The sequence below is a fragment of the Gavia stellata genome, unplaced genomic scaffold (genome assembly GCF_030936135.1).
Source record: "Gavia stellata isolate bGavSte3 unplaced genomic scaffold, bGavSte3.hap2 HAP2_SCAFFOLD_44, whole genome shotgun sequence".
Classification (NCBI taxonomy): Eukaryota; Metazoa; Chordata; class Aves; order Gaviiformes; family Gaviidae; genus Gavia; species Gavia stellata.
The window spans coordinates 626,407-697,151 of NW_026777121.1; the positions used below are offsets into that span (position 1 = coordinate 626,407).

At 47.3% G+C, this 70,745-nt stretch overlaps 4 protein-coding genes and 2 long non-coding RNA genes across 7 annotated transcripts; 2 read left to right on the forward strand and 4 right to left on the reverse strand.

Annotated features, from left to right (window-relative positions):
• Positions 1-4,310: 4,310 nt before the first annotated feature.
• LOC132321725 (THUMP domain-containing protein 2-like) lies at positions 4,311-23,223 on the reverse strand. The gene is made up of 3 exons (XM_059835170.1): positions 23,112-23,223; positions 6,715-6,955; positions 4,311-5,581 (listed from the first exon to the last, which is right to left on the reverse strand). The coding sequence occupies exons 1-3, from the start codon at positions 23,128-23,130 to the stop codon at positions 5,515-5,517; spliced, it is 327 nt and encodes a 108-aa protein (XP_059691153.1). The 5' UTR covers positions 23,131-23,223; the 3' UTR covers positions 4,311-5,514.
• Positions 23,224-29,439: 6,216 nt separating this feature from the next.
• LOC132321728 (acrosin-like) lies at positions 29,440-32,143 on the reverse strand (the record flags this gene model as incomplete). The annotated part of the gene is made up of 4 exons (XM_059835173.1): positions 29,440-30,438; positions 30,922-31,061; positions 31,332-31,612; positions 31,953-32,143. Coding segments are annotated over 4 exons (960 nt in total), but the record flags the coding sequence as incomplete, so codon positions are not given.
• A 10,166-nt stretch (positions 32,144-42,309) lies between these two features.
• LOC132321730 (uncharacterized) lies at positions 42,310-44,376 on the reverse strand. The gene is made up of 3 exons (XR_009484858.1): positions 44,339-44,376; positions 44,008-44,045; positions 42,310-42,320 (listed from the first exon to the last, which is right to left on the reverse strand). It is a non-coding gene; the product is annotated as an uncharacterized LOC132321730 (long non-coding RNA).
• Positions 44,377-44,545: 169 nt separating this feature from the next.
• Positions 44,546-49,750, forward strand: LOC132321741 (uncharacterized). 2 transcript variants are annotated; one of them, XR_009484867.1, is made up of 3 exons: positions 44,546-44,623; positions 46,807-46,895; positions 49,445-49,750. It is a non-coding gene; the product is annotated as an uncharacterized LOC132321741 (long non-coding RNA). The 2 variants fall into 2 exon arrangements; XR_009484866.1 differs by lacking the exon at positions 44,546-44,623 and adding an exon at positions 46,251-46,427.
• A 1,841-nt stretch (positions 49,751-51,591) lies between these two features.
• Positions 51,592-56,325, reverse strand: LOC132321705 (transcription factor E2F3-like; the record flags this gene model as incomplete). Its single annotated transcript, XM_059835150.1, has 3 exons — positions 51,592-52,252; positions 52,972-53,107; positions 56,212-56,325. Coding segments are annotated over 3 exons (609 nt in total), but the record flags the coding sequence as incomplete, so codon positions are not given.
• Positions 56,326-56,583: 258 nt separating this feature from the next.
• Positions 56,584-58,639, forward strand: LOC132321726 (acrosin-like; the record flags this gene model as incomplete). Its single annotated transcript, XM_059835171.1, has 4 exons — positions 56,584-56,774; positions 57,115-57,395; positions 57,666-57,805; positions 58,292-58,639. Coding segments are annotated over 4 exons (960 nt in total), but the record flags the coding sequence as incomplete, so codon positions are not given.
• Between the last annotated feature and the right edge of the window lie 12,106 nt (positions 58,640-70,745).

Genomic DNA, 70,745 nt, shown 5'->3' on the forward strand with positions numbered 1-70,745 from the left:
TTTTAGGAGGGTGATAAAAAATGGAAGATAGAGTCTCTTTGTATTTTTGTCTGCTGGTTCCTTTAAATACTTTAAATACATTTTCTAAATTTTCTCTTACGGCACTGCTAAAAAATTTGGTTCTCAGCATTGCAGTGTAGAAATTACTCTAGAAAGTGAGTTTTCTAATTACTCTGCTCTTTAGGCACTGTGTAGTTATAAAACTATTGCTTTTAAATCCTGGACATCTTCATATACTGTTAAAAAAATTAAAGAAACGTTCTGTACTAGATGAAGAGCATTATTTTGCTAACTTTCTTTGATTCGTGAGATGTTTACTATAAGTGCACTGAGGAGAAAATGGAAAACTGGGGTGTTTGGGATGTCTTTTGCTTTTCATCTGGTGGTTTAGTTTTTTGATTTTTTTGTTTGTTTCTTTTTGATATCACTTGGCTTGGTGTGATTTGACTCTGCCAATACCATAGCAACGGAGAGCTTAGACTGTCTTCCCCATTCTTGGAAGGAACTTCCTGTATTGCCCGATTAGAAGAATGTTTCATACATTGTTCTGAGATGAGTCTTAGATTTCTCTGTATGCAGGGGGAACACCTCCATCCTGTGCCATTGCTGTGGTTTGGGGAGTGTGGCTTTGGTTTTTCGGTTTGGTTTTCTGTTGGGTTCATCTTTTCAGTTCAACACTTTTTAAAATCTGTATTTTTCAGATTTTACTTTAACTGTTTGTCATATACCCTGCTAGCCTAGCATCTGTGGGTCTAAGAGAGGAATAAGAACATGTTGCCTAACCGGACTATACTTTGCCATCCTTCTTTTCATAGAATCATAGAATGGTTTAGGTCGGAAAAGACCTTCAAGATCATCAAGTCCAACCGTAAACCTAACCCTGCTAAGTCCATCACTAAACCATGTCCCTAAGTGCCTCATCCACGCGTCTTTCTTTCAAGTACCTCCAGGGATGGTGATCCAACCACCTCCCTGGGCAGCCTGTTCCAATGTCTGAGAACCCTTTCAGAGAAGGAGTTTTTCCAATATCCGATCTAAAACTCCCCTGGTGCAACTTGCAGCCATTTCCTCTTGTCCTATCACTTGTCAGTTGGGAGAAGAGACTGGCAGCCACCTCTCTACACCCTCCTTTCAGTTAGTTGTAGAGAGCGATAAGGTCTCCCCTGAGCCTCCTCTTCTCCAGGTTGAACAACCCCAGCTCTCTCAGCCGCTCCTCACAAGACTTGTGCTCCAGACCCCTCACCAGCTTCCTTGCCCTTCTCTGGGCACACTCCTGCACCTCCATGTCTTTCTTGTAGTGAGGGGCCCAAAACTGAACACAGCATTCGTGGTGCGGCCTCACCAGTGCCGAGTACAACGGTACAATCACTTCCCTAGTCCTGCTGGCCCCACTGTTTCTGCTACAAGCCAAGGTGCCATTGGCCTTCTTGGCCACCTGGGCACACTGCTGGCTCCTATTCAGCTGGCCGTCCATCAACACCTCCAGGTCATTCTCCGACGGGCAGCTTTCCAGCCACTCATTCCCAAGCCTTGCATTGCATGGGGTTGTTGTGACCCAAGTGTAGGACTCGGCACTTGGCCTTGTTGAACCTCATACAACTGACCTCAGCCCATCCACCCTGTCCAGCCTGTCCAGATCCCTCTGAAGAGCCTTCCTACCCTCAAGCAGATCAACACAGCCGCCCAACTTGGTGTCGTCTGCAAACTTGCTGAGGGGGTACTCGATCCTCTCGTGTAGGTCCTTGATAAAGATATTAAACAAGACCGGCCCAAGTACCGAGACCTGGGGAACGCCACTTGTGACCGGCCGCCAATTCACCACAACCCTTTGGGCCTGGCCATCCAGCCAGTTTTTCACCCAGCAAAGAGGAAGCCCGTCCGAGCCGTGAGCAGTCAGTTTCTCCAGAAGAATGCTGTGGGAAACGGTGTCAAAGGCTTTACTAAAGTCTAGGTAGACTATATCCACAGGCTTTCCCTCGTCCACTAAGCGGGTCACTTTGTCACAGAAGGAGATCAGGTTAGTCAGGCAGGACCTGCCTTTCATAAAGCCACGCTGACTGGGCCTGATGGGCTGGTTGTCCTGTACATGCTGTGCGATGGCACTCAAGATGATCTGCTCCATAATCTTCCCCGACACCGAGGTCAGGCTGAGAGGCATGCAGTTCCCCGGATCGTCTGGCCGGCCCTTCTTGAAGACGGGCATCACATTTGCTAACCTGCAGTCCACTGGGACCTCCCCTCCCCGGTTAGCCAGGACTGCTGGTAGATGACGGAAAGTGGCTTGGTGAGCGCTTCCGCCAGCTCCCTCAGTGCCTGTGGGTGGATCCCATTGCATCGCATAAACTTGTGGGTGTCTATAGCGGTGTAGCAGGTTGCCAACCATTTCTCCCTGGATTGTGGGGGCTTCATTCTGCTCCCCGCCCCTATCTTCCGGCTCAGGGGGCTGGGTAGCCGGAGAACAACTGCTCTTACTGTTAAAGACTGAGGCAAAGGTGGCATGAAGTACCTCAGCCTTTTCCTCATCCTTTGTCACTATGTTTCCCCCCGCGTCCGGTTAAGCGTGAAGAGTCTCCTTAGCCCTCCTTTTGTTGCTAATGTATTTAGAGAAACATTGTTGGTTGTCTTTTACGGCAGTCGCCAGGTTAAGGTCTAGTTGGGCTTTGGCCCTTCTAATTTTCTCCCTGCAAAACCTCACGACATCCTTGTAGTCCTCCTGAGTTGCCTGCCCCTTTTTCCAAAGATCATAAACTCTCTTTTTTTCCCCCGAGTTCCATCCAAAGCTCTCTGTTGAGTTCAGGCTGGTCTTCTTGCCTGCCGGCTCGTCTTCCAGCACATGGGGCCGGCCTGCTCCTGCACCTTTAAGACTTCCTGCTTGAAGAGTGTCCAGCCTTCCTGGACTCCTTTGCCTCTCAGGACTGCCTCCCAAGGGACTCTGTCCACCAGGTTCCTAAAGAGGCGAAAGCCAGCCCGCTGGCAGTCCAAGGTAGCAGTTCTGCTCACCCCCCTCCTTCCTTCTCGTGAATCTAAAACTCTCTCATTTCATCATTGCTATGCCCAAGGCAGCACACGCATGCACGCACGCGCACACACACACCCCCCATCCACCCCCCTCCCTAGATTCACAAGCACAGCATGTTCATGGGTGCCTCAAAGATTAGCAAGGGAAGCAAGTTCAACTAAAATCCGTGGCTGGATGTCAAACTACTTACCCAGTGGTTGGCACAGACCTTGGGTCTTTCCAGCTCTGTATCTCCTCTTGCTCATGAACTAGCCCAGCTTCAAGCTCAAGAGCAACTTGCCCGCGCAGCCAGTGCTCCCACCAGTAGCTGGCCCTAGACACTTGGTGTCTCCAACCGCTGGGTCCCTGTGACCAGAGTTCCCTTCTGCCATTGCTAGCAGCCAGGCCCCTGGACCCACCCCCACCCCCCCCCACTGGGTACAGAGTGAGGCCACACAGAACAGGATTTGGGAGCGCTCTCAGAAAGAAGGTAGGGCGGACTGTGGGGATTAGGCGCTGGGCTGAGTCAAAGAAGCAAACAAGTTGGCTTATGTGCACCTAGCTCCTTGATTCCCCACCCCCACCCCCTTCCCGCCATTTTCCGTGCTTATACATCCCCCTCATCTTCCTCAACGCCTCTTTCTCTGCCCTTGTCTCCTCCCAAACAAGGGACCTAGCCCCTTGCTTCTTTTTCCCCCCTTGCTCCCAGGTTTGCTACATCTGTGAATGGATTTGGTGTTGCAGGTGCTCTTAGCTAGGTCACCTTGGACTTCCACGGCATTACTGATGGGGTTTCCTGGGTACTGCTGGCCCTGCCAGATTCCTCTCCCCAAAATGAGCCCAACTCTCCCTTCAGTTATCTGTGAAGTGGGGCCACCTCTCACACCAATCCCCCTCAACTACCCGTGAAATCTGGCTCTTCCTCATGGCACTGTAACTCCTGTCAGCTGCTCAGTCTGTTCACTACGGTCAGCAATTTCTCTTGTCATGCTCAGGAGTTTCGCACAGGCCGTTCAGTGAGCTAAGGCTTACGCCAGGCCCTAGTCGGCAGCTTGTGTGCCTTAATGCACACCCCCAAAGTCGTCTGCATGTCCCATCATTTTTTTCCTCTCCTCGTTCTAGCCACAGTGTGCCAGTCTTCTCCATCTCACGCTGGCTCTGAGAACCCTCCTCTCTGACCAGGCCCGGTTTCAGCCCTTTTGAGTGGCTCTTTCCCTTTGTGCCCTACTTGACTGCCTGCAGCCTCGTTTTGCTGGCGCTGGGCGTGGACGTCCTTGCCTTGCCCAGGAGACTGAATCGGACTGAAGCATGGTTAGCTATGAAAATTGGCAATTTTATTGGAAGAACTGTCATTTTTAGCACTTGCGTGCACTTGGAGGCTGCTAGGAAGCAGTGGCACAGGCCCAGCCTCCTCCTGAGCAGTGTGTCAGCTCGGCCCTGGAGTGCCAGGCACGGGCCGTGCTGGAAGGGAACGGGATGGAAGTAGGACATGGTGCCTTGCACGGGGCACCTGCTAGTGCTGCGGGGATATCCCCTTTCCCTGGTCCTCATCTGGCCTCAATGAAGCAGTGGGCCGCCGCGAGGACCCACTGTGGGCTGAGGAGGGACCCTCCGCATATATGCCCTGTGCCTGTTTTCCAGGGATCCTGGATGCTGATGATCCAGGTGCGGGGGCTTCCCCTGGAACAGCCTGTCCCCCAGCTGGTGACTCCAACCAGCCAGAGGTAGTCTGCCTTGTTATCTTCGCAGACGAGAGGACCACTGTCCCCCTGCAGCAGAGGAGAGAGGACAAAGGTGTTGTTGGGTGGCCTCCGTCAGCACTACGGCTGGCTCCTTCTCTCTCACAGCACCTGCCAGAGCTGTGCTCTGCGGCACAGAAAGGCCCCGCTCAGGTGCCGGGGCCTACAGGAGCTTGTGTGGGAGGGGGTCGTGGGCCTGTAAGGTAGGGCTCGCTCTCATCTCTGCACAGTGACCCTGCACGTGTGGAACGCACATGCTCCAGGCTTGGGCTGTGGACCTGTGGGCTGCCATGAGCACTGGATGGGCTTTGTGGGCAGAGTCGCAGGCCTCTGGGGCAAGGGGGGCACTGGGCAAGGAGCTGCAGGTGGGGAAGGGGAGATGAGCCCCAGCAGCGGTGGGGACCCAGCGGTGGGAGGGTGACTCGCCAGGCAAAGCACGCGCTGCCTTTGGATGAGCAGCCGTTGCCGGAGAAGGATCCAGTGCTGCTATGCTGCAGCCTGCACTGGATCCTTCTCAGCATGCTGCTCAAGCCTTTCTTCCTCTCAGGACCTGCAGGAGCTCCTGCACCCAAGTGAAGAACTCCACCAGCCTCTGGAGTGGAAATGGGCAGGAGCTAAACCTGCCCGACTGCGTTGGTATTGGGCTTGGCCGTGATGTTGGAGTGCCCCTTCCTGCTGGGCACAGTCCCATCTGTAGCAGGATCCAGTCGTAAAAGTGCTGAGCGCAGGTGTAGACTCTGGGCTGTCTTGCTCTCGCACAGCCTTTCCTCCAGCTGGTCACTCCAACAAGCCAGAAGTAGTCAGCGTTGTTATCTTTGCAGGTGAGAGGACCACCGCTGTCACCCTGCAGCGGAGGAGAGAGGATTAAGTTCTTCTTGGGTGGCCTCTGTCAGCACTAGATTTCTCTGAGTTACCAAAATATAGACAATAGAAATAGCTACTAGTGTTAGTAGATACATTTTCAGAATGGCCCAATGCTTTCCCTTGCCACACCAATCGGGCTAGAGAGCTTGTTAAAGCATTCTATTAAAGGAAATAATCCCTCGATGTGGGATTCCTGAAGCGCTATCTTCTGACAATGGGCCTCATTTCGTTTCAGAGGTGGTCCAGGGAGCGTCAAAATTCCTCCAATTTTAATGGGATTTACATACCCCATGGAGGCCACAGCCTAGTGGGAAAGGAAAGAATAAAATGAACCAGACTCTTAAAAGGCACATCTCAAAATTATGCCGAGAAACTCGACTTCCATGGGTGGATGCTTTACCAATTGCTTTAATGAGGAACAGTAGGGAAAGTGAGATGGTTAAATAAAATACTTCACGGGATGGGGTTCTCCTTAATGGGTTGGTTACAGAGCTTAGTTCAAACTCTGATTGTGTTTCTAATACTGATTGTAGTAGTTTGGATCGTTTTGGGATGTATCGAGAGTATAATCGTTGGGGCTGTAATGTCACGATCCTCACCCCTAATGATAACCACAACTCAGGAAAGAAAAAAGCCCCTTCCTCACAGGATATGCGCAGGAAAAAGAGAGGATCCTGTGACTTCAAGTGAAGACGAGGCACCTAAGAGGCAATGGGAAAGAGGGCAACTAAGCTCAACTGTAAAAAGTACTGGTAACTGTTGCTGGGAACGTAGAAATGCTGAACCGTGTGTTTACCGAGGGGTGCTAGCCTTGTGGAGTTACCACCTAGCACCCATCTCTGCGCAAACATGAAATAAACTCGACTCTGTGTGTGTATCGGCCTCTTGCACACCGGGTAAAGAACCCAACTGCTGGGACAACACTGGGAGCCAGCAGCTCCCCCCCACAGGCGAGCATCTCTGCTGCAGGGCCGGTGGCCCCACAGCCACCCCCGGGCCTGAAGCGCTGGGGGCTGCCTAGTCTGAAGAAAATAAAGGCAAAGTCCGGTGAGAGTCTGCACGCGAGGAAGAGGGTGGCAGGAACGTGATCTCTGCCTCTCTAGTACCACACACCTCTCTCCAGCTTCCGCCTGACGTTGCTCAGACACGGTCTCTCTCACTTGTTTGGGTTTCTGCCTGTCGCTTGCAATATTTGTCTCTTCTTCTGATTTGCTCTTGAGAAGCAATGGGTTTTCTTGAGAGACATTGTCTTTTTTCCCCTCACGCCCATGAAGCTTTCTCCAAACAGAGATAACATCCAGCCAACACTTTGGCTCCGCGAGGACAAGGCTTTTCATCTCATGCAGCATCTTCCCTGCAAGAAAAAGCGGGTTCAGGTTAAGTAGTTCAGTCTCAGCATTTGATTTCCCTACAGATTGAGAACAGCTGTTAACAGAGACTGTGTTCAGATTTCATCCATGTGTGAATCCAGGAACCACAGCAGCAGCAGCAATCACAGGCACAGCTGAGCTCTCAACACCCACATACCCCACCAGCAGAGCCCCAGGCATTACTCTGATTACAAGGAATACAGGGGCCAATTCACTTCAAAGCCTTGCAGCTGGTCAAGGGGGCGGAAATAAAAAAGGTATTTCTATTTCTCATTTGGAGTCATGGTTAAATTGGACCCTAAAGCTGAAGGCCATTTGCGATCTCCCAAAGAAGAATCCACCAGCACGCAGATATCAATCCATCTCACTTAAAATTCTTATTCCAGCACTGACAGAGAAGGTGACCTGAGTAGCTGAGATTTACAAGAAATCTGTGCCCTGAACAGTTAGGTGACACAAGATACACATCTGGATCCACTTCACCTACAAGAAAATGACTCATCCTATAACCCTGCACAGAACGGGTCCAGAACTGGACTTCAGTTTCAGGTGGGCTGTTGTAAAATCACTGCATTTAGTTGTAAGTAGAAATAGAATGTTAGAATATTGGTGTGTCTTGAGACTCGTAACCATAGGAACCTCACCAGGGAGTCACTGCTTTGTATTAAGAAACTAATCATAACGAGATGGAACAATGAAGAATCGAATAGAGAAGTTTCGTTTGAGTCCCGTAACTATGGGGACCTGGTACGCACCCAGTGATGCTGCTTGGAAATCCCTTTACCCTTCCCATCTTGATTGGAATATCAAGAACGCCAATCAATAGATATTAAGAGAAACAACCATTGATTATCTTGGGTATGGATATTGATCGAATTGTATAATCAAGAGACTAATCCACGAAAGTTAAAAAACCGTGCTATATTTTGTGAGAAATAATTTGTGTAATGGTAACTAGGTACACTTTATCTATGATTTGATTATGAACTAATGATTAAACAATGTAGCTTTGTCGATAAGGAGGATATTCCTGTCAAGAGAAGGGTAAGTTGTAGGCCTGGTTAGTAAACCGAGAAATTCTTCTGGAGGTTCCAAGATTAAAGGGGAATGGAATTTTGCAACTAAGCTGAGCATGCGCAAAGATTGGGTTCAACTAGCGGACACAATGAGGGAGTCTATGGATGACCACCAGAGGGCTTTGGGCGACCACCAGTGTACCTGAAGGCACATGCGTTATGGACATTTACATATGTTAATGAGTTCTCGGAAATCGAATGGATGTGCTAATTGTTTCTTGGAAATACAATGAATCAAATATACTTTGATTGTATATAACTTTTGTAGCGGAGTAACTCGGCACGCCCACTAAGCGGAGTGATTCCCTGTGCGTCCAGCGCTGCAATAAAGAAGTGCCTGCTTTCTAAACTTCAAATTCAGTCTTAGAAAGTTCTTGGGTTTGCCGACTTAGGGGAAGAGTTTTGGCGACCCAGATGGGACCTTGTGAGTGAGACTGGAAGGGATCGAGTGCCGATCAGACTCCAGCCGGCACCGAGGGATTCTCGGCAAGGACCATTGCTCTTGACCCATACGAGCTCCTCACAACACCCTGGAAAAGGGTAAGGCACTACTTCTTTGGAATTTCTTTGGATAGCCTGCCCGTAAGGCGCAGCGAAAGCTTCGCAGGGTTGGGGCTTTGAGGGTACCCGTTTGCATTGGAAGCCTAGGCATCTGCCCGCAAGTCATAAGCGAAAGCTATTGCTGGGTTGGACATTTGTGTGTTTGAGACAATTGGCATTTGCATTTGCTAATTTGGTCTTTGATAATATAATGATATAAGAATAATAAACATAATGGCATTAACAAAATTGTTTAAGAGTAAGAGTGCAGGGAGTTTAGCCATTGATGGGAAGATACCAAAGACGTCACCCTTGGGAGCTTTATTGACACATTGGAATGAGTTGCATGATGATTTGCGTAAAAGTCAAAGGATTGAGTATTGTAATAATTGGTGGCCTTTGTATGTTTTAGAAAATCAAGAGAAATGGCCAACTAATGGGACTTTAAATTATAATACTATTTTGCAATTGATGTTGTCCTGTAGGAGGGAAGGCCAATGGAATGAGGTACATTATGTGGATTTGTTCTTTTCCTTGAGACAGTGAACTGACTGGCAGGAGTGTAAATTGGTAAGTTGAGGTCATTTAGTGATGGCTTTAACCTCTGAAAACAGGACATCTAAAAGGCGTTGCTGGGCTTGTGTTATTGGAAAGAGATGTATAAATGATAAATAATATTACTACTAATAAAATGATACTTCATAACAAATGCACCTGGTACTAGTCATATTAAAGATCGTGAAGCCCTCCAGCAAGCCCCAGGGTGCTAATTTCCAAAAAAGTACCAGGCTGCAGAGCTCCAAACAAGGCCCAGGATGCCGGACTCCGGAAAATACCAAACACACACTGCAGAACCTCCCCCCAAAAAAACCCAAATGGTGCAGGGACGCCTTCCAAAACACCACCAAACGGTGCAGGACTCCCCCCAAAAAACACCCAACAGTGCAGGACTCCCGCAAAAAACCACCTAACGGTGCAGGACTCCCCCCAAAAAATTAATGGTGAACGGCTCCCAAAAATCCAAATGGTGATGCACTCCCCCGGAGCAGTGACAGGAAGGCCTCAAAAAATCCCGCGTTTTGTAATATTCCAAAACATAGCAAAACCATAAAGGCCTCCAAAACACAAAATGGTGAAGCCCTCCAAACAAGCCCCAGGGTGCAGAGCTCAAAAAAAGTGCCGGGTTGGAGACTCCCAAACACCCCAAATGATGCAGGACTCCCTGAAAAGAACCCCAAATGTTGCAGGAGTCCCTCCCAAAAAATCGAAATGGTGCAAGACTCACCGGAAAAAAAAAAAACCCTAAACGGTTTGCACTCCTCCGGGGCAGCACAGTGAAGCACTCCAAGGATCCCGGGTTTTGTAATATTCCAGAAAATAGCAAAGCCATAAAGGGCTCCAAACAACAGAATGGTGAAGCCCTCCAACAAGCCCCAGGGTGCTGAGTTCCAAGTAAGTACCAGGCTGCAGAGCTTCTAAAAAGCCCCAGGGTGCAGTAGTCCTAAAAAAACCCAACAAACACTGCAGAATCTCTCCCAAAAAAAACTCCAAACAGTGCAGTAATCCTTCCAAAACTACACCAAACACTGCATGATTCCCCAAAGAAACACCCAACGGTGCAGGACTCCCCCCTAAAAAAACACCCAAAGGTGCAGGACTCCCCCCCAAAAAATTAGTGGTGAACGGCTCCCAAAAATCCAAATGGTGATGCACTCCCCCGGAGCAGTGACAGGAAGGCCTCAAAAAATCCCGCGTTTTGTAATATTCCAAAGAATAGCAAAACCATAAAGGCCTCCAAAACACAAAATGGTGAAGCCCTCCAAACAAGCCCCAGGGTGCAGAGCTCAAAAAAAGTGCCGGGTTGGAGACTCCCAAACACCCCAAATGATGCAGGACTCCCTGAAAAGAACCCCAAATGTTGCAGGAGTCCCTCCCAAAAAATCGAAATGGTGCAAGACTCACCGGAAAAAAAAAAAACCCTAAACGGTTTGCACTCCTCCGGGGCAGCACAGTGAAGCACTCCAAGGATCCCGGGTTTTGTAATATTCCAGAAAATAGCAAAGCCATAAAGGGCTCCAAACAACAGAATGGTGAAGCCCTCCAACAAGCCCCAGGGTGCTGAGTTCCAAGTAAGTACCAGGCTGCAGAGCTTCTAAAAAGCCCCAGGGTGCAGTAGTCCTAAAAAAACCCAACAAACACTGCAGAATCTCTCCCAAAAAAAACTCCAAACAGTGCAGTAATCCTTCCAAAACTACACCAAACACTGCATGATTCCCCAAAGAAACACCCAACGGTGCAGGACTCCCCCCTAAAAAAACACCCAAAGGTGCAGGACTCCCCCCCAAAAAATTAGTGGTGAACGGCTCCCAAAAATCCAAATGGTGATGCACTCCCCCGGAGCAGTGGCGTGAAGGCCTCAAAAAAATCCCGTGTTTTGTAATATTCCAAAGAATAGCAAAACCATGAAGGCCTCCAAAACACAAAATGGTGAAGCCCTCCAAACAAGCCCCAGGGTGCAGAGCTCAAAAAAAGTGCCGGGTTGGAGACTCCCAAAAAACCCAAATGATGCAGGACTCCCCAGAAAAACACGCAAATGGTGCAGGAGTCCCCCCCCAAAAAACCCTACATGGTGCAAGACTTACCAGGAAAACAAAAAATAAACGGTTTGCCCTCCTCTGGGGTGGAACAGTGAAGCACTCCAAGAATCCCCCGTTTTGTAATATTCCCAAAAATAGCAAAGCCATAAAGGGCTCCAAAAAAACAAAATGGTGAACTACTGAAAACATGCCTGTCACGTTAAAAGGACTGAGCAATTTGGCAGAAAATAAACCCCCGTGCGTTCCAGCTTGTCCTCAGATATCAGAGGGGCTGGGAGCGGCTAGGCTTAGATTCTGAGTGATACCCATTTCCTGTATTACAAGTCCGGTCGTGTTCTATATAAACATATATATATACACACACACTCATATACAGATAGATAGATAGATAATCTTAACGATTACGGATGCGCTTGTAACTCCATACACTTTCAGTCTAGCCACGTTGCATGAACTAGCACGGCCACCCTTAAGGAATTTAACTGCGTTCAGTGAGAACTCTTACGGCTAGGTTAACAAATAGTGTAGTTTATTGAAGTGACAGATACACAAGTTCTTTTGGATTGCCGGTGATAGAACTACTGCCCACAAAGGTGGTACAAATAGTATGAATATGAGTTATACAGCCTGGCTACAAGCGCGCTAGATCACAAAACAACTCTATCAATCTCCCGGGGAAACACGTGGGATAGCCAAGTGTTAATATGAGAATTATAGCTGGCTACAAGCGCATTAAATCACAAAACAACTCTACAGAGGTTGCCAAATCTCCCGGGGGGGACACACACTTGGTATAGCCAAGTGTCCAAATCTTACTCAAAGGCATCCCTCTGGGGGGGAAGAGAGGTTCAGCCCGTCGACTGATCCCAGATGTTAGAGCAGGTCTGCAATGGTATCTTCCCTAACATCCCTCCTCTCTTAAGCTTTTATACTATTCTTACTTTACAGGTGGAGCTTGAGTGACTCTAGTCATATTTGTCTTTGTTGTAATTGGTGTAAAAGTTTCTCGCTTTGCTTTTAAAGGTAGAGACCAAGAAAAATTCAGAGCGCAGGCTCAGTGAGGGGTGGTCGCACCTTGGAGGTGGGTAGCTTTGGGATGGAGGTGTGGTTTTTAGTATTACAATGAGATTATAATGAGTATTTTGTCAAAAGGTGAGAGACTGTCGGCCCATTCCCAGGCACTCCGCTACACACCATTACACGCACTAAATAGGTTATTGTCTCTTTGTACAATAGCATTGTCTTTGACCAGGTACCTATCCTAGTTATCAGGGGGAGTCTCCATCTCGTTGTTCCATAGCACCTTCCAGTTCCTGTCTTATCACAGAGCCGGGCCGCGCTGTCTCTACTCTGCTCCACCCTCTGTACAGTTTCTCTTAGAGTCAGCACACCAAGCTCCCCTGGCATTGCCAACACCTAAGGTTGCCTCGGGAACTTCTGCGGGATGGAACTCTTGCATGACCACCACACTCCACCCCAAAAGTTTCTTCAGTGCTGTACCTTTCCTAAAAATGCAAATACAGATATAATTTCTAAGTCACCTCCAGCAATAATTCCACAATGCCCAAGGGTGAAGAGCTCCGAAAACCCACCCGGGTGGAGTGCTCCCAAAACAATACCAAACACTGCAGGAGTCCCACCAAAAAAAAGATGCAGGAATCCCCCAAAAAGGTAACGGTGACCAGCTCCCAAAACCCAAAATGGTGAGGCACTCCTGCGGGGCAGCAGGCTGAGGCACTCCAGAAATCCCGGCTTTTGTAATGTTCCAAAGACCAGCAAAGCCCTAAAGGGCTCCAGAAAACAAAACAGTGAACCCTTCAAACAAGCCCCATGGTGCAGAGTCCCAAAAAAGTACCGGGTTGGAGAGCTTCAAAACAGACCCAGGGTGCAGGACTCCACAAAATACACCAAACAGTTCAGAAACTGCCCCCAAAGGGTGCAGGAGTCCCCCAGAAAAACACCAAACGCTGCAGGACTCCCCCAGAAAGATAAGTGAATGATTCCCAAAAAACAAATCGTCAGGCACTCCTGCCGGGTGGCGCGGTGAGGCACTCCAAACATCCCGGGTTTTGTAATATTCCAAAACATAGCAAAACCATAGAAGGCTCCAAAACCCAAAATGGTCAAGTCCTCCAAACAAGCCTCAGGGGGCAGAGCTCCAAAAAGGACCGGCTTGGAGAGCTCCAAAAAAGCCCCAGGTTGCAGGACTCCCAAAAAACCCACCAAACTGTGCAGAATTTCCCCCAAAATAACCTTAAAATGGTACACTACTCCCTCCAAAAGAACACCAAACGCTGCAAGACTCCTCCAGAAAATACTAACTGGGAATGGCTCTGAAAAACCAAATGGTGAGGCACTCCTCCAGGGCCGCGTTGTGAAGGCCTTCAGAAATCTTGGGTTTTGCAATATTCCAAAAAATACCAAAACCGCAAAAGGCCGCCAAAAAACAAAACTCTGAAGCACTCCAAACAAGCCCCAGGGTGCAGAGCCCCCAGACACACAGAGGGTGCAGGACTCCCCAAAAGAATACCAAATGGTGAACAGCTCCCAAAACACCAAATGGGGATGCACTCCTCCGGGGCAGCGCAGGGAGGTGAAGCACTCCAAAAATCCCGGGTTTGGGAAAATTTCAAAAAATAGCAAAACTGTAAAGGGCTCCCCCCCAAAACAAATAAAATGGTGAAGCCCTTGAAAAAAGCCCCAGTGTGCAGGGCTCCCCCCAAAAAACCCCCAAATTGTGAAGGACTCCAAAAAGCCCCAAACTGTGAAGGACGCCCAAAAAACCAAATGGTGATGCAGTCCTCCAGGACGGCGCAGTGAAGCACTCCAAAAAATGCCAGGTCTCGTCCTATTGCATATAATAGCAAAACTGTAAAGGGTTCCCAAAATACAAAATGGTGAAGCCCTCTAAACAAGCCACAGGGTGCAGAGCTCCAAAAAAACACCGGGTTGGACTGCTCCCAAAAAGCCCCAGGGTGGAGAGCTCCAAACACCACTACGAGGGAGGACCCTGAAAAAGCCCGCGATGGAGCACTCTTAAAAAGCACCGGGGTTAAGCGCTCCAAAATATCCAACTGGTGAAGCAAACCAAAAAAGTCCCGCAAAGAGGGCTCCCAAAAAGCCAAACAGTGACAGACTCCCAGAAAAAACAAATGGTGAAGCACTCCTCTGGGGTGGCGCGGTGATGCACTCCAGAAATGCCGGGTCCTGTAGCATTCCAGAAAATAGTGAAACCATAAAGGGCTTCCAAAAAACCAAAATGGTGAAGCATTCCAAAAAAGCCCTGGGGTGCAGAGCTCCAAAACACCCAAGTGATGGAGCGCTCCCAAAAAGCCCCCGACAGAAAGCTCCAAAAAAGCCACACAGTGCAGGACTGCGAGAAGAGCCCCACGGTGCAGTAAAGCACTCCTCCAGAGCCATATGGTGATGTGCTCCTCCCACGCTTCAAAACTAGTGTGGGCAACCCTAGATTGGGGGCAATCCTAGAAAACAGCAGTGGAATAGCTATTTTTATTCCCTTTCGGAAATTCCTAGCCAACAACTCTACAATGTTCCTGCCAATCTCCTAAAGACAGTCATTCCTAGCAAGTCCTCTCAAAGTCCTTGAATGCATCCCAATTCTTCATCTCCTAGGGGTTCCTGGGAATTCCTCATTTCTCCCTCCTTTTGCTGTGCCAGAGAGCCACGCTACACATTTCCACAACGGAAAGGCTGCCTGCGCAGAGCCAGACTGCACCTGATGGGGACACAAATGCCACACCTCTTCCCAGACCCCTGCTATTTACTGCACAGGGATTAGTCCATTCTGTGGCCAACTGCTCTTCATGCTTCCTAGAGAGCTTTCACCCTTCACAGGTGGCACCTCCACAGGGGCACAACCCACTTCTCTGCCTTTGAGGAAACCCGCAACCCACAGGCAGCCCTTTCTCGCTGAGATACAAGGTGGCCCCCAAAACATTCCCCTCAGCCCCTTCAAATGACCACCTGCAGAGCTCCCAGTTCACCTGGGAGACACCTCTCTGCTCCTCTGGTCACTCTCACCTCGCCCTCGCTGTTCACCAGCTCAGCCGAGCTCCCCAGGCTGAAGCTAGAAGACATGCAGACAGCAGAGCCTCCGCGGATGGACAAAAGGGTTTGGACTATGTCCCTGCTTTCCATCTATAGCTTGACTAGAACTTGACAGTATGTTACCTGCCTACACTCAGAAGAGTCTGGCTGAGGGTTTTGCATCTGTGAACGGGGCATAAACAAGACAGGATGTGTTTTACAGGGAAACAAAATAGCCTCACCTTGCTTAGCTGAAGCTTGCTTCATTTCGTTTACATTGTCTGTACATTGCATATATTCTACGTACGGAACAAGTCCTGCATTGCCCAAGCGAGGCAACTTCTGCCTGCATGTAAAATACACACAGCTAGGACACCATCTAGGTACCTTCATACGCATAGAATACACACAGAAAACATGCAGCAAGTATAAACAGAATATATACGGAGAGACACAGAGAGATACATCCAAATACATGTCTTTCGTCAACATAGATACCCACACACCCCCCGCCCAGTCTATACAGAACATCCACAGACATGATACACTATCTGCAGGAAGAGAAGCCTCAGCTGACCTCATCTCACTGAGGCTTTTTTCCTCTCTCTATTCAGAAGACAGAGTATCTACACAGAAAAAAAAGTATACAGACACAGGAAGCACAACCATGTTTTTCTCTCCGTAGATGCACTCTCTGCACAGAACACACACATAGAACGTGCGGAATAGACGTACAGTGTGTCAGTTGCATACGGACTGCACAAAGCAGACAGACAGGTGAGGGGAAGCTACGCTTTATGTCCAGTATGAATGTTGATGTCTTTATGTGGAGTCAATACTGTCTCTACATGGAACACAGCCATTTTCAAGGCCAACGGAGGAAGGGCATTTCTCTCTGTGTGTGGAGCGTATGCTGTCCTGACTTGGAACACATGCACATGGATACACATACTTTACGCATACATGGAATATACGCACACAAGGTGATGAGAGGCTTTTCTGTCCGCACAGAGACCATATGGGCTAACTGTAATACACGTACATAGAAAAGCAGTGCCTCACCTACCTCGACATCGAATACCAACCATCTGCGTACACGCAACATACCTGCAACAAGGGGAAGCTTTTCTGTTGCTATACAGACTACATACTGTCTTCCTCACCACTACGCATGGACAGGCAAAGCCAGGCTTGCTTGCTCAGTATGCAGTGTCTATCAGGCTATACTCTGCCTATCAGAAAAGAAACAGGGAGGCTTTTCTCTCCAGATACAGACTGCATTTTGTCTGTAGATAGACTGTATGCAGGCAAAGCATGTCTTGTCATAGACTAGATACTGCCAAGGCAGGGCTTTTTGGTCTGCTTATACAGTGTACGCTGGCTGTATAGAGGACAGAAACCAACAGAAGGGTGAGGTGGGGCAATAGCTTTCTCTCACCAGACAGACTGTAAAAATGGCTGTACGGAGAATACACATGGAGAGCACCGCACTCCACTGCCCTGTCAGGACACAGACCGTATGCCGGTTACGGAGCAGAGACGGGCCAGGTGAGGCAGGGCTTGCCCACCCACCCGCATAGGAAATCTGGGGAGGCTGGGGGTGGAGGGGGAGCGTCTCTGTACATCAGGCACGCTCTGCCTACAGAAGCACACAAACAGGGGAGGTGAGGCTTTTCTCTTTGCAGAGCAAACACTTCGTGCACACCGGTAGTAAGTATGGGGCGCTCTGCCTGTATGGGGAATAGAGGCTGTTTATGGAGTAGAGACGTCTCTGTACTTAGAACATGCACTGCTCATCTGCACAACAGACCCAGAGAGGCAGGGGAAGGGGGGGGCTCCTGCCCCTACACAGGTGATGCCCTCTTTGTAGAGCACAGGCAGAAGGGTGAGGCAAGGCAAGGCTGCAAGGGGGCTGTCAGTTATCAGAGCCCTCCTCCTGCAGCTAGGGAGAGGCATCCTTCTGCCACCCTGACCTGAAGTCTCAAGTGGCTGCAGCTCACTGGGTGCTCAGGGCCATGCTGCTCCAGGGAGGCTGATGAAGCTCATCAGGCCCTCATCCCCACAACATCCAGGGGGAAGAGCCCGTCACCCTGGCAGGGCTGTCCTCAGGAAGGCTCAAGTAGGAGCAAACACATCCTGCTGCTTAGCACCATCGGGCTGGTGGCACAGTCAGGACTTTGGCTCCTATGACCACAGGACCCTTCTTTGAGGAGCACAAGGAATAAGGACTGCTGGCCCAGGGACAGGGCTTCCTTGACTGAGCAGGCAAGAGAGTCTCTGCTAGCATATGCTTTGCCCAGCAATACCTCAGCGCAAAAGGCAGAGCTGATAGCCTTGACGAAGGCGTTAGAACTGAGCGAAGGAAAGAGAGTAAATATTTGGACTGACTCAAAGGATGCTTTTGGTGTAGTACGTGTCCATGGGATATTATGGAAAGAAAGAGGACTATTATCCTCTCAAAGGGGCAAACATCAAATACAAAGAAGAAATACTGGAATTGTTACAAGCAGTCCAGAGACCGATCAAAGTGGCAATCATGCACTGTAAAGCACATCAATCAGGAAATATGAAAGAAGCTATAGGGAACAATTAGCTGATAGAACAGCTAAAGGAATAGCAAAAAGGAATGCCTTACAAATGGCATTAATTCCTACAAAGAACATTACATTACCAAAAGAGAAACCTCAATACTCGGAAGATGAGAAACTAGGGAAGTTATTAGATGCAAAAAGGAATTTAGCAGGATGGTGGGTCACAGTTCAGGGACAGGTAGTAATTCCCCCACTTCCGAAGAGAGGAATATTACAAACAAAACATAAAGAGTGCCATTGGGGTCCAGAAGCATTAGTCACCTTTTTGAAGAGATATGTGGGGTCTGTAAGAATGTTAGAAATGGCTAAAATGATTTCTGCCAAGTGTGAGATTTGTTTGCGAAACAATCTGGTGGTAAAGAGAAGAGTTCCAATGGGAACTATTGAAATCGGGAGTACAACTTGGAGATTATTGGCAAATTGATTTTTCAGAATTACCCAGACAAAAAGGGTATCGATACATTCTGGTGGGGATTCATACTTTTACAGGATGGCCTCAAGCTTTTCCTTGTCAGACCAATCAAGCAAAGAAAATCATTAAATGGTTGTTACAAAAAATAATTCCAAGATTTGGAGCACCTATTGGAATATCTTCTGATAGAGGCCCGCATTTTGTTGCAGATGTAGTACAAAATCTTAGCAAAGTTCTGGGAATTACCTGAAATTTACGTACCCTCTGGAGGCCTCAATCAAGTGGAAAAACAAAAAGAATGAATCAGACATTAAAAAGGCAAATTAGCAAAATACATCGGGAGACAAACTGGCTACTACAACTAGTGAACTGGCTAAATTGCAACAGCCTTTGCAATCTTCCCTATTGGCTTTAGAAACTAATCAGTGGCTGTTGTCAAACATATTACCAAAATGGGAAAAGGTGAATGGAGACGACCAGGAAATGATTGAAGATGGACTCGGTGTGGTCCAAGATAACCTATCTTTGGCTCCCAGTTCTATCCAGGCTCAACTGTGGGCGCAATCAGTAGCTGCTTCAATCATAAGAGAGGGTGAAGAAGGCACTCTCCCCACTGAAGTTCGGAAAATAATTTGGGATAGTGCCACTAATTTAGAGAAAAAACTCCAGTCCTGGTGGAATTTGGTAAACTTTACCTGCGATCCCATCACAAGTACAGCCACAACTTCTGTATGAACTATACACAATGCTTCAATATATTCGACTTACCCTGTTATGGCATTAGGATTGAATCACAATGGAACCATACTCTATCCATTTGAGCATCAAGTATGGGCCCAGAAAATAGGACAGAAATGACAAACTGTAGATTTTGAACAACAAGGGTTGTTGTACGAGAACAACAAGGCTTCATCTGTGAAGGTAATGCAATCAGAGGTCAGGATATCTGTTTAGATACTGAACAAGATGTTTGTCATTTTGAGACTCTCCCTGACGAAAACCCTGAAACAGTGCTTATATATATATTGGTAAGGGCTGTGTATGTTTGAGAACAGCTTGTGATTTTATATCCGTAGATGATGTAGTTATAGATACTAGGAATCAGTCAGATTTTTGTGTTTGTAATTTCACTGAAATCACAAGAGGTGATTTTTTTTCTTATTTGACTCCAGTCACACCTCACCAGCTCTTGCAATCTAATTATACATTAATTCAGGAACTGCTGCCTACACCCATTAGATTGAATCTCACTTTAGTGAAACAATTGCTACAACACCAGGATTTAATCAAAATTTTGAAAAAGGTCAAGGAAAATAGACAAAGAACTTTAATAACTGTTCATCACAGTGTAGAAGAAATACACCGTGTTTTAGGGAGGGTGGAAAAGGATGCGGAACATAAATGGTGGGACACTCTTTTCGGGTGGTCACCTACTGCTACAGGCATCCTAAATAAGTTATGCCACCCTATCGTTGTTCTCCTGATATTGATAGAAAGTTTAAATTTGATTAATAAATAAAATAATAAAATACAAAGGCATAAGTTAGGATTCTTAAGTTAGAAACAATAACCATAGGAACCTCACCAGGGAGTTGCTATTCTGTTCTAAGGAACTAATAGTAACGAGATGGAACGATGAAGAATCGAATAGAAAAGTCTTCTTTGAGTCCTGTGACAATGTGACCTGATATGCACCAGTGATGCTGCTTGGAAAATTCCTTACCTTTCCCATCTTGATTCGGATATCAAGAATGCCAATCAATAAATATTAATAGAAATAACCATGGATTAATTTAAGTATGGATATTGATAGAATAGTATAATCCAGAGAGCGATTACTAAAAAATTAAATTATGTATTCTGTATGAAGGTAACCAGGTATGATTTATCTGTGATTCAATCATAAACTAACTGTTGAACAATGTAGCATTGCGAATAGGTAGAATTTGCCTGTCAAGAGAATGATAAGTTGTAGGCTTGGTCAGTAAACCGGGGAAAACTTAAGAAGATTCCAAGAATGGAATTTTGCAACCAACCTGAGCATGCGCAAAGATGGGGTTCAACTAGAGGACACCATGAGGAAGACTACGGACGACCACCAGAGGACCTTAGACGACCACCTGTGTACCTGAAGGCGCATGCGTCACGAGCATTTACATATACCAATGAGTTCTCGGAAACTGTATGAATATGTTAACTGTTTCTTGGAAATATAATGACTATGTATACTTTGATTGTATACAACTTTTGTAGCAGAGAAACTAAGCATGCACACTAGGTGGAGTGATCCCCTGGGCGTCCAGCGCTGCAATAAAGAAGTGCCTGCTCACCTACATACACTGTGTAGATGAGTTTTTATATTACAGATTTGTAACAGGCTGGCTAACCCAGGGAGGAACTGCAACCACATACACCAGCACAGGCTTCTCAGACTCTGCAGGCAGGGTGCCGGGGGCAGTGAGGAGGTGTCCAGGGGACAGCAGCATGGAGCAACATCATCTCACACCCCGTGTGTGAAAGCAGAATGATGGGGCACCCGTCTCCACCCTCCGCTGGACTCCTTGTCCACAGACATGGAAAAAACTGATCAAGGATGCAAAGTTCAAGGGCACGCTGGGCTGCAGCCACCATTCGGTTGTAGAATTTAAAAACCAGAGAGAAGTGAGCAAACCAGCAGAATCACAATGCTGGACTTCAGCAGAGCAAACTGCTGCTTCCTGAAGAGCTTCCAGGCAGGAGCCAACAGGAGACTGGCCTGGAGGGCAAAGGGGAGCAGGGCAACGGGTTGAACTTCAAGGACAACAGCCCCCACCTCCCCAGACACCAGAAGGGCCCATGCCAAGACACAGAGTTGGTCACAAGTAGCAGAAGGCCAGCACTGACAGACAGGAAACTCCTGACCCAGCTCAAACACCAAAAAGGAAGAACACCCAAGGCGCAGGCAGAGATGGGATACCCAGGACGAACAGAGAGACACTGCGCAAGCATGCAGGGATGGACTGTGGAAAGCCACAGCTTAGCTGGAGACAAACCAGGAAGAGAGGAAGGACAACAGGAAGGGCTTCTGGAAGCAGAAGGAAGCCTAAGGGAAACACAAGCCACTGCTCAACAGGAAGGCAACTTACTGGCAAAGGACAGGGGAAAAGCTAGAAAAGATGCTACCCGGGGCAGGGATGTGTGGGCAGGGGGGGTGTGAGGGTGTTTCTGGGTGGGATTCTGACTCAAGACAAGGAAAGGTGCTCACCACGAGGGTGCCCAAGCACTGGAACAAGTTGCCAGAGACGATGCTCAATCTCCCTCCTTGGAGATACCCCAAACAGGACTGCACGCAGCACGGAGCAACATGATCCGACTGGACCTGCTCTGAGCAGGAAATCAGACCACATCGCAGTGGGAGGACCCCCCCGGCCTACCCCAGTCTACGAATCCCCAGCCATCTCTCATGTCACTCCAGTATTCCCCAAATTCATCACCAGCAACTGCTCATGTTAAGAGCTCTACAAAAGCGTTTGCAGAGCACTATACTTGCTCCTAGGACACCCGGGGAGCTGCTGAAGACAGCAACCCTTGCCTTCCATCGCTTCTAGAGAACCAAAGCACAGCAAGCCTAGGGCACACTAAAGCCATTGCAGACAGGCAACAGAAACAAAGGCAGAGTTTAAAGGCTAGGTCTTCCCATCTGAAGCCATCTGAGGCCACACGGGGGCAAGTAAAACAGTTCTAGAAAGCACAGGGCTGGCAGGCACATCAGAAGACACAGGAGAGTTCCTCCTGGGGAAAGCTGGCCATGTTCAGCTCAAGTTCCTCCCCCCACCTTTCTCTCCCTGGGGAGGAAGAAGAAACCACATTCAGCTAAACTTGCTTTCACCCTGTTGGGGAGGGCACCCAGTAACTCAATGAACTGGTCAGACTCTTGGGCGGTATCTGATACAGAGACATCCCCCTTCGGGCTAAATAGAAAAGTCTTTATAGCTAGACAATAGAAATCTCCATACAGGTATCAGTATTTACAGACTTATAAACTATCAGGACTTTTACAGAAATAGCATCCATAAAAACATCCCCATTTAAATATAACTGCGGGCAGGACTACGCTTCAAGCACAGAGAACCACATAGAGCAAAGGGAAAGCATGTTGACCCACGACAGCTATCTCAGGATGGCTCAGGAGCGATATTACTCTGCAAGGGTCCACAACAACTAGAAACCTTGCTACTGGCCTCCCCACAGGGAACAAGTGTTCCTCGCTTGCTCTTCCCAAATGCAAGATGCTACCACAAGTGCCAGCTATGACACCGTCTCTACCAAGCAGAAAGGGGAATCCCTCCACCCTACTAAGTGAATTCCCCTTGGGAAGGCAGAGAGGAAGGAACCAAGGAGATTGCCCTTCAGGAATGCAATAAGCCTTGGACAGAACAGGCTGATCTAAGAACAGAGATGAATTTTTATGAAATACGTCAAGTGGAAGGTGGTTTGGCCTTGGCCTTTTCCCACTTTCTAGCAAGAAGTAATGCATTTCAAAGCAAAGGCTATTCTAGAATAATCTGAGGTGCTGCTGCTAAACGTCCCCATTTCGTGTGGCTGGGTGCAAGCGGACCTGTCAGACAGACCGAGAGGAGCTGTCAGGTACCGGTACTTGGAGGATACGCATACAGGAAAAGCTAGGAGAAGGCAGAACAGGCTACACGTGGCTTTCAGTCGGGTCAAAGCAACCCGCACCATCACTAAGCACGAGTGGGAACACGAGCTACCGCTACACTAGCTTGTGAAATCTGGACTAGGTGTCAGCTAAACAAGGCATTCCTTTCTACCAGGTTTTGCTTCCATTCAACTTCTCACCTCCAGAATACTCTTTCTTTGCAACTCGTGTTTCTTACCATCAAGCTTCAAAGACATCTACGAGCGCATCCCTGCCCTGTATCGCAGAGAAGCCGACTTGGTGACCAGTCTGCTCTAGTCGCCTCACCTTACTTTCAAGCTTGTCAGAAGATCCTGCAAGAGACGAGCGGCATTACTACACTGTGATACAGAAGAACAATAACACAGAGCGACTCACTTCTGGGTTGCCAAACACCAGAACGCAGCAAATTCTGCACTTAGCAGGGAAAACAATGTGCAAGCCAGCGCACTTGAAACTAGACCCTACAAGACTTTCTCAAGTGTGAGGGCAGCGGGGCCTCTCTGAAAGCGAGTCCCCTCCTCCCCATGTTGTGAGCAGCAGGGATGGAAGGGCAACTGGCACCCACACCACCAGCAAAGACACGCTCATGACACTGCTCTGAAGAGATGACTCCACACCACCTTTTCAGTCAAGCTTCACAAAGCTGGGCACTGCTAGAATTAAGCCTGCTCCGGCAGCTCCTGCTTGGCTTGGCGGTGATGTACATGGCCATGGGTATTTCTCAAGCCAGACCCCTCCTCCCCATATCCAGCACAGGATGACGGGAGCTCCCTGAGCACAATGCCCTTGGCTGGTTTCTGCCCCCCCCAGCCCCCCAGCTGTAGCTCAGTGCAATGGGCCAAGGCTTCATTTATTCCACACAAATAATTCTGGGTGAAGGAAAGGTTCTGAAGGTGCTTGCGTCTTAACCTGCCCCTTGGGTCAGTACTAAAGCCATAACCAACTCGGTTAGTTTCCAAATGCCAAGGGGGGACGGGGCTCCGGAATCATCTCTGGTGAGGTGGAAACAGGCAGCACCAGCTCCCTCCCCAGCCTCCGACTCCAGTGCTCAGCCTCTCAACTGCTGGGACCTCAGGCTGCCCACACCCATGTTCCAGAGCCTGGAGCACACTTGGTGCCTGTTGGAGCGCCGGCCCTCACGGCAGGACCGGGCACAGGCTCCGCCCCTCTCGGCGGGCTGCCCACCGCCTGCTCCCTGGAGGAAAGCGCCTTTCTCCCCTCGCCAGCACCCCGGGACAAGGTCTCCGCTCCCCAGGCCGTCCTCCCCGAAAACGCCTCCTTCCTCCTCCTCAGGGCAGTGCCGCTCCCGCCGCCCCGGCCCACCGGCAGCTCCACACAAGCGCCCCGCGGCGGCGGCCATTGCCTTTAACGCCCCCCCTCGCCTGCGCCGGCCCTCACGGCCCGAAGCTGCCCGAAGCCGCGCGTGCTCCCGCTGCTGGGGAGAGGAGAGGGGAGGGGAGGGGAGGGGAGGGAGCTCCGCGGGAAGAAGGGGGGCGCCGACAGCCCCGGCCACAGGAGAGAGCAGCCCGCCAGCGCCCTCAGCCAGGCAGCGCCCGCCGGCAGCAATGGCGGCAGCAGGGAGAGGGGGCAGAAAGCGGCACCCAAGGCAGAGCCTGCCCCAGGGACTGGCCCCGGGGGCAAAGCCTGACAGGGTAGGGCAGGCAAGCCCTGCCCAGCCCTAACGGCCCCTCGCCTCAGCCCCAGCCCCGGCCCTGGCCAAACCCCACGTGAAGCCAAGCCTGGGGCAAGCCCCAGCCTCGTGCTACAGACCTGCTCCGGCCCCTCCTGCGGAGAGCTCGCTGAGGCACCTCCGCCCTAAAGCAGCCCGGCTCCAGCCAGGCCCTGCGCACAGCCGCCAGGCTGCTCCCCTGCGCCGGGCCGGGCCGGGCCGGGCCGGGCCCTGCCTCGCTGCTGCAAGGGCAGCTCCTGCCGAGGGCGCTCAGCGACAGCAACACAAGCAGCTGCCCGCAGGAAGGCCCCGGCCTCCACCCTCAGGCGGGGCAGGCAGAGGCTGCACCCCTACTGGCCACCCAGCCTCTCTCTCCTACAGCACAGCGCCACCCCATTGGCCAGCAGCCTCAACACCTCTGGGCGTGGCCAATGGCACCCACCCTGGCCCCCGTTGCTAGGCAACAGGGCCGGCAGCCCCAGCTGGGCCCGGGGCCTCCTGCCAGTCCCTGCCCGGCCTGGCCCTTCGGCAGCCCTGGGCCAGGCCCGGCCAGGCCAGGCCGAGCCACCCAGTGCTGCCCACCCTGACACAGCCCCGACGCGGGGGTAGCCAGAGTGCTCAGGGGGCTCAGGGCCACAGGGAGGGCTGAGGCTGCGCACAGCTCGGTGCAGGAGTGGCAAGGCCCAGCCGACACTGCCTTTGGTTCCCCCTCAGCTTTTCCCCCCCCCAGAGAGGAGCCTCTTCCCAACAACAAGACGGGCACACAGCCAGTCAAAGCACAGGGCCTGGGCCTTGCAGAGGGCACCACAGCCACAAAGTCCTCCTCGCCGCTGACCGGGGATTTCGCCAAGCCCCCTAACGCTCTTCCACCTCAGTATCAACAACCTGCATCTTGGAACAAAACATCAAGGAATAAACTGGGAATACACTTGGTAAAACTCCGTAGTTGAGTGTGCGGAAAGCTCTTCTTCCCTTCTTGTGCAGACACAGCTTTGGTTCAGCACAGGCAAAATACGTGTCGCGGCATCCACAACGACAGTGTCTCGTGGAGGCCTTCTTTAAGAGACATATTACTAACCAGTTACAGTGTGAGAGGAAACACTACATCTCCAGAAGCCATCTGCTCATCTCTAAAACACCCCACGGATATAAATGATGGTCTTTGTCGAGCACTTTGAGGTCCGCCCATTACAAGCCCAATAGCAAAGCTCAGCATTTCACTGTTTCAGTAACTACTCTGAGTCCTTGAGCACTGACACAGGGAAAATACTCCTCGAAATTCCCACTGATGGGTTTGCTTCAGCTTCGTGCATAACGTGCATAATTCAGTTCTTCCAGAAACAGCTCTGGAAAGCTCTCACATTCTGGTATTTCCCAGGTTTTGATCTTTCCCAGTGCAGACGTGCCCTTTGGCAGTGCCGAGCATAGAACAGCCCTGAGGAAAACCCGGGAGCAAACCCCGGCTGTCCGAGGGGTTGCCGCAAAGAGCAAGGCCTTTCCTCAGGGCCCAATTTAACAGGGTGACTTCATGGCAGTTTGTCCAGTAGTTACTCCAGGCACGGGTTGGCAGCGAAGGGTGACCAGAAGGGCTTCTGCCAAACTGGGAAAGCCTGAACAACAAAGTGGAAATCCTGGGTATTCTCTTCTTTTGAGGGCGCAACCATAACTTGGGCTGCATCTTGCTAAAATGGAACCTATTGGACCTGGAAGAGCTGGGTGGGGCTGGTTCAAACTTGCAGCCTCCTGAGAGAGAGAGACGCACGTCTGGCTCCGTGGCGGAGGGGTTTAGGGCATCAGCATCGCAGCAGGAAGACACGAACTGCACCACCCGCCTCTCTCCCCTCCTCCTGACTGCTGGAGGTGCCTTATGAAGACAGCAGGGAGGCTGGGCACTCAACTCTGAGCTCATCTGACGTATGACTGACTGTCTCTGACGTCAGGCATTTGTTTCTTGCCTGACCACCACAAAGGGAGAGGGACCCCACTTTGATAACTGACCCTCACTAAACACAGACGAGAACAGGCACAACAAAAGCTGCAGGAATCACGAAAACAAACGCTCGTGCTGAACGCACTCCGTCCGGTTTCTGAAAAGGAAAGTGCGTCTGTGGTCCAAGAATGTGCACCAGCCCCACTGGCCCCGCAGGGTTCAACCGTGTCCCCAGAGCAACACGGTTTGTCACGGCAGGATGGTGAAGAATTGATAAGAAGCGGGAGGAGGAGCAAAGACAAATGAAAACAAATTGAAAAGTCATTAATTTCATTGGAAAATGAAATCATGTTATTTCAACTCGTGAGTTAAATTTCCATTCCCACCCAAAAAAAATACTTGAAAAAGAAATGATCCAATAGTTTGGGTGTATTCAGGCAACCACAACAAAAAATGACAACAAAGAGGGGGCTGTGCAAAAAGAGCAACAAATCAGTTTCCTTCTCTGACAGCGGAACAGCTTGTCAAGGGCAGGTACCTGGATGTGGACTCCAGAAAGCCTCCACACCCTCGCACCTGGTGTTCCATAAGCAGGCTAACGGAGGTTAGTCTCGATCAAATCACTGAGGGCTGATGGAATACTGCTCCCAGAGTCATGCCTGGGCTGGGGTCTCTGCTGACACAGTGTCCGTTTCTGAGGATCACCGTTCCAAAGAGATACATGCCTATCAGAGGCACCTGGAGAATACGACTAAGAAGGATGAGGCTTTTGGAAAACATGGTCTCTGAAGAAGGATTAATCACAGGGTGAATGGACTTGTTGTTTAAGGTCAGGAAGAGAAGGCAGAAGAGAGCTGTGTAAGGGCTTCAAAGAAAAGGCTAGTAGCTCCTGAGACCTGCTTCAAGAGCCATTCACAGGATACCCCCACAGCATACCGAGTGTTTGTGCTTGGGGAAGGTTACGGTCACAGAAATCATCAGACCCTGTAAAAAACACCAACTGGATTCTTTCTGTATGAAACAGCTTTGGCAAACAGTAAGCCACCGGCCAGCAGAAGCTGATACTCTCTGAATGCAGAACAGCTGCCCATCGTGAAGGTTTCGATTTTCAGTATGTACAATTTTTGAGAGAAACTTCTGACACACAATTGGCAAAAGATTATCCTGCAGCCAAAAGCAGCCCAATGCCAGCTTGCAGCAATGTCCGCTTTATTTGAAGCGGAGAACATTTGGCACCCAACTGAAAAGCTTGACTGCCCAAAGAAGTGCCAAATTCATATGGCTCCAGTCATCTGCCCATCTTATACTAAAACGTTTTAACTCAACACAGGCCAGATTTCTTTCTAGAAAGCTCAGGGAAGTGGTGAACACGCTGAAGCCAAGATCTTCCAACAAAGTCTTTAGAAACCACAGTTACAGGTTTTTCCCACAGTCTGTTTGTTACACGCGTGCAAAAATACAGTCATCAGCTGTATTTGAGCTCTTTTTCAGCTTTGTGGTGAACTGAACACATTTCCAGGGATGTACATGCATGGAAAGAGGTACTACTGCAATTACAGGCAATATACCGTAACTGTTGTTGCAACGTTACCAGTGGTTCGCTACGGTGAGACTGTTCTCAAGTGATTTAGACAACCTGTATTTAACTACTGTACATCAAGAGAATCAAAGAAATGACACCTAAAAGGAAAGCTGGTAGCAGACTAATGAAGTCTGAGACTGCTCTAACTCAGAAGGACATTCAAAAATTTTTAACATTATTACACCCGTCTACAGTTAACTGTCTAATGTTACTCTGCCCACAGAGAGAATAAGAACAGCTGTTCAGAAAAGTAAGCAGGAAAAATATACTGGAGTGAGGCACTCAGTGCTTAACAACTTTGTGGAACTTCATGATGGCGGAACCATTTCCAGATGCTGAAAGAGTTCTCTTTCCAAGCATGGGAAGGGGTAACACGCTAGCATGACCATAGGGACACCAACGCAGGGACACCGTTCTACTAAACTTTTGAAGATACGAAAGAAACGGCTCTTCACTGATCAGAGCTTTTCATAGATTGAGGCAACCCATAATAGGCTCACACATGTCAGCCAGGCTCCAGTTTTCTAGGAAATGGACACCTTTAAGGAAGAGTGAAACAAATATCCCTTCTGTGGTTTTAAACAACTCCTCTGCTGATTGTGCACATTTGAGGTAGCAAGAGTTTCCCGATGGAAACGAGACACAGCTCACAGCAACTGTTCACAGGTTCCCTGAGGGTAGTTCCTTGCCAGGGCCAAATAATACAAGTCTATGTCAATAACGTGGCTGGGAGAGGAAGAAAGAGCTGCCACCTCCGAATTCAGTCCAAGAGCAGAGCACCCGAGGCAGGCTTCCATAGCATCCAACCGTACGCGACTTCAGGCAGACACCTAGGGCTCTGGGTATCCAGTGCCATGACGCAGATTCCTTTAGAGCAGAAGTCTACTTCACGTGTTCTGCATTGCTCTCTGAAGACATTCATCTCTACACACAGCCTGCAGAGACTAACCCCTTAACTTAGACACTGAATACCAAGAATTGAGTATCCCCAAAAGGGCTCAATTTACAGCATTCCTACTGCGGGAGCAGGATACGACTACCCGGTGATGTAGATTAAAGGAAACCACTAGCAAAGTTGCCTTGTGGGAATTCATCACTTTGAGTGATGGGGACAGGGCAAGGCATGAGTCAGGGGAAGAAACACGTCTCTCCTCAAACCATTCAATTTAAAATATCTTTAGGATGTCAAACTCTGGCATGTGAAGACTGCAAAATAAATACAGTTGAACACAGAAGTAAGACGAGTACAGTATCTAATACACTATGACACATAACGGTTCTTTGAATTAGAGGTGGATTTTTCTGTTTCAAAAGTACAGATACTCCTGCGACAGCTCTTTAGAATACAATAAATCATCAACTAGCTGTCCCTACCTGTATTTCCTTGTTGTTAGTTTAGACAAGATCTTTCAAAACTCAGAGAAAAAAAGGAAGATGAAAAAAACCAAACCCCAAACCCTAAAAAACTCTCAAAATCCCAAACTACAAGGCAAAAGAATCTGTTTCTTCAAGTCATAATAAAGTATTGAAACAAAATGTTATCTTACCTCCCAAAGTCCTACGATGAGTCCTGGATTCAGACTGAAGAGCTGGCCAAGCTCATCAGCACCAACGGCTACACTACTTTCAGTCAGGTTAGCAAGATGATATTCAGCAATTAAGGAACGTCGACGAGGTCTTTGAAAAGAAGAGACAGAATGTAGCAACAAGACTATGTCTCCTTATTTATGTAAAAGTTCAGCCCAATTTCATTTCAACCACAGAGCCACAGTTACAGGTTTTTCCCAGAGTCTGTTTGTTACACGTGTGCAAAAATACAGTCATCAGCTATATTTGAGCTCTTTTTCAGCTTTGTGTTGAACTGAACCCATTTCCAGTGATGTACATGCATGGAAAGAGGTACTACTGCAGTTACAGGCAATATACCGTAACTGTTGTTGCAAAGTTACCAGTGGTACGCTGCCGGCTGCACTGGATCCTGTCCATCCTGCTGCTCAGGCCTTTGTCCCCCTTAGGAACTGCAGGAGCTCCTGCACCCGAGTAAAGAATTGCACCAGCCTCTGGACTGGAAATGGGCAGGGTGTAAACGTGCCCAACTGAGTTGGTATGGGTCTCGGCCTCTGAAAGGGGCTTGAGGTGAAGCCTGGCTGTGGCGTTGGAGTAGCCGATACTGCTGGGCGCAGTCCCATCTGTGCCAGGATCCAGTCGTAAAAGTGCTGCGTGGAGGTGTAGACTCCGGGCCGTCTTGCTCTCGCGCAGCCTTTCCCCCAGCTGGTGACTCCAACGAGCCAGAAGTAGTCTGCATTGTTATCTTTGCAGACGAGAGGACCACCGCTGTCGCCCTGCAGCGGAGGAGAGAGGACAAAGGTGTTGTTGGGTGGCCTCCGTCAGCACTACGGCTGGCTCCTTCTCTCTCACAGCACCTGCCAGAGCTGTGCTCTGCGGCACAGAAAGGCCCCGCTCAGGTGCCGGGGCCTACAGGAGCTTGTGTGGGAGGGGGTGGTGGGCCTGTAAGGTAGGGCTCGCTCTCATCTCTGCACAGCGATCCTTCATGTGTGGAACGCACATGCTCCAGGCTTGGGATGTGGAGCTGCGTGCTGCCAAGAGCACTGGATGGGCTTTGTGGGCAGAGTCGCAGGCCTCTGGGGCAAGGGGGGCACTGGGCAAGGAGCTGCAGGTGGGGAAGGGGAGGTGAGCCCCAGCAGCGGTGGGGACCCAGCGGTGGGAGGGTGACTTGCCAGGCAAAGCACACGCTGGGGTCTGCGTGGGACGGTTGTGAGAGGGCTGCCTGTGCTGCTGGGGCTTGACTCGTAGCACGCTCCTACCTGGCAGGTGTCGATGCCACCCTGCGCGTAGCCAGCACACAGGTTGTGGGTGTGGATGGCCCCTCTGTACCACCCGCTGCTGTTACAGAGGTTGACATCAATGAGGCGGACCTTGGCCTCCTGCAGGACATCAGTTGATCCTCCAGCTGCGAGCACAGAGAGGAATTAACACCAGGCAGCTCGTTGCCATTTCTCCTCCCCTGTGTGGGTGAAGCCCTTCCCTAGGGCTTGGCTTTGCACCTAGAAGGCACTGTACCGGTGGTCCCCTTGTGCCTCCCTTTGGGGAATGGCTCAGGCCCATGTCTCTAGAGGCATGCGTCCCCGCAGCCTGACTCTGGCTTTCGCCTCTGCTCTCAGGAAGCCCAACCCGTCTCCCCTGCGTGCCAAGCTTGCGCTCAGGACACGAGTACTTTTTGGGAACTCACATCTTGCAGTCGTGGAACCCCAGCCGCTGGCGTAGCAGGTTGTCAGCTCTGACACTCTCAGCGAGGCGTCGGGCACACAGGCAAGCTGGATGGAGTAGCTGCACTGCACAGGCTGGTCCAGTTCCAGCAGGGCGATGTCGTTCCTCTGCGTGATGTTACTGTAGTGCTCGTGAACCAGTAGCCGCTTGATATGGCGCACTTGGGCCTCAGGGCCCAGCTGAGTCAACCGGGTGGCCCCGACCACCACGCGCCACATGGTGATGTGCCTGGAAGGCAGAGGGAGAGAGGGGTCAGAGGGAGCGGAGCCATGTGCTGCAGCAGCCCTGCAGTTCCCTGCCTTCTGCTCCGCAAGGGAGAGAGGCAAGCAGCACTAGGGAGGGGGCGAGTGCCCTGGCACGCCTTAGGCACAAGGAATGTTGAGCTGGAGGCTGCTAGGAAGCAGTGGCACAAGCCCAGCCTTCTCCTGAGCAGTCTCTCAGCTGGGCTCTGCAGTACCCAGGCACTGGGCGGACTGCAAGGAGACGGGATGGCAGTAGCACGCGGTGCTGCGGACAGGGCACCTGCTAGTGTTGTGGGGATATCCGCGTTCCCTGGTCCTCCCCTTACCTGGCCTCAATGAAGCAGTGGGCTGCTGTGAGGACCCACTGTGGGCTGATGAGGGACCCTCCGCATGTATGCCCCGTGCCTGTTTTCCAGGGATCCTGGATGCTGACGATCCAGGGCCAGGCCCCTGGCTGGGCATCTGTGCCACCCACGACGCGCGACATGCCGTGGTGAGAAGCCATGGGCCGGAGTCCGCAGGTCCCTCTGGAAACAGAAACTCCTCATTACTGTCCTGCTGGAGGGCTTGCTGCTCTTCAGGCTACGAGTCAGCTGTCTTCCCTCTCCACAAGGCGCTGCGTGGACAGCAAGGCCAGGGAACCCCGTGGGGTGTGCGTGCATCCGCCCCCGTTTCTGTTTTATCCCCGCAGGCCAGTTGTGCCAGCAGCGTGGGTGCTGGCAAGGAACTGAAGTTCCCAGGTGGGGTTCAGGAAGCTGTGGCGTGGCCACGGGGGACAAGCGGGCACCCTCCAGCGAAGCCCATAAGGGTTGCCCAAGCTCCCTGCCGGAGCCTTGGGCCACTTACTTACCCACAGGTGTCCCACGTGCCGTGCGCAGGCCCGCACAGGGCCAGCAGGACGAGGAGGCGGAGCAAATTCATCGCTGCCAGCAACACGTGGCAGCTGCAAGCACGGAGAGCTCGTCGCCACCAGCGCGGCAAACGACGTAGTGCCCGCAGTACTCGCGTTGCCCGCGGTGCCCTTGGTCCCGGGGCTGATGTTCACTGTTCTTCGAAAAGAAGAGACAGAATGTAGCAACAAGACTATGTCTCCTTATTTATGTAAAAGTTCAGCCCAATTTCATTTTTCACTCTGAAGTCTGACCAACAGCACATGATGGAAACAGTTTGGAAAGCATTCAGCATGCACAGCCATAAAATCACTTTTAAACAACTACAGCATACGAGCAGGATCTCAACACCTAACAACTGAAATTCACAAAGGTGAACAACATTTCACAAAGGTGAACAACAAGTCTCTCTTTTCAGAGCTCTACTGCTAGGGGGTTTGTGTAAGCAGCATGTAGCCGATACTGTATATATTAAAATGACACGTAAGACAGAGACATGTGGAAAAGTCCTTGACAGCAACCAAATACGTACATACCTCAAATACACACTTTTAATTTAAACATCTTTGCTCAGAATATAATGCCAGAAGAATATAGTACACGCTTAAGTTACAAAACAACAGCTATCCCACATTGTGCTGTGGGCTATTGTTTTTATATGCATATACTTATATTGTACTCGCAGCCAAACACCAAGTTCCCTCCATTCACATACACACCTACCCAATAGAAAAAAATAAACCTTAGTAACAGAGATCACCCCATTGTAGCCATCAACAGTTCCACTCTAAATGTCTCACATTAAATTCTCCTAGATTTACATGTTTGTTTCATGCTCATTTCGAGCTATGCCTTAGATTCAGCTTGCCAAGGCAGGACCTATCAGTCTGTATCTTGCATGCCAGTAGCTACATTAACCTATAAATTCATGTCAGAGCTTGCTGGATTATACCTATCTCTTGCTAAAAAGCCCGAGCAATGAAGAGAAGGACACAGGCTTTGGAAGAAATATTACAGAGAGGCTTTCTAAGAAAGAGTTAACTTGTTAAGTCAAACCAAGGCCAGATAGCTCCTACAGACACATTATCACCCAGTTACACCAAAACCCCCTCAAAAATCCTCTATTAACACTCACCCATTCTTGCTGGGAGCTCTGCTTTGGTCAGGAAGCAATGGCATAACTCCAAACAGTTTCAGGCTTGACAGGATGTCTAAGCATGGCCAATTTGTACTATACCAAAGTATAGTAACAGATGTGTCCTTAATCGACAGGTTTGCCTTCTCCATTACGTGTTCCTTTCCATTTTTGTCCTTTAGAACAATTCTCCACCTCAAGCCAGAGGCTCTGTTATTTAGGAATCGAGAAGGGAGAGGGGTGTTTAAAAAAAAAGATTCTCAAAGTGACAAAACTTAAACTATGCTTCCAACAGAAATTTAAAATTTCTACTAACTGCTACTTGTGTTTCTCAGGCTAGGTCATTTATAGGCTATCATCGTATCTTCCCATTATGATACATAGTTTATAGCTCTACTTCCCTATCCCCCCAGCATTTTCCAAGTCATTAATAGGCTGTACATTGTTCTCAAGTCAACATCTTCTGTGACAAGGCATTGCTTACTTCATAGCTTCTTTGTTTTTACATGGAAGACCTGTAGAAGGATCTACAGGTTTAACAAGTCGCCTTACTCTCATTTTGACAGCAGCTATTTGTTTGAAGAGGTATTCTTTCTTCCAGTACCCAGGCTTTCTATCACGCAGAGCAGCGCAGCCCAAGGAAACAGTTTCTGGTGGTTCAGACTTCATTTTCCAAATTGTCCTTTTTGGCTGAAAACAACCGGAATAGATTTTCAGCCAGATTCCACTGAAAATAAAAAGAGAATGAAGAGGAAAACCACATTCATGTCAAGAAGAGTTACTTAATTATTCTTACATGCATGTCTCAGCTACCACTGAGCATAATGTTAGCAGAAAAATAATTAAAAAAAAAGTTATTCAGTTAATTCTTACAATATGCCAGGAAGGTTGATAAACATCTCAACCACATACACAGAAAATGTTTGATTAGTGCTCTAGAAAGTAGGATCAGCGGATATTGGGAACTTCCCGCTCTTTTATGCCTCTCAATAGCACACTACAGTACGTGGTTTTTAAAAAGCCTTCCTTCCCCTTGTACTGCTACTTCCTTCATGGACATTCACTGAAGCAGTGAGGAAGACTATGGACGACCACCAGAGCACCTTAGACAACCACCTGTGTACCTGAAGGCGCATGCGTCACGAGCATTTACACATACTAATGAGTTCTCGGAAATTGTATGAATATTTAATTGTTTCTTGGAAATATGATGACTATGTATACTTTGATTGTATACAACTTCTGTAGCAGAGAAACTAAACACGCACACTAGGTGGAGTGATCCCCTGTGCGTCCAGTGCTGCAATAAAGAAGTGCCTGCTCACCTACATACACTGTGTAGATGAGTTTTTATATTACAGATTTGTAACAGTTATCACAAAAAACCAAGCATACTTAACTGCTTCATCCATCAAAATACATTCAAGAAGCTTGGGCCAAAACCCATCCACTCCACAGAACCAGAAACCTATAGATGCCAACAAATGCTGATATGACTACCCGCTTCACAAGTCAATGCCTTCTATGTCTGACTATACACGTTCGGTTCCATTTTTTGGAGAGAAAGCACTGTTAAGTGGCACACATACTGAATTCCCTTCCCAAACAAACATCTGTATATTGCAGATTCACGCTGCGCTCTCCCCCCAGACAGAGGTAGGCTTTGCTGTGAAAAACTGTAGCACAGCCCTCAGTTTTCACCTTTGGATAGAGCCACTCTTGAAAGCAACAAAGGGTTCTTGTACAGAAAGAACATTTTTGAAACAGGTGAAAGAAAGGCAAGGAAAAAAAGAAAAGAAAAAAGACTTCCGCATCTCTTGAACAGAGTTCAAATCAAGAACAGGGTAGAAAATCCGCCCAATAAACAGGGATAAGGAATAATATTAGAATAAGATTTTTGCAACAAGTCATAAAAACTTATTTCTATCATTAGAAGACATCATTATACCTATGCCCAGTTTCAGCTAAGCCAACTTACAAGGCAGGTTGCATTGTTACAACTCCTAGTTAGCAATAAAAGTCTATCCGATGCGTCTTTTCTACCCTCTTTTTTTCTTCAATCTTGCAATTAGATAGAAGACACTAGAAACAGTGCTTCACCATTTCCCTTATAATGAAGCAGTAACTGCAAGTAAAGGTCACATTTAATTTACTAGACCCAGAACTTCATTCCAGCATCTCTTCAATAAGTGTTGGTGACTCTAAAGCTTAGGAACGTACAGGAAACAGGCTAATCAAAACACTTATTTAGGTAATAGCTGTCCAAGATGCTGTGACAACAGACAATCTTTCACCTTAGTGAATATTTCTATCTTTTCCTCAAGTTTAGAACAGTTTGACATTAAACTAACAAATTCTAGCAACAGAGAGAGGCATCAATTTAGAAAACACCTCTTGCAAAACTTTTTTTTTTGTTATTTTTTGCATAGTGCAAACAATGTTAATTTCAAGACATGTTTGAAATTTGGATTATGTAAGCAATACTTACTATTACTGAGTAACTACTTCACTGTAGAGTACAAAAAAGATTAAATCCCTTCTTGACATTCTAGCTGAACTTCCCAGATGACTCACTGTAAAAAAAATAACACGCTTTCTTAAAAAGGGACTGACGAGAGATACTCGAGAAATGTTGGAAAACTTTCTATATTGGCATCTCCTCTATAGAAAGGTGGACAGCATGAGCAATAAGTTACGCACTGGATGCTAAAAATCTTAACTGCCACTTTGTCAACAGCAAGACTCTGCTGTCTTTTGTTTCACTGCACACCTTTGACAGGCGATTGACTCCATTTTCTCTGTACCTTCCTACTGGCTATTCCTATCTGCAACTAGGATCTTCCATGAGCTTTCTCTTCTTAAGGCTGAAGAAACCCAGTCTTCCCAGTCTCTCCTCATACATCGTGTGCTCCCAAACCATCTTGGTGGCCCTCCGTTGGACTCGCTCCACTACATCAACCTCTCTCGTTTTGGGGAGCCCAAAACCGGGCGCAAGCTGGCTCACTGGACACAGCACTCCAAACGCTGTCTCACAAGTACCACTAGACCTGAAGGATCACTCTCCCAGACCTGCTGGCTACACTCTTGCTAGCACAGCCCAGGATGCAGTTTGCCTTTTTTTGCTACAAGAATACATTGCTGACTCATGTTCAATTCTTGTCCACCTGAATCCCAAAATCTTTTTCTGCAAAGCTGCTCTCTAGTCAGGCTGCCCACCCCCACCTTTACCACTAGCTGGGGTTATGCCAACCCTAGGATTTTGCATTTGCCTTTGCTAAGTATCATATGGTTTCCGCTAGCCCTTTTTCTAGTCTTTTAAGGTCCCTCTGAACCACAGCACTGGTTTCTAGACTATCAACCACTTCCCCCAGGTCGGCATAGTCCACAAACTTGCTGAAGGCTGGAAGACATCCTGTCTTCCAAGTCCATTACATAGATCAGTCCCCGTGTGAAACCCTGAGAGACATTATCAGCAATCCAAGCAGGAATAGAGCACTTTCATACGCACTTGTGGCCAGAAGCATCACTATCTTGAGCAGAAAGGCGGTTGCCCTCTTCACCACCTCCTAGTCTCACATACAGCTATCATACTTGCAATACTTGCACTCAGCTCCAGCTTCATTATCAGCCTATAAAGGAGAACATTCAAGAGATGGATTTGTAAAAAGTTACTTGAGCCAGAATTTGTAGCCAGTATTTTTGTTCTGTTGAACAAAAATGACATTTCCAGAGGTCCTTAAATGTATCAGCTTAAAAAGAAGTTACCTAATTTCACAAAAAAGAAACCACACTGGATAATTTCTGCCTACCACCCCAGCACTGGGGTTTTTTGGTTTGTTTGATTTAATATAGGCGTATACACACACACAAACTAAATCAAGACATCGATTTAATAATGACCAGAAACTAGCAGGCAATTTCCTATACAGTTCCCAAAATTCCTCTGTAGGTAATTCCTGTCCCAGCTATGGCAATTTTTAGTCAGTTTTTAGTTCTCAGTTTCAGATTCTAGATGTAGACTGATTTCTACTCTCAAGTTATGAACACTTCATTTTCTAAAAAGAGAAGGTATCAAAAATTTTAGGTAGTTCCTTCCTTCGCTGCACTCCATCTTTCCTCCATGTCTCCCAATAAAATTCCAAAAGCACACGACAGCTGTCCAAATCTTGACAAGCCCAAAGTAGCTTCTGCAACACTATGCATTAGAGAGATTAAGATAAAAAGAAGTTAAATTTAAGAAAGCCGTAACAAGGCAAAACAGAGAACTCATTTGTAGTCTTACAAAAACAGCTGCCACAAAGAAGGCTTTTTGGACCAGCACTCCACTTGTCTGTGAAAAGAGCGTACCCACTCCAGAGTTGCGCTACTCCTTAAAGAATAACCTGGGTTCCCTCCAATAGTTCAGCACTTGAATAATTCAGTATCTAGTTTCTACTTAGACAAATACAGAAAGATCAACTGCGAAACAGGAAAATGAGATGTAACTGTTTCATGATATCATGAGACATTCAAGAAGAGAAACAAGCATTTTGTGAAATCAGGAAGAAAATACTTCTAGTAAAGTGTCAGGAAAGACAACTTTGCAGTCTTTCAGTGCAAGCAGGATGCAAGTTTAAATGGGAGACACACTAAAACTTGAATTAATTAATAAAATTTAAATTTTTATTTTGACTAATCCTAAGTTACACAAAAGCATTCAGTCAATAATTCTCCACTGAAACAACATCAATCTATGTTTTCAGCTTTCTACAAGCTTTTCTTTCAACACATTTTTCATTAAGGAGATGAAACGTGGCCAGCACAACCACAAGTTTGGGGTTTTTTTAGGGTTGGGGTGGTGGAACAAGACGACAGGGAGTGTTTTAAAGTATTTGGAAGGAAACGAAAAATAGCACCTTCAGCCCTTTCAAATGTACAAGATACAATCCTAGATCATCCCGCCTCCATCATACTGATCATCCCTCCCAAAACAAAGGATCATTCACATGGAGTAGTTCACCTCTGCTCCAGCAGCAAACACACTCATCACTAAGTGACAACACTTCTCCTTCCTCTCTCTCTCTCTCGCACTTGGGTTCCACCAGCTACAATCAGACAACCAGCTAGATTCTGCCCAAGAAGTAAGATCTTTCCCTTCCACTCCTACGAAAACTTTTCAATTCAGTTTAGCAAGCAAAATGCCCACAAAAGGCACTGCATGACATCTATCAGATGGCTGCCCTGTCAGGAAAACCTAACCATTCTGAAAGCACTCATCTTGTAATCATTCTCCTTAATGCCAGGAAAACACTTTACCTCCTCACCTTCAAATCAGAAAGAGATCAAAGGGGCATTTTAAAAAAGTGTAATTAAGACTAAAAACATTCAACAACAGCTTGACAGCTCTGAACATTCACCCCAAAAAACTGAATTATGCGACTTGTCCCATATTGTTCCCTGTCATTTCGTATCCATATGCAGCCAGCTGTCCAGCCATATATGCACCATCTGAATTATTGTGAGAACATCCCCATGTACGAATCCAGATTTTCTGAGCACCAGGAATAACGCTGATAAGTAAAAATTAACGAAGAAGTTAAAAGAGGAACACGCTTCCCCATCAGGGCCACTGAACAGACTCAATTAATTGTAATTCTTCAACTATAAAATAAGCAACACAAACAATAACGACTCCAAAACAGGCAGGGAAAAACATTATAATTATGTGAGTTTAGTGGAGCGGGTAATAGATCTGGCTGGGATAGAGTTAACTTTCTCCACAGCTACCTGTATGATGCTGTGTTTTGTATTTATGACTAAAACAGTGTTGACAACACACCCGTGGTTTAGCTATTGTGGAACAGTGCTTGCACAGCATCAAAACCTGCTGTTGCCCACCGTGCTCCACCCCGCCACAAGCAGGCTGGAGATGGACAAGAGGCTGGGAGGGAACATGGACAGAATAGCTGACCCAAACTGACCAAAAGGATAATCCGTACCAGATGACATCATGCTCAGCAATAAAAACTGGCGGTTTGGTCCTCCCAAACTAACCATTGTTCTGAGACTGATTGGGCATCAGTCTGCTTGTGGGAGGTGGTGAGCAATTGCTTTTGCATCCCTTGAAGTTTATCCTTACACTTGCCTTCACTTAAACTGTCTTTACCCCAACCCACAAGTTTTCTCGCTTTTGCTCTTCCAGTTAGCTCCCTCAGCCTACTGAGAGGAGGGCTGAGCAAGTGGCTGGGTGGCTGCTCAGTTGTTGGCCAGGGTCAAGCCACCACAAGTGGCAAGAAAAGAGTTTTAGAATGGAGAATGTACAAGAGCTGTAGGATAAGAAGAGATTCAGTACGCTGCAGTTGTATTTAAAAAAAACAAACCAAACAACTCACTTTCTGAAAATGATCATTTAACAAGGGACCTTCAAGTGACTGCACTGAAATGAGGCCACCAGCAAACAAACAGTTAGAGCTAAACTGCAGCCTTTTGATATTATGGCACCCATTGACCGGAGTTCCCTCCATACAAGGCACCTTTATAAATTCTTAACTTAAGCCTGCCACCAGCCACACTAACATCTGAAAGCTCATATCCCAACCTTTCTGGGCTACAGAAGCAGCATGGCAGATGTGCACCATGGAGCTGGCACACACAATGGTTTAAGAACCAACAAAAAATTCTGCAAGAAGCTCTCACTGAAACTCCTGGGATAACTGTGCCAATGAGCTAAAGATGCCAGTACAAGAACAACAGACATCCTGCAACACCATCCTTTGCCCTGCCCACATCTTTTTTTTTTTTATCCTCCCCCACGCTTCTTTTTTTAAAGCTACTTCCCCTAGCTAGAAACAAAAAATTGTTGATGGCACATTAATGATCATTAGACATGTGCAACACGTGTTGCACATGTACAATGTATTTAGTGTTCCTACTGTCTAAACAACGTACATTCAATGTGCATTCTTGGGTCAAAAACACTAAAATACAGCCTGTTAAATAACATACAGTATTCTCCTGAATACTTCGGAGAACGGAGTGCTAGTGTCAAGTATCTATAGGCCACCGGTTCGGCTGTACACACACTCCTGGCAGAATGGGGCTTCACATAAAGGTGGACTGTTATGCTTATAAAAATCTCTTTTGAACACTAATGAGAAACCAAAATCGAATTTCCTGCACATTCCAGACATACTTTATTTCCACCTTTATAATGCAGGGGAATTTCATCCACCAGCTCAAAATTAAGGGCGGGGGGGAGGGGGAGCAGGGGGTGGCACCAACCAAAATCCAGATCTCGGAAATGCAGTAGAAACTAGAATCGATAACTGAGTTCATTTATACTTTGATCAATTCCACTGCAGCAGAAAGTTGATTCTGCTCTTAGGGGAATCACAAGAAGGAAAACCACAAAAGATACGTTCCATAGTTACTGCATACGATTTCCACTGAAATAAAACAGTAAGTTCAAAAGAAGTCTCACAATATCACTTGCAGGAGGATGTACAAACAACAAGCACAGCCTTTGGAAATCCCAGGTTCCAGAAGCCAGGTGGAAAGACTGAAGCAAGGAAGATGTACCCTTGGTGGAAGAGGGTCAGGTCAGGGAATACTTCAGCAAACTGGACATACCTAAGTCCCTGGGCCCTGATGGGATGCACCCACAAGAGAGACAGTCCAACAAAGGGCCATGAAGATGGTTAAGGGACTGGAGCATCTCTCCTAAGAGGAGAGGCTGAGAGAGCTGGCACTGTTCAGCCTGCAAGAGAAAGGCTCGGGGGAAGCTCATCAATGGATATTAAATACCTGAAGGGAGGGTCCAAAGAGGACAGACACAGGCTCTTTTCAGCAGTGCCCAGTAACAGGCCAGGAGGCAACGGGCACAAACTGAAACACGGGGTCCCTCTGAACATCACGAAACACTTTTTGACTGTGAGGCTGACTGAGCGCTGGCACAGGTTGCCCAAGGAGGTGGTGGAATCTCCCTCTTTAGAGATATTCAAAAACTAGCTAGGCACGGTCCTGGCCACCTGGCTGTAGGTGGCCCTGCTTCAGCAGGGGCTTTGCAGAAGATGACCTCCAGAGGTCCCTTCCAGCCTCAAGCCTTTTGTGAGTCTCAGGATTTTATTCTTATTTCTCATTCCAGATGGCACAAGGCTACTCCAGGACTGCATTTTGAAGAGCTCAGCTTCTATTTAGGTAATTAAGGTGAAGCAGACAATTTTTCAGAAATGTTTTACACATACAAGCTGAAGTAACAGGAACCATTTTTCCAGTCCGATTACTCCATTAATCAATATCTCAGTCATAACTGATTTCTAGAGAAAGTTTGTCTAGGACAAGAAATCTGCCCAGGATTTATTGTTCATTATCACTACATTTTATAAACACTATTTTACTCATTTTTATCTTGTATTCAAATTTTACACTATGAGACAATGAGAACTTCCACCTTATTTTTAGAAGCTGACAGAGCACACAAGGTATGAGCAAAGCAACAAGATAGGGTTGATGGAAGAATTTACCTGTCACTTGGGGGATCATCGTCTGCCTGAGTATTTTTTTTGTGAATTGCGTTTTCGCACTTTTGGAAAAACGTTCTTTCTTACAAACTGCCGATCACATGGCTTCAAATCTTCTGCTGACACGGTATCTTCAATATCTTCAAGCACTGGTTCACAGGCAGCAGGCATCTTCAAGAAGCATTAGAGAAGACTGATATTAGCAAGCATTTGAATACAAAGCCAAGGCCTAGTACCTACTGCATATGTTCTCATAAAGAAAAGTCCGATGTATTTCTACACATACCTGCGATAGATCATATAGATGAGGGAAGGTGAGCACTTAAAAACAATCAACTATCCAGAGATATTTCCTGAGGCCCTCTTCCCCCGAGATCTCAAACACAGGCAGGGAGAAAGCCACAAACCATAGAGAGGGTTGTTTGGGTTTTTTTAATAATCTGTACCTTGCCATCTTATAACTCAAAAACCCTGCAGCTCCTCTGACGTGACATATCCAAGATACAAGTATTCTTAACCATGTCAGGCAGCACAGTGGAATAATGAGTTCATGTTATGCGATAGATACGCTTCCACTCACATCACAGAAGAATGAAAGACACAGCATTCAAGCGCCTCCTTCAGAGGTTGTTCTGGCTCTTTTATTTGTGTGCGGAAAACAGGTGCACAGTATTTCAATGTCTTCATAGTCAGAGAAATCATAGAAAAGAAAAGAAACCAAACTATTCCTAGAATTCCTGATCCCACAGGACTTTCATCTGAATTACTTCATTCATTAGGACAGCAAAATAAAAATTCCTGTCCTCAGGTACAAGGTGTTAAACAACTACACCTAGCTAACATCAAATAGCTAATTATCCTCTGGCTCATATAATACACGAGAAAAATCATTAAAATCTATTTATATTTTCCACAAGAAAGTAAATATACATGCATCTATAGCTCCCAGCAGATCTCAAGATCCAGATCAGTTTTCAGGAAAGGAAAAAAAAGTTATTTACTAAAGGAGCCTGTAAAAAAAAAAGCTATGCATTAATTACACGCCACACACTGGGCTGTGTGTAATTCTTCATCAGAATAATGTCTGATTTAGCATTGGACACTTGGTTTTGTACATGTCTCAACAGTTTACTAAGGAAATCACACAGGGGCATTTCACAGAGTTTACAGGGAAAACACAACACTTTCCTAACTGGCAGTGAAGAACAAAAGAAACAAGGCTTTAATTTCTTTAAAACCAGATTTCAGGAACAGAAAGCTCAGGCTACTGGCAACACCTCAAAGTATTTTTTACAAACTGAATTACTCAAGGACATAAGAAGTTAAACACCTGTGCATTTTCCCCAGTGTGAGTCCTTCAGTCAATCTTGCAAAGTACACTTCAAAATCAAACTTCATATAACTTTTATAACATTTAACTTAAAAAGGAATATGATGATGTCACAAAGAGGATGCATCTGACAAAGATATAGAAGCGTTTAGCATTCTTCTAGATGAAAAATCCCAGGATCTCTAAAAAGGCCACAAAGGATGAACCAAAATAAAAAGCTGTGGAAAGTCTAGCAATAAAGAATATTGGGGGGGGTGGGGGGGAGGCGACATCTCTTACACTACTTTATACTGTTGCAAATGTTCTGATTTTTTAAATCAAAATATGATTATATACTTTATACCACGAACAGTGTGTACAAACAGGTAAAGTTATCAACTCAATACAGGGAAGGAAAAAGTTTTGATTTGTTGTTTTTTCTCTCTTCCAGAAAAATACCTGCTATAATGGAGCAGCTGCAAAACAAAGAAGCTTAGTTTATTTCCGTGGCCCCCAAAAGAACGAATACAGCCAAAAGAAAAGTCATACCTTTTGAAGCAAGGTCTAAATCCTCTTGGAGAATAATCCTGGGGAAAAAAAAGAACAAAAAGACATGGCAGGAACGAGCAGAACTGGTGGACAGAGACCCACGAGGTGGAGGGGGGAGGGGAAGGGGGAGGAAGAGGGGGGAGGGGGAGCGAGAGGGGAGAGGGGGGAGGGAGAGGGGAGAGGGGGGAGGGGAAGGGGGAGGAGAAGGGGGGAGGGGAAGGGGGAGGAGAAGGGGGGAGGAGAGGGGGGAGAGGAGGGGGAGGGAGAAGGGGGGAGAGAGAAAGGGGGAGGAAGGGGGGAGGAGGCCTCAACGGGGAGCCCCGGCTCTCACCCCGCCGGGCCCCGCACGCCCTCAGCAGGGCTCCGCCATCGCGGCCGCCGCGCCCCGCCTCAAGCCCCCGCGCGCGCGCAGCAGCGCCGCGACGGCGGTCGGCAGCGGCCAAACCGGTGCACGCGCTCTGGGACGCAGCCTCGCGAGAGAGAGCGCGGCTGCGCCGCCCGGCGGGGTGGGCAGCGGCAGCGGCGCGGCAGCGCGGGCCTGCCCGTCCCGCTGCGCGACCGCCGAGGGGTTTGTCCGCCGGGCCGGCGCTCCCGCTCCTTTCGCCGGTGGAGTGCCGTACGTGGGGGAAGAGCAGAGCTGAGGCCTGGCCGGAGCGGGGCGGGGGAGGGCGCGGCGGGCGCTAGGGCCGTAGGAGCCCTCACGGCTGCTCCCGTGGCCGCGGCGCCGGGCCGCCGTGCTGGGAGCGTCAGCTGTGGCGAGGGGGAAGGGGAAGTCGTGGAGCTGGAGAGGGGGTGTCCTCCGGCGCTGCCATGGGGTGTCCTCCGGCGCTGCGCCGTGGCTGGGTTTGCAGCGCAGATCACCGGCGCCGGGGCATCTGCCGAGCGCCAAGGCCACGCGTCCTCCGCGCTTCGTTTCTCCGCATCCTTGGAGACTCACCTCCGTTTTGAGTGAAAACTAGGTCCGGCAGTAAAAGCCAGTTAAAGCACTTGGATTCGGAAGTTTCCGCGTAATGACGAGCTATTGATGCCTGCCATGCCCACAGCCCTTTTCTTTTTAATCGCTCATTTCCTCAAAATACAATGCTGGTAGCAGCTTTTCTGTTCAGTCAGTCTGGAAGATGTTGGTCCAAGGATTTAATATTAGATGGCTAAAGTTTCTGGCATTGTTTCCCGCCAATATAGGGCTAGTAGCAACTTTTCTGATTAATGTTTTGGAAGCCATGAGTCTGGCTGTGGATGGGTAAAGCCAGGGCTCTGAGCAGAGAGATTGTTAAAGGTACTGCTTCCTTCTTGATCAGCGTGTTCTAGAGGGCAAGCATAATGCTATTGCTTTTTTTTATATACACCGTTAACCTAAAAAGATTATTGATACTGCATCTTTAATGTGATAAATGACTCAACCCCAAATAGGATTGCAATTAAAGTTTAGAATTTATTAAACGAATAGAGGCAAGCAAACAGCGCTGGGTGCGCCGGGAGTCTCTGCTCCACCAAGACGCACACCGTACAGTTCTTGTTTTCGGTTTGTATTTCTTCTGCTGCTACATATTCATAGGAAAGGTTGGTCTTTGTAAATGAATTAGGTTCCTCCCCCCCCCCCCCCCCATATGTGACGTGTAGCATGATTTGGGTGGAGAGACGAGTGCTATAGTCATATATGTTTAGCATGACCTCTATAATCTTCATTAGCATATGCAGGGTGTGAGTTGTAATATGCATTTCACCGGTAATGAGGCAAAGGTCAGTTATCGGACACGAAACCTTTTCAAAGAAACAAAGGACCTCTCACATTCCTGTTATCTTACTGTCTTTGCTGACCATAAGCAGGGCTGTCCTGCCTCCACAGGACCCCCTCCTTATCTGCATCCTGTGTTAGCTGGGTGAGTCTCCACTCCCCCGGGTCGCACAAGAGATAGCAAGGGCAGTCTTAACAGCTATTTGAGCACAGGAATCCCACCTCATTATCCAAATTCCACACGCCCTATAGACTTCTTTTGCTTAATACTATGCGGTTAGCAACAAAACCAGTTTTGGAATATTTGTCAGGCAACCCTTGCAAGATACAAGAACTATATACATTAACCACTCTGTGTTTCTTAGGCTTATGGTTAACAAGGGTACGTAGGACAGAAAGTCACATTTCATCATGCGGCCCTAGCATTGTTCCATATTGACACGAATCAGATGAACACATTTCACATTTAACATCGTTATTTTATTTTGGGGTAGCCTGCTTTGGGGTGTAAAAGTCACCATTTCTTGTAATTGTGTTTCAAACATGAAGTTTCTCTCTTTAGAAGGAGCCTTTGGAATCATGATTCTATTCTCCAGATAGCAGAGGATGGTCTCCCTCGAACTGGAGGAAGAGTGAATGAACGCCCTGAGCGTATTCCATGCTAGGCCTATCGGTGTGCCAGCAGGTAAAACTTGGCAACTTCTACCTGTGATATCGCTTCCCCTCCCTCTCCTTTTTCTTCAAAACTGGGTCTCACTTTATGTCACACTGACTTGACAATGTTCACAGGCAAAAAAGGGATAACAATCAGAACAAAGTAACAGAGATTTGAAGAGGAAAAACTGGGACAGAAAGTAACAAGTACTTAATTTAAATCAATCTTTAAGAACAAATCATTCTAGGCAGGACTGAGCACTATTAATATCACCCTGGCCTCATGATAGAGTCGTCCTTACAGCTTAAGATACATTTGCCTTTGTGATTGGTCTTTGTTTAAGCACACAAGTACTTTCCAGAGGTACTCTCAGTGAGACCGAGTGATGTGTAATTCATTATTTTTGCAGCATTTTTAGCCCAGAAGAAAATGGAGGAAAACATCTTAAAATCAGTAGCCGCATTGATCTGCTCTAGACAGCCTCCTTCATAGTACGGGGTAAGTAGTCCTTGGTATGTCAGTAACGACAATCAGTATTATAACTGCTTCCTGATAAGGTTAGCGAGTCCCTTCCTTCTCCTTTTCAGTTTTCTAGGTATTTCATATGCAGTCCTTGACTTAAACTTCTCTGTTCTGGGAGCACGGCACTGCACTACCCCACAGTTATCTCGACTAGCCAAGTGTTACCGCTCTGGTTAAACAAAACTGGGCTGACATCAGTGCTGTTTTATGGTTGACTGAAAAAAGCAAAGCACAGATAGCCTGCTAGACATATCCAAAAATCTCCCGATGGCCCAGACTGACAAAACACCACTCGTGAAGGGGAGGCAGTGAGCTCCAAGAGCAGCTCCCAGGCAGGAATAACCTGTGAGTCCCATACCTAGTGACATAAACAGGCCGTGCTGATCAGTTTCAGCATGATCCGGCGGAGTCCTTACTTTGTCCCGCTGCCAAGAATTCATAATGTCAAGCAGCCCTTGTGCCAGCACAGTCCTATTCAGTCCTAGGATGTGGCCACAACATGGAAGACACCCTTTAAGTGCTTTTGAAGCTCACAAATCTGAATTGCTTTGTAGCATATTCGTAATACATCAAGCTGCACACAGACTGCTGGTAGTGCAGCAGGTAGCAAGGGAAGCAGATGATTCCCTACCATCTCTCGACCGCAGGAAGAAAGCTTCTCTATACCCACCTGGGAAAACTGCTCTTGAAGAGACAGCAGCTGGCAATACCAGTTCCAGTACTGGCCTTCTATAGACGGGCAATATACATGCTCCAGTTCCTTGAATGTCCAAAGAAGAGCTTTAGAATACATGCTTTCCAAGTTGCCGGCATACCGTACTTCCTACTGAAGAGGGGTGGTAGGCTCGGAGACACCGTTTGAAGTCATTCCAGGTTTTTGCAGGAGTTGGAAAATACAAAAACTACTAGGAAAATAAAATACAAACCTCAGTTTTAGCTCATGGTTAGTAGAAGAGAACATCCTTAGTTGTTTTAGAGCATCTCAACCACTGTCCTTAGGGAAGGGAAACAGCCAGGGAAGTGAGGGCCCAATTTTTCCATGACAACCTTCTTCTCAGATAACTAACATGCAGTTCTGGGTGGAAAAGTAAGTGGGAAGGCATGCAGGAAAAAAATGGGGAATCCTAAGATTCCTCTTAGGAGAGTCCTGATTCCAAGATAGAAGAAACTGGATTCCTTCTTCTATTCCTGCAATTTAGGAGAATTTGGCTGGTCGTTTGTCAGCAACATTCAGCGCCCTTCAGAATTGAGAGCAACCCGTTTTTTTCTGTTAGCTGTGCCACTTTCTCCCTGTCAAGTTTTAGAAAGAAAAAAGTGGGTAAAGAAGCTCCTGAACGTAACAAAGGCAAAGCATTCTGTTGATCTTTGCTCAGCTGTAGAGTAATATCCAGGCAGCTTTTGCCTCAGCAAGGAAAGGAAAATGGGGAGATGAATTCTATTTGTTTATGCTTTAGTTACTACCACTCCATGACTTTGCTATAGCTGCTCTTGGTTCACTTAACCTTGAGAATTGTTGGCTCCGGGAACACCAATGGCATGGTGCATTAACTGTGTTACACACAGGAAAAAATCAGCGTATACTGCTAAATTTGGTGCTTCTAAACATGTAGCAATGTCTCATGCCAGAAAAAGTACCTTACATATCTTTCGTACTTTCTTTCTGCAGCAAAAATGTCCATGTCTGCATCAAGACAGTGGTGTAACTGACTCTTTCAGGTATAAGTCAAAAAAGAATAGAAAGTGATGGTGTCTGTCATTTGTAGGTGGACAAGTTCTCACTGTAGGTTCAAGGGCAGGAACACCGCCCCCCCCCCCCCTTTTTTTTTTTTAAACTCCTCTCCTGTGTGTAAAGGAGCATGTAGCTGCCTATCATTCAGGCCAGTTTTGCCAGATTTCTCAGAATTCCTTTCCATCTGCTGGCAGCCAAGGAATGCAGCGCATACGGGCCCCAATAAAGCCTCCCTGAAAGTAATATTTGTACGCTGAATAATGTTGAGGTACACTGCGCTAGCTCAGGGGAGCAGAACTAAGTAGTTGAATGGGCTGGTTTTTTCCTCCTGCAACTCAGCACATCCCAAGTTTACAAAGCAGCTACAGAAAGCAGAGAGAAAATGACAGGAGAAGTGGCAATCAGTAGCAGATTCTAAGGGCGAATAAAAAAGTGCTTATGGCAGCTGTGGAACAGAGAAACTGCAAACAGGCCAGGGAGCTATGACAGCCAGGACAGAAAGAGGACATTTATTGCTGTCTCTGCTTCAGAGGGAGAGCACAGTCCTCTAGCCCTCCGTTACTCTTTATTGGAAATGTAGAAGAACAGAGGATCTTCTCTAACCTTCCTTTCGGTACTGCTGGGTGCAGAAGTCAGAGTAGGGACAAGTGCATAAAGGGCTGCAATAGTAGCCTTCTCCTTGTGTGCGTAGAAGATGCAAGACAGATACAGCTTGCTCAGAAGCGTAACATTTAAGCAAACAACCATATTACTGTGATTTTATTATCCTGATAGTTTTTTTTTTTTCTTTTACTAGTTGATGGCCATGCATCTAGAATGGTGGCAGCACCAAGACCAGAAAGGGAGTACAAGTTTGTAAATGCATGTCTGGTGCAAGAGACTGCTGGAGATGACTCAAGTAACCAGAACTCGTTCTTTTCAAGGCTCCTATTAGGAGACTTCTGGAGAATTATCAGTAGGAAGGTTAAAGAGTTCCTCAACAATCGCTTTCATGTCATTTAATCCTAGAATAACCCAATTTCTATGAAGTTTGCAAGAAGTCTGTTCATAATTCATGTGGGGGGATAAATAAAAATAAACCCGTGTTGTCCCAACCTCTGGCTCTCCTACTGTGTCTCTTTACATGTGTCTTTTATTCTTGTTTCACTCTGGCTTAAAAAAAATGCTGAACTTCTTGTTAGCATAATAAAAAAAAGGGATTGAAACATACCTGGTGTCAAAGGAGTGTGAGCACTAATAATGAAAATAGTACCAGCTGGGTTCCAAGAAGCAGCATGATAGGCACCAAGAGTAAGAATAAAGAGCTGTATACAAATCTAAACTCTTTAAAAAATCCTTTTTATTGATTCATTACCATACAAAATTTATTCAAATTACATCCATTTGAAGTGGTGAGATCACAGCTAGAGAACAGGTCATCCTTTCATAAATCTACTTACAAAACTCACCATAAAAGCTTTTTTGGGTTGGTTTATGGTTGTTTTTTTTTTTTTTTACAGTATATTACAGAAGGTTTTTTTTAAACTAGCATACAATGCAAAGCTAAATTAGATTAGTATTTTGCCCACGCACATTGGGGGAAGTGTTTAATTTGTACAAAAAAAGATGGTCTGCGTTAAGTCTTTGTTTTCTCTTCCCCCGCAGAAGTGCCCCTTTGTCTCGCAAATCTTCATGCTCACGCAACTTTTAACTTTCCTCTTCCACAAGACAAAAACTTTAAATGCTACAATTTTATTTACACATCCACATCTAAAAAAACTCTTAAAAAATTACAAACCAGCTAGAAAATATTCTGGCAGTGTTTACAAATTAATTCTATTGGACAAAACTGCTAGGTAAGTAAAGTGTGAGTTGAGAACATACGTCAACTTAAATACCACTGCTGAATGATCTATGCCCACATTTGTACATACAAACACACACTTAACACTGTTTTACAGTTCTTTATGTGTTGCCCTTCATACATTTGTTACATTCCAAAACTCACACAGTCATACAGTTTTCTTATTAGTACTGGGACTGCTTGCCTTTTCATGTGTGAGCTTTCATAGCAGCAACTCAATGGTACCAGAAAACCTGCATACACAATATTCTACTACAGTACAAATAGTACTAATTTTCTGAGTGTGTCAGACAAGCAGAACAGTAATGGAAACAAAAGCATTATATGGGCATCATCTAATCAACATTACATTAATTTAGCCCGGAACACGGCAACGTATTTTACACGCAAAAAAAAAAATTATTTAAGACTTCTTAGAATTCCTCTCACGTTCAAAAAATAAATATTGGTACTATACTATACTCTCAAAGATCTTCAAAAAATAAATGCAATTCAGTTGATGTGGTACTTACAGTTAGATACTTTGGAAAAAAATTAGTTCCATTTTGCTGGCGAAGAGAATTAGAAAAAGCTGTAAGCAGAGGAAGCTAATCCACTGAGATAAATATGATCTATTGAACAAACAAAGCTTGGCATAAGTGTTTTCCATAGAGGGAAAAACCCACAGTGCATCTCTAGTAGGCACTTAACACAAAGCCCCACTTAGTACCACAGAAATTTATGTACCAGTTCTAATGCACACTGGGGGCAGTAAAATTGAACTGTGCATCTTCGTTCCAGTTTAAAAAAACAACCAACAAAATCTACTTTCACGCACACACACAAGCATTTTTAAAAATCTGTGATTACTACGAGCAGTGGCAGAACTTTATACTTTTCAATAGCTGCAATATACACTACATTTACAGTGTATTTTTTCATTAAAAGCTTTTAAGGACATAAGTATTTGACCTCAGAATGAGACATATACAGAGCTCAAAATGAGCATTATGACAGCAATTTAAACATTCCCACAAGGAGCTGAAGAATCCCATTTCACGCTTTTGCATTACTTCATCTTTACGTTCACTGCAGGGACAATCCATGTTGTGACACTCAAAAGACATGCATTCTCTGCAGAAGGCACGGCCTGAAATACTATTATAAAATTGTTATTTAGGACTAAACCAGTTCATTGAGCCCTCCTCCGTAAGCCCCCTTGTCAGGGGAAGCAGAGACTGGGGGAGTGTGAAGACAAAACATTTACGGTCGCCTGCTTGCGCTTGCTGACTCACAAGGCACTGGAGCTCAGGGGCAAGGAGAAGGCCTTGCTGTAAAAGCCTTCCCTTGTTCTTTATAGTATTTCAGGGAGTACTTAATTAAAAGATCAGCACTGTTCGAGAGCCTAGTTTATTTAATAATGCTATTTGACAGTAAGTAGGGGACAACTCGGAATGATGGCAGGTTTGTTCATTCCGTTAAAACCACGATTTAGATACGGACAGCGTTTAAGACAATCAGCTGTTAGAAATTCATCCACCAATGAAGGAAGCTTCTCTAAATCGTAAGCATCAAAGAGGTCACTGATGCCTTCTTCATCCCCAAGGCTCAGCAAATAATCTTCCTGAAGCAGAGGAGGCAGCAAATTCACAAAGGGTCCTTCAAAGTTTGGGGGAATTTGGTCCTCGGTCTGCTGGAGAAGGTTGGCTGGAGAAGCCAACGGAGAGATTGTTGCCCTATTTACTGAGCAGTCACCTTGTCCTGAGTTAGCAGAAGCCGCTTCTGGAAGAGGAGGGAGAGAAAAAAATAAAGAAGACCTGTTTAATCTCATTAGAAATACTAGACACTGATCAAACAAAGTAACCACTGTGTAAAGGGCCTTTCATAAAGGATCATTTCAACAAAAAATGGCCTCCATATAATTTCTAGCTTGTTTTTGATATGTTACAAAGGGCTGCTCAAAAATAGGCATGTTGCTATCCCCTCTGACTTTTCTACTAAAAAATTATTTTACAAGGTTTAAACAACTACTGGGGGAAAAAAACCAAATCAAGCGTAGTGAGAGGAGATGCCCATTTTTCGGTGCAACTCATAGTCAAAGTGAAAACTGTCTGGGCAACAGACGTCATCAGTGACACTGCGTAGCTGCATGTACCCTTACACAGAGATTTCTGCCTCTGGCGTTGAGGCGAATCGTTGCTGCTCCCGTCTTGAAAACGCAAAAGGAACAAAACTGTTTGTTTCTTCAGTATTGCACAAACTTAGTTCCCATAGTTCCATCGGATATGCAAATATGAAACTTATTTTTCTTCTGCATCAGTTGTTTAAACATATTTCCCCCTCTCTCAACCAGACAGGCAGAGTGGAAAACGGGTACCTTAGCTTTTCGCTTCCTAGAAAAATAAAGCCAAAAAATCAGAGCTGGATATCTGAAGTTTAAAATGAAATCTTGAATGAGAGCACGAAGGAAGGCCGTTAGTATCACAAAGAAATATTTTTACCTTTGGAAATGGTTTTGGAAATATTTCCGTTGTGGTCCTGACTATAGGCTTTCATTGGACTGAGGGCATCGTTTTCCTCTGGGCACAGGTAAACTTCAATAGGTCCTTGAGTACTAGAGAAACGTATCAATGCACGCTGCTAACAAAAGAAACCTCAGTAAGGTGTTACACCAATGAACACGACAGAACATTGATGACGCCGAGTAAATTCTTGTTGGGGTGCGAGTGGTGGAATACATTGTTTACAAATCAAAAGAACCTGAAATCCCCCATGGATTTTTTTGAAGATGTGAAAGGCTTGGCTGATGTCTCTTGTAGACTGGAGAGAACATAAAAGCTTTTCCCCCTGTCTGTAGGAGAGACACTGCAGAAGCCCACCGTTTTATGTGTTGTATCATAACCAGAGAGGTATGAAGGATTGAACTCCTAACATTTTCTTACAACCATAATAACCTGGAGTGCTCTGATGTCATGGGACTATGGGATGCAAGTCACAGGTTTTGTTACTATTCATAACAACATTATTGGATGTATTTGTGTAAATGTTTCTGCTTTTAAACAATGCCAAAACATCCTTCTCGCTCATCCAAAGACCTTCAGCACTAATTCCCACTGATCTCAAGTAGGTGTATGTAAGTCCCCCTGTTTATCAGGGAAGTTTTTCCAAATAACAAAAGAAGAAAAAAGATGCCATTTTCTTCACCCAAACTTGTTGATGTAAGTCTTTCTGCCCCCTCAAGGCAGCAGCTCTAATTTTGATGGTGTTTCTGAATAACAGGAACTCCTAATTAATCTCAAGAAATATTTTTTTCTTAACTTTCACACACTGATGCAGTACAAGAAGATGACATATATAGACAGAAAATCTGCAAAGTTGCTCGTGGTCTTATGAAAGAAAATGATAAACGACTCCAGTTAAAAATAAACCTGCTCCAGCTGTATTACATTAATAGTTTTAAAAAGCAGGAGTACGGGCATTATATACCTCTTTGCAGACTTCTTTCAAACACATTTTATTGTGCCCTTTGACAAAAAATTCCTCGTGTTATTTGCGTTCTGACAGTTACACAGCGTAGGAGACAGCATTTACAAATACAGAGAGCAACAACCGAACAGGGATACCCCAGGGCACAGAAAACAGTGAAGAGCACTCAGGGCAACGCTATAGATAGTTAGAAAAAAGGAGATGGGAAGAGCAGGAGTTGGGGAAGGTACTGTTGAGTGACTGAGGTGTGCAAAAAAAGACACTGAGATGTAACTGCAAATGAGAGAAAGAAATAGGACTTCTACTGCCTGAAGCTGAAAATTAAATGAGGAAGTTGGGTATAGGGGATAAGGGAGGTCTAGGCGCTAGTTTTAATGATTGTGTGCATCTCCGTCTACCCGCCTGTTTTCACTGAATTAAAAAATCAAAGCGTAATGCCTAGAGGAAAGAAACAGGAAAGCAAGCAACGATAACAGTATAGATTTATGGATACTGATAAAAGACATCCCTTCCTCACTGCAGCAAAATGATTTATTCTTCCGAAACCTGCACCTAGGTTCAAAGGGGAAATGAAGGACAAAGGCAGGGGAAAAAAAGGATGGAAACCGTAATGGGCCTAAGCAAGTAGAGAATAATCTTAGGGAAAGAAGCGACAAGGAATCCGGAGTCTGGTCCTGCCTGCCCGGCAGCAGCCGGCCCTGGGTGCGGTGGAACCAGCCCAGCGGTAGGGATGCAGGAGTAACACAGAGGTATGAAGGCAGCACGGGGCTTTCTGGGGTTTAGCCCTATGTCTCATTGCTCCCTGAGAGAAGAAATCAGGTACATTTTTGAATCTCTAAAGCAGTGGCTCGTGCAAATTATTCGCCTTTGCACAACATACTCGGCTCTGTCATAACAACCGGGAATTGTAAAGCAGCGCACTTTTGCCCCCAAGAGAGAAAATCCCAGGAGCAGCTGAACCATGTGGTTCATAAACCATGAGAGGAATGAAGAAAAGTAAAGCTACTCCCTGAGGATATCTTCAAAGAAAAGCCACCTGAAGCATTTTTTTCTGCGACTGTGACATCAGCTAAGGGAAGGGAGAAGCAGCTGAGCTACCCTAGACATCTGCCTGAGGTAAGGAAAAGAAACAGAGTGAGGATGAAAGAATGAGAGCCAGACATCTCATATACAAAAGCTGGCACTCAGAGAGAGAGAGACTGTGGCTTGAGTAGCAAGGGGCAACAGAAAAGGGACACAGATCACAGAATCACTAAGGTTGGAAAAGACCTGTAAGATCATCAAGTCCAACCATCACCCCAACACCACCATGCCCACTAAACCATGTCCCGCAATGCCACGTCCACACGTTCCTTGAACCCCTCCAGTGATGGTGACTCCACCACCTCCCTGGGCAGCCTGTTCCAGTGCTTCCCCACTCTCTCAGGAAAGAAAGTTTTCCTAATATCCAATCTAAACCTCCCCTGGTGCAACTTGTGGCCATTTCCTCTTGTCCTATCGCTTGCCACTTGGGATGAACACAGACAGCTTCAGAAACAGAAGTACTTTTCATAAAATGGGAAAGGAAATCCCCATCCCCTACAGACTTCACGCTAGCAAACAAAAAGTGCACTAGCAGAATGTACAATGTTTTACACAGATGTGTAAAATCAGTGTCAATGAAGCAAAGATGATGATGGAAGAAGGAAGGGCAAGAATGGATTCTAGGAGTAAAACACACGTTTCTACAATAACTAACACTTCAGAAAAGAAAATCCTACATGAAAACATATGTCTCAATAAATTAGGATATCAATAATATGAGTCATCAAGACGCTTAAGGCACTGAGTTGGCCAAGAATTTTATAACTAAAACTACACAAAGCAAAAAAAAAAAAAAAGAAGAGCTGAGTCTCTTAAGAGAGAGATTTGACATGGTTGCAAACAGGAAATTTCAACTGTCAAGGAAGAGCTGCTCTTTACATAAAGTATGGCAAAAGAGAATAACCTGTAAATAGTGTGGATTCCTCTGAAGGAACGCTGGAATTGAGGGAAAAGGAACGAATAATGATCGCTTTGTATAAAACGGTTTTTAAGATTCCCCTTCCTATTAAAAAAAAAAAACACTTCCAAAGTTCATAAGACAGATGAATATAGGACTGTATGCCAATTATAATCCAACCTGGGCATCAGTTACCACAGTAAGACTCAACACACTTGCTCCATCTATAGAAAAATGATCTATAACCTGGCAGGAAAAGCCAGGTTCTCCTTACCTCCACTGGGTCAGGCACTTCAAGTCTTGTTTCTGGAGGAGCTTTCACAACTATAACAGTTTGGTCTTTAAGGCCACTAATTTTTCGAGTATCTCGATACGTCACATAAGCTAATGTAATCACGGTTAAGGAATTTTCCAACCCAGTTGATAATATATTCAGTTCCTTGCCAGCACCCACGCTGCTGGCACAACTGGCCTGCGGGGATAAAACAGAAACGGGGGCGGATGCACGCACGCCCCACGGGCTTCCCTGGCCTTGCTGTCCACGCAACGCCTTGTGGAGAGGGAAGACAGCTGACTCGTAGCCTGAAGAGCAGCAAGCCCTCGAGCAGGACAGTAATGAGGAGTTTCTGTTTCCAGAGGGACCTGCGGGCTCCGGCCCATGGCTTCTCACCACGGCGTGTCGCGCGTCGTGGGTGGCACAGATGCCCAGCCAGGGGCCTGGCCCTGGATCGTCAGCATCCAGGATCCCTGGAAATCAGGCACGGGGCATACATGCGGAGGGTCCCTCATCAGCCCACAGTGGGTCCTCACAGCAGCCCACTGCTTCATTGAGGCCAGGTAAGGGGAGGACCAGGGAACGCGGATATCCCCACAACACTAGCAGGTGCCCTGTCCGCAGCACCGCGTGCTACTGCCATCCCGTCTCCTTGCAGTCCGCCCAGTGCCTGGGTACTGCAGAGCCCAGCTGAGAGACTGCTCAGGAGAAGGCTGGGCTTGTGCCACTGCTTCCTAGCAGCCTCCAGCTCGACATTCCTTGTGCCTAAGGCGTGCCAGGGCACTCGCCCCCTCCCTAGCGCTGCTTGCCTCTCTCCCTTGCGGAGCAGAAGGCAGGGAACTGCAGGGCTGCTGCAGCACATGGCTCCGCTCCCTCTGACCCCTCTCTCCCTCTGCCTTCCAGGCACATCACCATGTGGCGCGTGGTGGTCGGGGCCACCCGGTTGACTCAGCTGGGCCCTGAGGCCCAAGTGCGCCATATCAAGCGGCTACTGGTTCACGAGCACTACAGTAACATCACGCAGAGGAACGACATCGCCCTGCTGGAACTGGACCAGCCTGTGCAGTGCAGCTACTCCATCCAGCTTGCCTGTGTGCCCGACGCCTCGCTGAGAGTGTCAGAGCTGACAACCTGCTACGCCAGCGGCTGGGGTTCCACGACTGCAAGATGTGAGTTCCCAAAAAGTACTCGTGTCCTGAGCGCAAGCTTGGCACGCAGGGGAGACGGGTTGGGCTTCCTGAGAGCAGAGGCGAAAGCCAGAGTCAGGCTGCGGGGACGCATGCCTCTAGAGAGATGGGCCTGAGCCATTCCCCAAAGGGAGGCACAAGGGGACCACCGGTACAGTGCCTTCAAGGTGCAAAGCCAAGCCCTAGGGAAGGGCTTCACCCACACAGGGGAGGAGAAATGGCAACGAGCTGCCTGGTGTTAATTCCTCTCTGTGCTCGCAGCTGGAGGATCAACTGATGTCCTGCAGGAGGCCAAGGTCCGCCTCATTGATGTCAACCTCTGTAACAGCAGCGGGTGGTACAGAGGGGCCATCCACACCCACAACCTGTGTGCTGGCTACGCGCAGGGTGGCATCGACACCTGCCAGGTAGGAGCGTGCTACGAGTCAAGCCCCAGCAGCACAGGCAGCCCTCTCACAACCGTCCCACACAGACCCCAGCGCGTGCTTTGCCTGGCAAGTCACCCTCCCACCGCTGGGTCCCCACCGCTGCTGGGGCTCACCTCCCCTTCCCCACCTGCAGCTCCTTGCCCAGTGCCCCCCTTGCCCCAGAGGCCTGCGACTCTGCCCACAAAGCCCATCCAGTGCTCTTGGCAGCACGCAGCTCCACATCCCAAGCCTGGAGCATGTGCGTTCCACACGTGAAGAAGGATCGCTGTGCAGAGAGGAGAGAGAGCCCTACCTTACAGGCCCACCACCCCCTCCCACACAAGCTCCTGTAGGCCCCGGCACCTGAGCGGGGCCTTTCTGTGCCGCAGAGCACAGCTCTGGCAGGTGCTGTGAGAGAGAAGGAGCCAGCCGTAGTGCTGACGGAGGCCACCCAACAACACCTTTGTCCTCTCTCCTCCGCTGCAGGGCGACAGCGGTGGTCCTCTCGTCTGCAAAGATAACAATGCAGACTACTTCTGGCTCGTTGGAGTCACCAGCTGGGGGAAAGGCTGCGCGAGAGCAAGACGGCCCGGAGTCTACACCTCCACGCAGCACTTTTACGACTGGATCCTGGCACAGATGGGACTGCGCCCAGCAGTATCGGCTACTCCAACGCCACAGCCAGGCTTCACCTCAAGCCCCTTTCAGAGGCCGAGACCGACACCAACTCAATTGGGCACGTTTACACCCTGCCCATTTCCAGTCCAGAGGCTGGTGCAATTCTTTACTCGGGTGCAGGAGCTCCTGCACTTCCTAAGGGGGACAAAGGCCTGAGCAGCAGGATGGACAGGATCCAGTGCAGCCGGCAGCGTACCACTGGTAACCTTGCAACAACAGTTACGGTATATTGGCTGTAACTGCATTAGTACATCTTTCCATGCATGTACATCCCTGGAAATGTGTTCAGTTCACCACAAAGCTGAAAAAGAGCTCAAATGCAGCTGATGACTGTATTTTTGCACACGTGTAACAAACAGACTCTGGGAAAAACCTGTAACTGTGGCTCTGTGGTTGAAATGAAATTGGGCTGAACTTTTACATAAATAAGGAGACATAGTCTTGTTGCTACATTCTGTCTCTTCTTTTCAAAGACCTCGTCGACGTTCCTTAATTGCTGAATACCATCTTGCTAACCTGACTGAAAGTAGTGTAGCCGTTGGTGCTGATGAGCTTGGCCAGCTCTTCAGTCTGAATCCAGGACTCGTCATAGGACTTTGGGAGGTAAGATAACATTTTGTTTCAATACTTTATTATGACTTGAAGAAACAGATTCTTTTGCCTTGTTGTTTGGGATTTTGAGAGTTTTTTAGGGTTTGGGGTTTGGTTTTTTTCATCTTCCTTTTTTTCTCTGAGTTTTGAAAGATCTTGTCTAAACTAACAACAAGGAAATACAGGTAGGGACAGCTAGTTGATGATTTATTGTATTCTAAAGAGCTGTCGCAGGAGTATCTGTACTTTTAAAACAGAAAAATCCACCTCTAATTCAAAGAACCATTATGTGTCATAGTGTATTAGATACTGTACTCGTCTTACTTCTGTGTTCAACTGTATTTATTTTGCAGTCTTCACATGCCAGAGTTTGACATCCTAAAGATATTTTAAATTGAATGGTTTGAGGAGAGACGTGTTTCTTCCCCTGACTCATGCCTTGCCCTGTCCCCATCACTCAAAGTGATGAATTCCCACAAGGCAACTTTGCTAGTGGTTTCCTTTAATCTACATCACCGGGTAGTCGTATCCTGCTCCCGCAGTAGGAATGCTGTAAATTGAGCCCTTTTGGGGATACTCAATTCTTGGTATTCAGTGTCTAAGTTAAGGGGTTAGTCTCTGCAGGCTGTGTGTAGAGATGAATGTCTTCAGAGAGCAATGCAGAACACGTGAAGTAGACTTCTGCTCTAAAGGAATCTGCGTCATTGCACTGGATACCCAGAGCCCTAGGTGTCTGCCTGAAGTCGCATACGGTTGGATGCTATGGAAGCCTGCCTCGGGTGCTCTGCTCTTGGACTGAATTCGGAGGTGGCAGCTCTTTCTTCCTCCCCCAGCCATGTTACTGACATAGACTTGTATTATTTGGCCCTGGCAAGGAACTACCCTCAGGGAACCTGTGAACAGTTGCTGTGAGCTGTGTCTCGTTTCCATTGGGAAACTCTTGCTACCTCAAATGTGCACAATCAGCAGAGGAGTTGTTTAAAACCACAGAAGGGATATTTGTTTCACTCTTCCTTAAAGGTGTCCATTTCCTAGAAAACTGGAGCCTGGCTGACCTGCGTGAGCCTATTATGGGTTGCCTCAATCTCTGAAAAGCTCTGATCAGTGAAGAGCCGTTTCTTTCGTATCTTCAAAAGTTTAGTAGAATGGTGTCCCTGCGTTGGTGTCCCTATGGTCATGCTAGCGTGTTACCCCTTCCCATGCTTGGAAAGAGAACTCTTTCAGCATCTGGAAATGGTTCCGCCATCATGAAGTTCCACAAAGTTGTTAAGCACTGAGTGCCTCACTCCAGTATATTTTTCCTGCTTACTTTTCTGAACAGCTGTTCTTATTCTCTCTGTGGGCAGAGTAACATTAGACAGTTAACTGTAGACGGGTGTAATAATGTTAAAAATTTTTGAATGTCCTTCTGAGGTAGAGCAGTCTCAGACTTCATTAGTCTGCTACCAGCTTTCCTTTTAGGTGTCATTTCTTTGATTCTCTTGATGTACAGTAGTTAAATACAGGTTGTCTCAATCACTTGAGAACAGTCTCACCGTAGCGAACCACTGGTAACGTTGCAACAACAGTTACGGTATATTGGCTGTAATTGCAGTAGTACCTCTTTCCATGCATGTACATCCCTGGAAATGTGTTCAGTTCACCACAAAGCTGAAAAAGAGCTCAAATACAGCTGATGACTGTATTTTTGCACACGTGTAACAAACAGACTGTGGGAAAAACCTGTAACTGTGGTTTCTAAAGACTTTGTTGGAAGATCTTGGCTTCAGCGTGTTCACCACTTTCCTGAGCTTTCTAGAAAGAAATCTGGCCTGTGTTGAGTTAAAACATTTTAGTATAAGATGGGCAGATGACTGGAGCCATGTGAATTTGGCACTTCTTTGGGCAGTCAAGCTTTTCAGTTGGGTGCCAAATGTTCTCCGCTTCAAATAAAGTGGACATTGCTGCAAGCTGGCATTGGGCTGCTTTTGGCTGCAGGATAATCTTTTGCCAATTGTGTGTCAGAAGTTTCTCTCAAAAATTGTACATACTGAAAATCGAAACCTTCACGATGGGCAGCTGTTCCGCATTCAGAGAGTATCAGCTTCTGCTGGCCGGTGGCTTACTGTTTGCCAAAGCTGTTTCATACAGAAAGAATCCAGTTGGTGTTTTTTACAGGGTCTGATGATTTCTGTGACCGTAACCTTCCCCAAGCACAAACACTCGGTATGCTGTGGGGGTATCCTGTGAATGGCTCTTGAAGCAGGTCTCAGGAGCTACTAGCCTTTTCTTTGAAGCCCTTACACAGCTCTCTTCTGCCTTCTCTTCCTGACCTTAAACAACAAGTCCATTCACCCTGTGATTAATCCTTCTTCAGAGACCATGTTTTCCAAAACCCTCATCCTTCTTAGTCGTATTCTCCAGGTGCCTCTGATAGGCATGTATCTCTTTGGAACGGTGATCCTCAGAAACGGACACTGTGTCAGCAGAGACCCCAGCCCAGGCATGACTCTGGGAGCAGTATTCCATCAGCCCTCAGTGATTTGATCGAGACTAACCTCCGTTAGCCTGCTTATGGAACACCAGGTGCGAGGGTGTGGAGGCTTTCTGGAGTCCACATCCAGGTACCTGCCCTTGACAAGCTGTTCCGCTGTCAGAGAAGGAAACTGATTTGTTGCTCTTTTTGCACAGCCCCCTCTTTGTTGTCATTTTTTGTTGTGGTTGCCTGAATACACCCAAACTATTGGATCATTTCTTTTTCAAGTATTTTTTTTGGGTGGGAATGGAAATTTAACTCACGAGTTGAAATAACATGATTTCATTTTCCAGTGAAATTAATGACTTTTCAATTTGTTTTCATTTTTCTTTGCTCTTCCTCCCGCTTCTTATCAATTCTTCACCATCCTGCCGTGACAAACCGTGTTGCTCTGGGGACACGGTTGAACCCTGCAGGGCCAGTGGGGCTGGTGCACATTCTTGGACCACAGACGCACTTTCCTTTTCAGAAACCGGACGGAGTGCGTTCAGCACGAGCGTTTGTTTTCATGATTCCTGCAGCTTTTATTGTGCCTGTTCTCGTCTGTGTTTAGTGAGGGCCAGTTATCAAAGTGGGGTCCCTCTCCCTTTGTGGTGGTCAGGCAAGAAACAAATGCCTGACGTCAGAGACAGTCAGTCATACGTCAGATGAGCTCAGAGTTGAGTGCCCAGCCTCCCTGCTGTCTTCATAAGGCACCTCCAGCAGTCAGGAGGAGGGGAGAGAGGCGGGTGGTGCAGTTCGTGTCTTCCTGCTGCGATGCTGATGCCCTAAACCCCTCCGCCACGGAGCCAGACGTGCGTCTCTCTCTCTCAGGAGGCTACAAGTTTGAACCAGCCCCACCCAGCTCTTCCAGGTCCAATAGGTTCCATTTTAGCAAGATGCAGCCCAAGTTATGGTTGCGCCCTCAAAAGAAGAGAATACCCAGGATTTCCACTTTGTTGTTCAGGCTTTCCCAGTTTGGCAGAAGCCCTTCTGGTCACCCTTCGCTGCCAACCCGTGCCTGGAGTAACTACTGGACAAACTGCCATGAAGTCACCCTGTTAAATTGGGCCCTGAGGAAAGGCCTTGCTCTTTGCGGCAACCCCTCGGACAGCCGGGGTTTGCTCCCGGGTTTTCCTCAGGGCTGTTCTATGCTCGGCACTGCCAAAGGGCACGTCTGCACTGGGAAAGATCAAAACCTGGGAAATACCAGAATGTGAGAGCTTTCCAGAGCTGTTTCTGGAAGAACTGAATTATGCACGTTATGCACGAAGCTGAAGCAAACCCATCAGTGGGAATTTCGAGGAGTATTTTCCCTGTGTCAGTGCTCAAGGACTCAGAGTAGTTACTGAAACAGTGAAATGCTGAGCTTTGCTATTGGGCTTGTAATGGGCGGACCTCAAAGTCCTCAAAGGGACTCAGGTGAGGGGCCGTTAGGGCCGGGCAGGCCTTGCCTGCCCTACCCTGTCAGGCTTTGCCCCCGGGGCCAGTCCCTGGGGCAGGCTCTGCCTTGGGTGCCGCTTTCTGCCCCCTCTCCCTGCTGCCGCCATTGCTGCCGGCGGGCGCTGCCTGGCTGAGGGCGCTGGCGGGCTGCTCTCTCCTCTGGCCGGGGCTGTCGGCGCCCCCCTTCTTCCCGCGGAGCTCCCTCCCCTCCCCTCCCCTCTCCTCTCCCCAGCAGCGGGAGCACGCGCGGCTTCGGGCAGCTTCGGGCCGTCAGGGCCGGCGCAGGCGAGGGGGGGCGTTAAAGGCAATGGCCGCAGCCGCGGGGCGCTTGTGTGGAGCTGCCGGTGGGCCGGGGCGGCGGGAGCGGCACTGCCGTGAGGAGGAGGAAGGAGGCGTTTTCGGGGAGGACGGCCTGGGGAGCGGAGACCTTGTCCCGGGGTGTTGGCGAGGGGAGAAAGGCGCTTTCCTCCAGGGAGCAGGCGGTGGGCAGCCCGCCGAGAGGGGCGGAGCCTGTGCCCGGTCCTGCCGTGAGGGCCGGCGCTCCAACAGGCACCAAGTGTGCTCCAGGCTCTGGAACATGGGTGTGGGCAGCCTGAGGTCCCAGCAGTTCAGAGGCTGAGCACTGGAGTCGGAGGCTGGGGAGGGAGCTGGTGCTGCCTGTTTCCACCTCACCAGAGATGATTCCGGAGCCCCGTCCCCCCTTGGCATTTGGAAACGAACCGAGTTGGTTATGGCTTTAGTACTGACCCAAGGGGCAGGTTAAGACGCAAGCACCTTCAGAACCTTTCCTTCACCCGGAATTATTTGTGTGGAATAAATGAAGCCTTGGCCCATTGCACTGAGCTACAGCTGGGGGGCTGGGGGGGGCAGAAACCAGCCAGGGGCATTGTGCTCAGGGAGCTCCCGTCATCCTGTGCTGGATATGGGGAGGAGGGGTCTGGCTTGAGAAATACCCATGGCCATGTACATCACCGCCAAGCCAAGCAGGAGCTGCTGGAGCAGGCTTAATTCTAGCAGTGCCCAGCTTTGTGAAGCTTGACTGAAAAGGTGGTGTGGAGTCATCTCTTCAGAGCAGTGTCATGAGCGTGTCTTTGCTGGTGGTGTGGGTGCCAGTTGCCCTTCCATCCCTGCTGCTCACAACAGGGGGAGGAGGGGACTCGCTTTCAGAGAGGCCCCGCTGCCCTCACGCTTGAGAAAGTCTTGTAGGGTCTAGTTTCAAGTGCGCTGGCTTGCACATTGTTTTCCCTGCTAAGTGCAGAATTTGCTGCGTTCTGGTGTTTGGCAACCCAGAAGTGAGTCGCTCTGTGTTATTGTTCTTCTGTATCACAGTGTAGTAATGCTGCTCGTCTCTTGCAGGATCTTCTGACAAGCTTGAAACTAAGGTGAGGCGACTAGAGCAGACTGGTCACCAAGTCGGCTTCTCTGCCATACAGGCAGGGATGCGCTCTTAGATGTCTTTGAAGCTTGATGGTAAGAAACACAAGTTGCAAAGAAAGAGTATTCTGGAGGTGAGAAGTTGAATGGAAGCAAAACCTGGTAGGAAGGAATGCCTTGTTTAGCTGACACCTAGTCCAGATTTCACGAGCTAGTGTAGCGGTAGCTCGTGTTCCCACTCGTGCTTAGTGATGGTGCGGGATGCTTTGACCCGACTGAAAGCCACGTGTAGCCTGTTCTGCCTTCTCCTAGCTTTTCCTGTATGCGTATCCTCCAAGTACCGGTACCTGACAGCTCTTCTCTGTCTGTCTGACAGGTCCGCTTGCACCCAGCCACACGAAATGGGGACGTTTAGCAGCAGCACCTCAGGTTATTCTAGAATAGCCTTTGCTTTGAAATGCATTACTTCTTGCTAGAAAGTGGGAAAAGGCCAAGGCCAAACCACCTTCCACTTGACGTATTTCATAAAAATTCATCTCTGTTCTTAGATCAGCCTGTTCTGTCCAAGGCTTATTGCATTCCTGAAGGGCAATCTCCTTGGTTCCTTCCTCTCTGCCTTCCCAAGGGGAATTCACTTAGTAGGGTGGAGGGATTCCCCTTTCTGCTTGGGAAAGACGGTGTCATAGCTGGCACTTGTGGTAGCATCTTGCATTTGGGAAAAGCAAGCAAGGAACACTTGTTCCCTGTGGGGAGGCCAGTAGCAAGGTTTCTAGTTGTTGTGGACCCTTGCAGAGTAATATCGCTCCTGAGCCATCCTGAGATAGCTGTCGTGGGTCAACATGCTTTCCCTTTGCTCTATGCGGTTCTCTATGCTTGAAGCGTAGTCCTGCCCGCAGTTATATTTAAATGGGGATGTTTTTATGGATGCTATTTCTGTAAAAGTACTGATAGTTTATAAGTCTGTAAATACTGATACCTGTATGGAGATTTCTATTATCTAGCTATAAAGACTTTTCTATTTAGCCCGAAGGGGGATGTCTCTGTATCAGATACCGCCCAAGAGTCTGACCAGTTCATTGAGTTACTGGGTGCCCTCCACAACAGGGTGAAAGCAAGTTTAGCTGAATGTGGTTTCTTCTTCCTCCCCAGGGAGAGAAAGGTGGGGGGAGGAACTTGAGCTGAACATGGCCAGCTTTCCCCAGGAGGAACTCTCCTGTGTCTTCTCATGTGCCTGCCAGCCCTGTGCTTTCTAGAACTGTTTTACTTGCCCCCGTGTGGCCTCAGATGGCTTCAGATGGGAAGACCTAGCCTTTAAACTCTGCCTTCGTTTCTGTTGCCTGGCTGCAGTGGCTTTAGTGTGCCCTAGGCTTGCTGTGCTTTGGTTCTCTAGAAGCGATGGAAGGCAAGGGTTGCTGTCTTCAGCAGCTCCCCGGGTGTCCTAGGAGCAAGTATAGTGCTCTGCAAACGCTTTTGTAGAGCTCTTAACATGAGCAGTTGCTGGTGATGAATTTGGGGAATACTGGAGTGACATGAGAGATGGCTGGGGATTCGTAGACTGGGGTAGGTCGGGGGGGTCCTCCCGCTGCCATGTGGTCTGATTTCCTGCTCAGAGCAGGTCCAGTCAGATCATATTGCTCCGTGCTGCGTGCAGTCCTGTTTGGGGTATCTCCAAGGAGGGAGATTGAGCATCGTCTCTGGCAACTTGTTCCAGTGCTTGGGCACCCTCGTGGTGAGCACCTTTCCTTGTCTTGAGTCAGAATCCCACCCAGAAACACCCCCACACCCCCCCTGCCCACACATCCCTGCCCCAGGTAGCATCTTTTCTAGCTTTTCCCCTGTCCTTTGCCAGTTAAGTTGCCTTCCTGTTGAGCAGTGGCTTGTGTTTCCCTTAGGCTTCCTTCTGCTTCCAGAAGCCCTTCCTGTTGTCTTTCCTCTCTTCCTAGTTTGTCTCCAGCTAAGCTGTGGCTTTCCACAGTCCATCCCTGCATGCTTGCACAGTGTCTCTCTGTTCGTCCTGGGTATCCCATCTCTGCCTGCGCCTTGGGTGTTCTTCCTTTTTGGTGTTTGAGCTGGGTCAGGAGTTTCCTGTCTGTCAGTGCTGGCCTTCTGCTACTTGTGACCAACTCTGTGTCTTGGCATGGGCCCTTCTGGTGTCTGGGGAGGTGGGGGCTGTTGTCCTTGAAGTTCAACCCGTTGCCCTGCTCCCCTTTGCCCTCCAGGCCGGTCTCCTGTTGGCTCCTGCCTAGAAGCTCTTCAGGAAGCAGCAGTCTGCTCTGCTGAAGTCCAGCATTGTGATTCTGCTGGTTTGCTCGCTTCTCTCTGGTTTTTAAATTCTACAACCGAATGGTGGCTGCAGCCCAGCGTGCCCTTGAACTTTGCATCCTTGATCAGTTTTTTCCATGTCTGTGGACAAGGAGTCCAGCGGAGGGTGGAGACGGGTGCCCCGTCATTCTGCTTTCACACACGGGGTGTGGGATGATGTTGCTCCATGCTGCTGTCCCCTGGACACCTCCTCACTGCCCCCGGCACCCTGCCTGCAGAGTCTGAGAAGCCTATGCTGGTGTATGTGGTTGCAGTTCCTCCCTGGGTTAGCCAGCCTGTTACAAATCTGTAATATAAAAACTCATCTACACAGTGTATGTAGGTGAGCAGGCACTTCTTTATTGCAGCACTGGATGCACAGGGGATCGCTCCACCTAGTGTGCGTGTTTAGTTTCTCTGCTACAGAAGTTGTATACAATCAAAGTAGACATAGTCATCATATTTCCAAGAAACAGTTAACATATTCATATAGTTTCCGAGAACTCATTAGTATATGCAAATGCTTGTGATGCATGCGCCTTCAGGTACACAGGTGGTCGTCTAAGGTCCTCTGGTGGTCGTCCGTAGTCTTCCTCATGGTGTCCTCTAGTTGAACCCCATCTTTGCGCATGCTCAGCTTGGTTGCAAAATTCCATTCTTGGAATCTTCTTAAGTTTTCCTCGGTTTACTGACCAGGCCTACAACTTATAATTCTCTTGACAGGCAAATTCTACCTATTCGCAATGCTACATTATTCAACGGTTAGTTTATGATTGAATCACAGCTAAATCATACCTGGTTGCCTTCATACAGAATATGTAACTTAATTTTTTAGTAATCGCTCTCTGGATTATACTATTCTATCAATATCCATACTTAAATTAATCCATGGTTATTTCTATTAATATTTATTGATTGGCATTCTTGATATTTGAATCAAGATGGGAAAGGTAAGGAATTTTCCAAGCAGCATCACTGGTGCATATCAGGTCACATTGTCACAGGACTCAAAGAAGACTTTTCTATTCGATTCTTCATCGTTCCATCTCATTACTATTAGTTCCTTAGAACAGAATAGCAACTCCCTGGTGAGGTTCCTATGGTATCTTGTTTCTAACTTAAGAATCCTAACTTATGCATTTGTATTTAATTATTTTATTTATTAATCAAATTTAAACTTTCTATATGATCATATTGTGATTATTTTTTTAAAAATCAGAGTATTTACAACAATTGCCCCCTTTGAAAGTTTTGAAAATTATTTCAGTACTTTCATTTTAATCAGTTAAGTAGATTATGTGCATCAAGTATAGATGCCAAACGAGTTAATCGATTCATCATCCTCCAATTTATAATATATTCTTGATAAAACAAGACTGATTAAAAATCAATATCAGGAGAACAACGATAGGGTGGCATAACTTATTTAGGATGCCTGTAGCAGTAGGTGACCACCCGAAAAGAGTGTCCCACCATTTATGTTCTGCATCCTTTTCCACCCTCCCTAAAACACGGTGTATTTCTTCCACACTGTGATGAACAGTTATTAAAGTTCCTTGTCCGTTTTCCTTGACCTTTTTCAAAATTTTGATTAAATCCTGGTGGTGTAGCAATTGTTTCACTAAAGTGAGATTCAATCCAATGGGTGTAGGCAGCAGTTCCTGAATTAATGTATAATTAGATTGCAAGAGCTGGTGAGGTGTGACTGGAGTCAAATAAGAGAAAAAATCACGTCCCATGATTTCAGTGAAATACAAACACAAAAATCTGAGTGATTCCTAGGATCTATAACTACATCATCTATGGATATAAAATCACAAGCTGTTCTCAAACATACACAGCCCTTACCAATATATATATAAGCACTGTTTCAGGGTTTTCGTCAGGGCGAGTCTCAAAATGACAAACATCTTGTTCAGTATCTAAACAGATATCCTGACCTCTGATTGCATTACCTTCACAGATGAAGCCTTGTTGTTCCCGTACAACAACCCTTGTTCAAAATCTACAGTTTGTCATTTCTGTCCTATTTTTTGGGCCCATACGTTATGCTCAAATGGATAGAGTATGGTTCCATTGTGATTCAATCCTAATGCCATAACAGGGTAAGTCGAATATATTGAAGCGTTGTGTATAGTTCATACAAAAGTTGTGGCTGTACTTGTGATGGGATCGTAGGTAAAGTTTACCAAATTCCACCAGGACTGGAGTTTTTTCTCTAAATCCGTGGCACTATCCCAAATTATTTTCCGAACTTCAGTGGGGAGAGTGCCTTCTTCACCCTCTCTTATGATTGAAGCAGCTACTGATTGCGCCCACAGTTGAGCCTGGATACAACTGGGAGCCAAAGATAGGTTATCTTGGACCACACCGAGTCCATCTACAATCATTTCCTGGTCGTCTCCATTCACCTTTTCCCATTTTGGTAATATGTTTGACAACAGCCACTGATTAGTTTCTAAAGCCAATAGGGAAGATTGCAAAGGCTGTTGCAATTTAGCCAGTTCACTAGTTGTAGTAGCCAGTTTGTCTCCCGATGTATTTTGCTAATTTGCCTTTTTAATGTCTGATTCATTCTTTTTGTTTTTCCACTTGATTAAGGCCTCCAGAGGGTACGTAAATTTCAGGTAATTCCCAGAATTTTACTAGTATTTTGTATTATTTCTGTAATAAAATGTGGGCCTCTATCAGAAGATATCCCAATAGGTACTCCAAATCTTGGAATTATTTTCTGTAACAACCATTTAATGATTTTCTTTGCTTGATTGGTCTGACAAGGAAAAGTTTTAGGCCATCCTGTAAAAGTATGAATCCCCACCAGAATGTATCGATACCCTTTTTGTCTGGGTAATTCTGAAAAATCAATTTGCCAATAATCTCCCAAGTTGTACTCCCGATTTCAAGGTTCCCACTGGAACTCTTCTCTTTACCACCGGATTGTTTGGCAAACAAATCTCACACTTGGCAGACATTATTTTAGCCATTTCTAACATTTTTGTAGATGCCACATATCTCTTTAAAAAGGTGACTAATGCTTCTGGACCCCAATGGCACTCTTTATGTTTTGTTTGTAATATTTCTCTCATCGGAAGTGGGGGAATTACTAGCTGTCCCTGAACTGTGACCCACCATCCTGCAAAATTCCTTTTTGCATCTAATAACTTCCCTAGTTTCTCATCTTCCGAATATTGAGGTTTCTCTTTTGGCAATGTAATGTTCTTTGCAGGAATTAATGCCATTTGTAAGGCATTCCTTTTTGCTATTCCTTTAGCTGTTCTATCAGCTAATTGTTCCCTATAGCTTCTTTCCTATTTCCTGATTGGTGTGCTTTACAGTGCATGATTGCCACTTTGATCGGTCTCTGGACTGCTTGTAACAATTCCAGTATTTCCTCTTTGTATTTGATGTTTGCCCCTTTGAGAGGATAATAGTCCTCTTTCTTTCCATAATATCCCATGGACACGTACTACACCAAAAGCATCCTTTGAGTCAGTCCAACTATTTACTCTCTTTCCTTCCCTCAGTTCTAACGCCTTCGTCAAGGCTATCAGCTCTGCCTTTTGCACTGAGGTATTGCTGGGCAAAGCATATGCTAGCAGAGACTCTCTTGCCTGCTCAGTCAAGGAAGCCCTGTCCCTGGGCCAGCAGTCCTTATTCCTTGTGCTCCTCAAAGAAGGGTCCTGTGGTCATAGGAGCCAAAGTCCTGACTGTGCCACCAGCCCCATGGTGCTAAGCAGCAGGATGTGTTTGCTCCTCCTTGAGCCTTCCTGAGGACAGCCCTGCCAGGGTGACGGGCTCTTCCCCCTGGATGTTGTGGGGATGAGGGCCTGATGAGCTTCATCAGCCTCCCTGGAGCAGCATGGCCCTGAGCGCCCAGTGTGCTGCAGCCACTTGAGACTTCAGGTCAGGGTGGCAGAAGGATGCCTCTCCCTAGCTGCAGGAGGAGGGCTCTGATGACTGACAGCCCCCTTGCAGCCTTGCCTTGCCTCACCCTTCTGCCTGTGCTCTACAAAGAGGGCATCACCTGTGTAGGGGCAGGAGCCCCCCCCCTTCCCCTGC

Coding starts and splice junctions, on each gene's coding strand:
- LOC132321725 (XM_059835170.1), bottom strand. Junction 5,582..6,714: donor CAGGCGGAAGCTGGAGAGAG/GTGTGTGGTACT, acceptor CCTCCGCTGCAG/GGTGACAGCGGTGGTCCTCT.